This window comes from Epinephelus moara, chromosome 4, assembly GCF_006386435.1.
Source record: "Epinephelus moara isolate mb chromosome 4, YSFRI_EMoa_1.0, whole genome shotgun sequence".
Classification (NCBI taxonomy): Eukaryota; Metazoa; Chordata; class Actinopteri; order Perciformes; family Serranidae; genus Epinephelus; species Epinephelus moara.
Window position 1 is genome coordinate 15,212,957 of NC_065509.1, and position 55,241 is coordinate 15,268,197.

At 41.1% G+C, this 55,241-nt stretch overlaps 3 protein-coding genes across 4 annotated transcripts; 2 read left to right on the forward strand and 1 right to left on the reverse strand.

The window, feature by feature from the left end:
• Positions 1–3,320: 3,320 nt before the first annotated feature.
• itk (IL2 inducible T cell kinase) lies at positions 3,321–14,312 on the reverse strand. 2 transcript variants are annotated; one of them, XM_050042291.1, is made up of 19 exons: positions 14,174–14,312; positions 13,843–13,942; positions 11,589–11,715; positions 11,325–11,429; positions 11,123–11,204; positions 10,884–11,009; positions 10,619–10,656; positions 10,022–10,173; positions 9,816–9,881; positions 9,654–9,708; positions 9,106–9,185; positions 8,665–8,807; positions 6,900–6,974; positions 6,383–6,551; positions 6,081–6,297; positions 5,934–5,998; positions 5,697–5,815; positions 3,849–4,006; positions 3,321–3,742 (listed from the first exon to the last, which is right to left on the reverse strand). In XM_050042291.1, the coding sequence occupies exons 3-19, from the start codon at positions 11,694–11,696 to the stop codon at positions 3,677–3,679; spliced, it is 1,824 nt and encodes a 607-aa protein (XP_049898248.1). In that variant the 5' UTR covers positions 11,697–11,715; positions 13,843–13,942; positions 14,174–14,312; the 3' UTR covers positions 3,321–3,676. The 2 variants fall into 2 exon arrangements, with proteins under 2 accessions (XP_049898248.1, XP_049898247.1); XM_050042290.1 differs by lacking the exons at positions 13,843–13,942; positions 14,174–14,312 and having other exon boundaries at positions 11,589–11,858.
• Positions 14,313–14,372: 60 nt separating this feature from the next.
• On the forward strand, positions 14,373–16,977 carry med7 (mediator complex subunit 7). Its single transcript, XM_050042300.1, has 2 exons — positions 14,373–14,516; positions 15,955–16,977. The coding sequence occupies exon 2, from the start codon at positions 15,964–15,966 to the stop codon at positions 16,726–16,728; it is 765 nt and encodes a 254-aa protein (XP_049898257.1). The 5' UTR covers positions 14,373–14,516; positions 15,955–15,963; the 3' UTR covers positions 16,729–16,977.
• Positions 16,978–18,177: 1,200 nt separating this feature from the next.
• On the forward strand, positions 18,178–31,539 carry lonrf1 (LON peptidase N-terminal domain and ring finger 1). The gene is made up of 12 exons (XM_050042292.1): positions 18,178–18,993; positions 21,973–22,091; positions 22,665–22,787; positions 23,755–23,940; positions 24,051–24,177; positions 24,394–24,469; positions 24,692–24,806; positions 25,781–25,902; positions 26,050–26,208; positions 27,779–27,941; positions 28,071–28,220; positions 30,277–31,539. Exons 1-12 carry the CDS (start codon positions 18,696–18,698, stop codon positions 30,424–30,426), a joined length of 1,788 nt encoding a protein of 595 aa, XP_049898249.1. The 5' UTR covers positions 18,178–18,695; the 3' UTR covers positions 30,427–31,539.
• The last annotated feature ends 23,702 nt before the right edge of the window (positions 31,540–55,241 follow it).

Below are 55,241 nucleotides of genomic sequence, written 5' to 3' on the forward strand. Positions count from 1 at the left end.
TGCCTATCTGTGGTGCTCATGGTGGTATTGCTTTTGCTTGTTTGTTTATTTGTTTGATGCTATAAATGTTTTTTAAAGATAGCCCATATGTCAGAGATAATTCTGTTACAATTAAAACAGAAAACGAATGTATGATGAAACCAGGCAAAATTAAATAATCGTCATCTCTGACCCCTGGTGGCAAGATGTCACTGGGGCCGTACAGGGCCAGTTGAAATTTTACTCTTAATAAGCTTGTGATTTTGTTTGTTAAAAAAAAGACATTTGATCATTTCAAATGTGTGAAATAAATGTATAATGATATCATGCATGCACTGGAGGCCCGTTTGCTACCCACATGTTCAATTATTAGGCTACTATTAAGATGTTTTCATTGTTTGTTAAGTGGCTGGCTGGCTGACTGACTGTTTCATTTTCATTCTAGTCTTATGTCTGCAAGTCATTGCATTCTGTTTTTATTTACAGTTTACACAGCGTCCCAGCTTTTTTGGAATTGGGGTTGTACTATGTTTCTCCTTTCTACAGTAAATTGTCAAACTGTTCCTTTAAGTGGGGACACAATGCTTAATACCGATATTTTAAAAACCAAATTAATTTTCAAAGTGCAGTGTTATTTGTCAGTCTAGATTGTTCTTGCGGTGGTATTGGAATATTGGTGGTTTGATCCCCAGCTCCTCTAGCCAGCATGTCAAAGTATCCTTGAACAAGATACTGAACTCCAAATTGCTCCCGATGGCTGTTCCATCAATGTGTGAGTGTGTTAAAAACTGAGTAGCAAGTGGCACCTTGTATGGTAGCCTCAGTCATCAGTGTTTAAATATGTGTGTGAATGTGACCTGTAGAGTAAAAAGCGCTTTGATTGGTCCTAAGACTAGAAAAGCGCAATACAAGTGCAGGTCCATCCATTTACCATTTGGTGTGAGTTGACGAGTTCTAGAGACATGTGGCATAAAGATGTCTGCCTAGTCTCAAATATAGAGAAAGTAATGTTGATGTTACACTATGTATATTTATTTGGACAGGGGCGCCATTTTGTGAGGGATGCACTTTTTTTTACTTGTGCCTGCTTTTGTGGTCAAAGAACGGTATTTGGACAAACTAAGCATGATTATCAAGACCCACATGACTTGACAGCCCAAGGCTGGAATACAGATCCTGATGCACTACCTCCACTCACATAGCTGGACATTGTAAACAAATCTGATATTTGGATTAAGTACATACACTTTGGTAATAGAGTGGTGCAGGGATGACGTTTTCTTGAAGGCGAAATGTAGCATCGCCCTGGTTCCCTTGTCAAAAAGCCAACAGGACTTTCCCATTGGATTTTGGAGTACTGCAGAAAATAAGATCTGTGGCAAACACAAGTTTATGACACTTACACGTTTTGTTTAGCAAGACAATCTTCACAGATTAAAAACACTTTTATGATTTTTGAAGTGTAAATACAATCACCAGAAGTAAAAAGCTAACGCATGACTTAAGCGTCACCACCGCAATGAGGCTGCGTTTGGTATGATGACGCTCTGTAGGCTCATTTAGCCACCCATTAGCAACCACCTTTTTAAGAACACATAATCGCTTAAAATTTATGAGTGAGGTGTTTACCCATGTATTTTATGTCATAGATCAAAACATAAAAGTATCTTAAGCTTGTGTTAACCGCAGACCTTATTTGAGCCATCTAACCAACAACCCATTGACTTTGGGAAAAGGGAACCCTGAGTTCTTAAATGTTAACATAAAGTGAAATACCTTCACATTCTCCATAAAAGAACTAATTTAGATGACCCTCAGCTTGTGGTGCTCAAAGCACAAAAAAACCATTAAGAAAACATAGCTGTAATGTCTCTGTCCAGAAATCATGAGCAAGATAATCCACAGATCTTGTTGTGAGCAGTTTCATGTGGGAACTATATTCTTTCTGCTGAACTACACCCGCCAACTGTATCATGGCGCAAGAGGAAGCGTGCATCTACTGCTAAGTCACCCAGCACCACTAAGGTAGCTAATGTTACAGCTCAGCCGAGGATGATGCCATTACTATTTACATCTTGCACTGTCATGAGCATTAGCCTCTCATCCTTCACGCTTCACTCTGCATGGTGATATAGTTGGCGGGTGTGGTTCGGCAGAAAGAAAATAGTTCCCACATGAAACTGCTCACAGCAAGGTCTGTGAATTATCTTGAATAACCCAACCATGATTTCTAACATTGCTGTCACGTTTTTAATTTTCTTTTTTCTTTTTTTTGGCTCTTTGAGCACCACAAGGTAAGCATCATCTAGTTCCATTTTATTCAAGACAAGGCAGAAATCTCTACAGCAGACATCTCCAACACTCTGCAAAATCACACCAAAACAATCTAGATTAATAAAAAGATATCTTTAAAAAAGAAGTATTTTATTTTAATTTTGGAGTGAATTGTCCCTTTAAGGCTAAAATGATAAATCTTCCTACCACTACATATGCGCCTGTGAACCAGGCTTTTGCTTTGAATTTTTCTGTGGCTCCACTTTTCTAACAGCTGGCCCTCATGACAATAGGCTAGAATAAATACATTTTCTTTAACATATTTTTTTTCTCTTGTAATGGATATTTCAATCCACCTCTGACTTGGTGCTTTTAGAAATTTTGGGACAGTGTGTATTGTAGGTACATTTGGACCAGAGAGCATTGCATGCCTTGTAGTTCCATCTTTGGCCACTACACCCACACAGCAGAATGCCTGCTTGTTTGACTGACTGACTGAAACGGATTATTCAACTGGTACGTTGTAATCCCACACACTTGCTACACTGGTACCAGTAATAATAGTTTGTTGATAGCAATAGTTCCAGTTATGTGTAACCACATCTAAACTGCGTTTTTGTGGTAACTTTGAAGAAAGCTGACCTATCTGTAGCCACATTATGCCAAAACCATGACCTTTTGGAGCACACAGTTGAACAGCAGCAGAATGGGTTATGTTGCAGCAGTTGTTTGAACAGTTTCTTTTGACATTTTCATAATGTCTGCCTGAAAACATAATTGGAATCCATTGCAAATGACCTGAATTTAAGTTGGCTATAGCTGCTATTCTCCATATAGAGGCAAACAGGCTTTTTACAACTGCCTTTTAAGCTTACACGTAATGACAAATTGTCAAAGGAAAGATGTGGGGTCAAACTGTGTTCAAAATCTGAATTATTAAATCCTACAATTTGTGACATCTTCAGAGACATTTTTTTCCATTTCTGAAGAGTAAATGTATCACCTACTTTTGGTCATATTTTGAAAGCTGTCATTGTTGTAGTCCTGAAAATTAAAACGACAAGAATGACAAAGGATCCATTTAATTAACAGTGAGTTAAACAACACAGCCGTCTCACCTATTTAATGTACAGAGACCTTATGGAGTATTTAAAACATAATCATAAACCTGCAGTAAGTTGTCTGAATGAACTGTGTAAGGATTCTCAGGAGAAGACAGTCTACAGAGGTATACAGGTACAGCATGAAACAGATAAACTGCAAAATCTAGGAATATTAAAGTGTCTGTGTTTTGTAATTACCTTACATGAAATAACTTTAAAGACATTTAAAAAAAAAACATTTGACAAGCAATAGGAAATAAATCAATAAATAAAATAAATAGAGCTATTTTCATATTTTCAACCTCAAATCACATCTTGGTTCACAGGTCTGCGAGGGAGGCCAGCTCGTGCAGGAGGAGAGCAAAGGATGGACGATCTTCTGCTTTCTGAGAATGAAAACGTGACAACAAAAGCATTATTGCAAACAGTTGTGATGTCTGTGTGTTTTGTATGTCTGCAGTGCTTCTACTACGTTCAAATTCCTGTCCCCACCTCCTTCCAGCACCACTCCATGAGCAGGTGAATAGCTTCTGGGGCCAAGCGTGGCTTCAGGAGCCTCAGGCCTGCATTCAGGGACTCCACCACTTCGGCATTCGTGCGGTTCTCATAAGGAAGACGGCCCTCGTTATACACCTCCCACATGAACACACCTGAGCAGGGGTGGACAGGGAGACACACAGTTATTATTGAATAAACACACCTATAAGGAGACTGGCTGGTGGTCAGTTAATCCTCTGATCTGTCCGTGTGTCTGGTTAATCATTTGCATGGTTGTGGTGGTTCCATACAAGCTCTTTTGCACACAGTATTTTAAATGATTATGACAAGCTTCAAGTGATTTAATCATAAACTGATTTTAGAGCCATGTGTTTATCCATTCAGCATTACTATTTAGCTACATGCAGTCTTGCAAAATCATCCCTGGTTCTTAAAAACAGTTTCTTACTATATTATTTATTTTCAGCATCTGTTAGATACAAGCAAGTCACAACTTCAGAACACTTGTCCTGGGCAACTGTCCAAGCCAGGTCAATATGTTGCTGGCCTGTTTAAACTCCTATTTCACAATTTTCCCAACAAATTTATCTTCTTGGAGGTCACTGCAAATCCAAGAGTTGGCATTGCTCCATGAAAATTGTTACCAATACAGTTTTTGGCACTTGTACACACATGTACATGGATTTAAATCAATGACTATGATCAATTAAAAGAAGGCCCAGTGCTTTTTACTCTTGCATCATTTTTTTCTTCAGTAGTTACAAACATCTGTGTATTGAAATGTCTTCTTTTTGCTTCTGAAAGTGGTTTCAAATTATTGTAGTCTTATTAGGTTTCCAGTTTAGTACATTATAGCACAGAACACCAGAGTCAGTGTACTATCAGGGAAACACAGATGATTGTGGTGTGTTGTCAGCTAGCCAGCAGAACTCCCAAGACCTGCTGTTTTTCTGTGAAAACTACACAAAATCTGAAAACAATATGAATGATTAAATGGCAGTTCACCCTGCAAGCTAAAGTACACAGTTTCTCTCATACCTGTAGTGCTATTTATCAATTAACATTGTTTTGGTGTGAGTTGCCGAGTGTTGGAGATGTCGGCCTTCTCTCCAATATAATAGAAGTAGATGGCACTTGACTTTTGGTGCTTACAGTACCTAAAAACATTTGAAAAACTCAACATCAACGTGTCTTTCCATAAATCATGACCCAGTTACTAAAGATAATCTACAGACCTTGTTGTGAGCAGTTTCATGAACTACACCCACCAACCGAATCACTGTGCAGACAGAAGCATGCATCTACTGCTAGCTCACCTAGCACCACTGAGCTAGCTAATGCTACAACTCAGCTGAGGACGACGCCATTAATGTTTATGCTGGCATGAGCAAGGGCCTCTCGTCCATGAGTAGATGCACGCTTCCATCTGCATGGTGATACGGTTGGTGGGTGTAGTTCAGTAGACAGAAAATAGTTCCTACATGAAACTGCTCACAACAAAGTCTGTGGATTATCTTGAGTAATCAGGCCAGGATTTCTGGAAAGAGACATTGCTGTTGAGTTTTTGAAAGTATTTTTTTGGTGCTTTGAGCACCACAAGCCGAGTGTCATCTATTTCCATTATGTTGGAGAGAAGGCTGACATCGCCAACACTTGGCAATACACACCAAAACAATCTAGATCAACACATAGCACTATGGGTATGAGGAAAAATATGTACCTTGATTTTTGGGGTGAACCTACCCTTCAAAACCAGACAAATGAAGGATGTTGACTCCAAAGACAGCAAGTCAGACACAAACAAAACAACTGAAAGGCACAGAGATAGACGGATGAACAAACCGAATGACCAGACGTCGGACTTGCTGCTGAACTTGCAGTACTTGATGACCTCTGGGGCCGACCACTTGACAGGGAACTTGGAGCACTGGGAGCTTGTGTACTGATCATCAAGCACAAATCTACAGCACAGAGAGCAGACACTCACCTTTAAACGGCACTAAAGTGACATTTAGCTACAGTAAAAACAAAATAAATTTTGTGCTTTAAAAGTTCCTTACAATACAGTGGATAGCATACCTTGTCATACCAAAGTCAGATACTTTCACCTCATTGTTCTTTGAAACCAGACAGTTCCTGGCAGCCTGTGGAAGAAAGAGGAACAGATGGATTAACTCTGCTAACACAGCACCAGTACATCATAAAAAGCTCTATCTGTTGATTTACCAGATCTCTGTGGATGAAGTTGGAGCTCTCCAGGTAAGCCATCCCCTCACTGACATCCAGACACATCCCCAACATCGTGTCCTGGGATAGACACCCTTTCCTGGCTCGCAGGTAGTCTGACAGTGCACCATTCTCCATGAACTCAAACACCAGACACATGGGAGTACACTGGGTGCGCACACCGTACAGCTGAACCAGCTTACAATGGGACAGCCGCCTGTTAAAACACACACAGACACACACATAAGCTGAGTGGTTCGATCACCTGACCAATATGAAGCAACTCTATGAAGTGCACTTACATCATGACCTTTGCCTCTTCTTTAAATTCCTCATCTGACATGCACTCTTCTCGTATCATCTTCACTGCCACCTTCTTATCTCTCCATCTCCCTTCCAGCACCAGCCCAAACTGGCCACTGCCTAACTCCTGACCCAGTGTCAGCTCCGCAGGGTCCACCTCCCACTGATCTGTCGAGCGGCAAACAGGTGGTGATAATACTGATAATGTAGTTGAGTTCAGATAACATAAGAAAAATTGATTTATTGATTGTAATCAAAGAGTTATGAAAGTGCCCGGTTTGTTGCACAACACCAAACAGTCACATAACTGTCAGGGAGCACTGAACACACCCTGAGTATGCCTCTGTGAGAACCACTAGAGGTCAGCAAAAACAAGCTCTTCTGCAATAAGTTTTTTTGTGAGTGTGTGTGTGTGTGTGTGTGTGTGTGTGTGTGTGTGTGTGTGTGTGTGTGTGTGTGTGAGATCCAGTTCAACCAGCTGAGCTGACCCATTTACACAACAGTACATCCTCTAACCTTTCGAGGGATCGGCAATTTCCTGACAGCAGCCTCCATCTTGAGAGACAGGGTGTCTTAAACGGGTTATCAGACCTGCACAGATGACACACAGACATATTAAAGAAGAACTACACCTATTTTCAAAACTCAAACACGTTATTTCTATGGTAAGACAGTCCAAAATAATAGGAAACATGAACAACTATCTGCCAAATCCAAAAACAAGTGCTAAAACTCAAATTTGTGATGTCATAAAGTGTAAAGTCTGGAGCTGCTCCAAAGACAATGAGTTGGAAAAGATGTTAGAGATGACACTGAGAGCAGCCAGGTGAATGTTCTGAGTATATGGGTATACTTTTAGTTTCAGAACTGGGAACACTACAATAGAATAAAGCTCATGAATAAGAATAAAGCTAAAATAAACATTTTGTGGGTCCACAAAATCAGTGTAACTCGGTAAGAACAATTCATAATGTTAGATAGGTAGCACACGTATAACAGCTAAAGTCAGAGTCCTTTTGTAATACTAATTCCCAGCTGGCACACGTCTGACTTTCAATGTTGAAATGTGGTTAGGTCAGTTGTTTCAACATTAAAACAACAATGAAACAGCATTTAATTCCAATGGTTGTAAAAAAGTTAACAAAATTCTCATACTGTAAATCAACATTGAAATTTCAGAAAGATCTGTTTCAACATTAAAACAACACTGAAACAACATTAAATTCCAATGGTTGTAAAAAAGTCAACAAAATTCTCATAAATCAACATTGAAATTTCAGAAAGACCCATTTCAATGTCGAAACCATTTTAAAACAACGTTTAAAATTTATGACACAACACTGAAACAACATTGCGAAATCAACGTTGATTCATCTGTCAAAATCAAACCATAATTCAGCAATGAATCAAATATGGTATATGACGTTGATTCAACAGTGAATAAACATTAGAATGCCAGCTGGGATAACTGGGGGCACAGCATTTGTATATATGTATATACTGCTCACTGATTTTCTTCATGCACCCTTTATTCATATATATGTGGCCTGAATTTGTGTATATGAGTAATACTTTAATGTATTTTCTTGCTGTGTTTTGACAAATGATTCACAGCGGTGTTTGTTGTATGTATTTAGCATGTCTATATCCTATTTAGCAAGAGACCTTAGAGTAGTTAACTTACGGGAAATACATGATTTGTATACAGATAGTCTCCTTTTTGTATATACCAATATTTTCTTTATGTGCCTTTTTGCACCTTATATACATGTAGTCTTGGTATGGTAGTGGTGTATACAAGTAATATGTAATGTATTTTTTACCATTATTTGATGTGGATTTGGTGTAGTATGTCACATGACTCATATAGGCATCATGGGTACTTAAGATGGCGACTTTCTGTTGTTCATCAGAGGTCTGAGGAGACTTGTTTCTACTCTGCCACAAAATCAGTCCCCCATTCATTGTCTATGAAGCAGCTCCAGACTTCATACTTGACGACATCACAAGTTTTTGATTTAGGTCTTTGGTTTCTGCCTTTTAGGAAGAGTAGACAAATATTGATTGAACCTTTGTAGACAATGGAAAAAAACATATTGGCATTCTTAATTTAGGTGGAGCGCCCCTTTAATTACTAATCTTATATAAGGCATCTGAGCACATTCTTTTGCCCTTTGTAACAATGTTTTTTGAGACAGGAGTTTTTAATGAACCAAGCTTCCTTGTGGCACCTGATCTTTTCATTTTAATACTGCTGCGTGCCAGAGGTCGACACACTTACCGGCAGCATTGTGTTGGTGGTAATGAATGAGCTCAGGAATGGTGCTGAACAGGTATTTCTCTGCCAGGTAAAATGTGGCCTCTCCCGTTTCTGTCTGTCTGATTTGGTAATGTTTCACTCTTGGATTCTTCTCCCCATTAGATCTAAAGGAAAACAAAGAGATGCTTATGCAACATGGGTGAAACATTCACTGTAAATTATAATAAATAGTGTAAGATGAGGAAAAAATGCCACTGGTTTCAGGTCATGTTCATTCTAAATATACACCAGCGTGTCAAGCTGTGGCTCTGGAACATCTTATTATTTAATATCTTATTATTTAATCAAAGGCTCAGTCACATGCTATCAAGTATATCAGATGTATGTATATTTAGCACCACATTATCTACTAATCATATTTTATTTCTACCAGCTAAAAGGGTAGGAAGGAAATAAAATTACCCGGGTGCTTTGGTGAAGACTGAAACTGTGTAGACCCCTGCCTGCCTCGAGTCACGCACCATGAATGCACCTTCTTTCCCCTAAAAGTAAAGAGTGGAAACCAGATAAAATCATCAAAGGTAAATAATACATTTGTAGTGTCAGACTTTGTTTTTTTTTTTTTCGATCTGCAGTTACAACAGTCATTTTGGGTAATAAATGCTGAATAGCTCTCGACCTCCCACTTGCAAAACTTAGCAACTTCACGGCAGGAAATTCAACATTGGAGGAAACAATGTGGTTGTGAGGCATTTTTCACGTCCCATGTCATGTCACATTCTTGTCGTGCATGCAGGTGCATTTGCATTAATTTTTGCAAATGCGAGATTGCTGTAGGTGGTACAGTCACAGCAAAAGTGCACTGCGTCACGTGGGAGCGACATCCTGTTAATTGCCATCACAATTATTATTTGCAGAAGTTATTTTGTTCTGTCAAAACTCAGCTGGAGGCACAAACAGATGGAAATGGAATAATCACCTGGATCCTGAAACACTGACATTGTTTTTACCTGTTTCATTAACAAATCCTCTGCTTCCCCTCTGGTTATGTTTTTGTTGTACCATCTGTGAGACGACAAATTAATGACAAGTAAATTAATTGTATAGAGGGCAGAATGGATTTGCATATATCCACATGTTAACAATGGGAAACACAATTAAATCAAACTCACTCAAATCTCTCAAAGTTGCTGCCGGATTTTTCAGCCACGTAAGTACTGGGTACGAAGCCTGTGTTCCTGATGAGGGGTCAGGAAAAAATATTCATTAATCGTAGACTCATATTCATCCTTACAATAGACAAAGTGCTATCATTTGTGCTTTTATTTTAAGTGAATTTTGTTACTAAGCCTGAGGTGGGCATCTTTATGTGCCTTACCCCTTGTCATCCTGTACGGCCCACCAGTCGGAGTGGGAGCTGTTGATCAGAGTGTACTCCTGGTCTTTCTGTAGGGGCAGGTCATCATCTCCAAGCGGTGTGTAGTCCTGCAGAGCGATGACAATCCTCTGTCCTGCATGATGCACTGCCATCTACCAGAGAAAAAGAAAAGAAAACCATCTAAAATCTAAAACCCCAACACGATATGGGATATTAATGTGCTCTATGAATTTCAAAGTAACAAACTCTTCTGTTTGAGCAACATATTTTGTGACGAGAGCAATTACTGTTATATTTAAAATTCTTTACAGCCGTGTATCTTCACACAAAGGGGCTGAAAATAAAGACAGCAGGGGTTTTTCAACTTTACGTTTACTTTTAAAAAGACACAGAGCAGACAAATATGAAATAGATGTAAACGCCCTTACTTAACAAACCAACGGAGCTAAAAATCATCTGTGATGAGGTGCAATGGTACAAGCAACAGAATAAATATCAAGAAGTTATTTTGTTTACCCCCACTAATTTGAGCAGTATTGACTAACACATCAATAATATTTCAACAGCACACATTATTTATGCTTTAGAAAGGGGTACCTCTGGCTCCGGGAGTTGAGGAAGCGGCTTTTTAGAAGCTGTGGAGTCAGAAAAATGCGATTGGAGAATGTTTAGGTGCATCCAAATGTACAAAATAACACTTTAACACTAGATTTTGTAGGATGCTAAAATATGAAACACTACTAAATGTAGATCAAGTTTTGTCTTTACCACAAGTTCATATGGATGAGACAATGTCAGGCGGGATCAAATACACTTATGGAAATATAAATGAAACAAGGAGACAAGATGAAATAATACAAACCATATCCCACGGGGTCATACACATGACAACCCGTTGCCAGTTTCTCTGTTTGTTGGCAGCATCTCCATTTTCCATCCATCCAGAAGTTCGGGTGGTATTTTGTAACCAAGTCGTTATGCTTTGTCTCTGTATCAGACAGAATGATATAAATGTAGTTTCAGAAATCAAGTCTATGAAGTACAAGTTTACATCTTGTGCTGCCATCATTGTCTGAAGCATGATGTTCTAAAATTGCTCACCCTCTTTAAGAGCTCTGACCCATCTCTGACGGCAATCATTGTCTGGGGCGAAAATGTAGAGGTAGTGGTTGTTGTGAAAAACCTGTAGAGACATTTGCATTTCAGAAAAATGCTACTTATATTCTTGTGTTATGTCATTAACGGTTATACTACACACTACTAAACATATAACAATATATTTCATCTTTGTGTATGAGCTCACCTGAAAAGGGTACTTATAGTTGCATGGTATGGGGACGTCAGTACACACAATCTCCACACACTTGATCCTGGACAGCTCGATGCAGCCTTTCTGCATGGGCTTTTTCTGAAAGATCAAGATCTTTACTTTCAGTGTGCTACACATACCATTGATATGATTCATATTGTACTTGTTTCCTTATACGCCATATTTACAAACCAAGCATCCAGATTGCTTCATTTCAAATTTAAATCTAGTGTATTAATAAGTAAGGTGCGTACTTACCCCCGGTCTGCGTTCAGAATACTTCAGGTCTTGGGTGTCCAATACAAAAAACCTCTCCTTGTAGTTGCAAGGTGATGTTCTCTTCTTTTGCTGAGATTTTTTAATCATAGTTCCCTTCAAAATCACCCTGGGGAACATGGTGACAGCTATGAACAACAATATGAAAAACAATGGTGGCTTTTGGCTGACGGAGAGAGACTGAGTACCTCGAAGTGACAGAAAAGAAAACAGTGGATGATAACTTGACTGAAGCTGTGGAGCTTCCGGCATAAAGTTGTTGCACTCGGTAAACCACATCCTTACGGCATGAAATGGGTTGTGCTTATGCACACACACACACAGGCACCCAAGCACACACACACACACACACACACACACTACAAGCGCTCACATGTACTTTCGCTAACTATGTTGCAATAAGTCAGTGAGAGCTGTGCAGAAGTGGGAGGGTCATTATTTAATCTCTGCACTTTTATACATTTAACACCAAATATACACCCTGAAGGTGACAATATATCCTGGTAATGACACAAAGTTTAGGTAAAATTGTAAATATTAGACAGGAGTATTAATTTAACAAAAATGAGGGCATTAATTTCACTATCAAAACTGCTGAACTTTTAAAACACACTTGGCAAAAATTACGTAATAACTGTGTACTAAGACTGAGGTTTTGGGTTTTCACATTGTTACAGCCATGATGAAGATTTTAGGGAGGTGTTTTACTGTGTTGCCTGTGTATATGTATAAATTGCATCGTTGAAAAAGCCCCACTGTCATCACACCTGTCCCTGCTTTTATACAGCACTTGTGAGATGGTTTCAGTTTCCTTGTGTTTTTTTATTCTCTCCCATATGATGCTCACAGACACATAGAGACAGATTGTAATCGTGCTGGGAATGTTGAGGCTATGTTAGAAAAATAATGTTGATTATAGCTTCAAGCAGTGTTAGAGTTGTGTTCCAGTAATCATGAAGATTAAAAAGGTGGTTTTGGGATCTTGTTTAGACATAGTAGTTTGAGTTAGAGAGTAGAATTTTACAAGCTTTATAATTTAATAATTTTATAAGCTTTCCGTTGACCACTTTTTTCATGTCACTTTCATCCTTATATATCCCATGTAATGCTTTGATCATGTGTTCTTTTCTTTTGTATCACTTTTGAGTGCCCTTTTCTGTTTTAATTGTAGTTGATTGTACTACACTGTTGTTTTTATCATTTGTTTTATAGCACTTTGAGATTCCTTGGAATGTAAAGTGCATTATAAATAAAGTTTATTATTATTATTAGTATTAGGCCTATTATTATTATTATTACAAAGTTAGAGAGTTTAAAGACTGAAGCAATCCTCAAGAAGCAATTCTCACAAAACCTGGGAGATTTACAGTATATGGATGCTACAGCACCACCATCAGGAAAAGCACTCTTACAGTTTAGTCTGCATTAGAATTTTGGATGAGAATGGACTACTATCTGGTCTGCATCAATTTTCACTGAGGGGCACTTTTTTGTTAGAAAAAATACATAGAACATGAAGACAATGTCAGAAAATCAGGGTTGAGGATTTTTTTTTTTTTTAAAATACATTCAGCAGTGGTTTCAGTATTTCTAGCCTATATAATGTTTTTATTATTTTCCCTGAATTTTAAACTGTGCAATATTTTTTACATCACATATACTCGTTGAATTCCATTATGAAATCAGAACAAAATTCAAATATTTGACTAAATGTACAAGTAAAGTATGAGCATCTTATTGAGAGAGCCTGTCTGATGTGGACTGTGGAATGTTAATAAATGTAGTCCTGTCTGAGTATTTTAAAGTCTACAATATCATTAACAATAGCTCTAAAAATGTGCAAAGTTTTAATTTTGTTTTGGAGAATTGGCAGAATCAGAATGATGGACTTTATACTTCATATATCCACTAGACTGCAGTATCTGAAAAATCCCCCCTCTCTTTTAAGCTGTATCATATGAATGACTGCTTAAAGAAAGTCAGAAAATTAAATAAATTAGATTCTAAATGTGAACTGAAATGGCCTTAATACCTATACATTATGTAAAACCAGGACTGCTACACACAATTTTAGTTTTTGTCTCTTAATAGGCTATTCATTTTTACAGAATGGCTTTTCTTGACAGCTAATACATTTTCACATTTTATTGTAACATCTGGATTTAGCTAATTTTGCATTTTAGATTAGTTTAATGTCAGTTGGCTTTTTTAAAAGTTATGTTGTGTAATTGCTTACCTCAGGCAACTGTTTTAATTTTGATGATGGTTGTGTTCTGCCATTGCTTTTTATTTGTCTTCCAGTCCATTCCCTTAGTGCTTCTTGCTTGCAAAATGCTCTATGGATAAATGCTTATTGTTATAATCATTGTTTTTACATTTTTATAAGAAGGCAATTTTGCTGGAAAAGTCTTTGGCGTAGAATACTGGTATGAATGAGGTTTAAAAACCTGCGTCAGAAGTTATTTCAGTAGGTACGTAGGTTAGTTAAATGCACTTTTTGATATCATACGGGACAGAAATTATTTCTAATCACCAAGCCACAAATTATACCGTGAAAATAAGCTTACCTCTCACTTTATATCTCTAACAACACTATTTTTTGAACAGTCATGCTTTAACAAACGTTACAAAACTATTTTTATATTAGCTATATTAGCGAACAAATCATTTATCATACTTCCAACTGTTACGACCGATCAGCTTTTAGTTCGCTCTTCCGGTATGGTCCAATCCGCGCGGCCAAATAAATGTCACGAGGACAGTTCAGCCAATGAAAATGGGACACAGACAAACGTTCATGTCAGTGGATGGAAGGAGCTAAGCTAGTCATGAGCTAATTGTCCGGTTAGAAACCTCTGTGACATTTCATATCTACAGTCTACATTTAGCAACAGAGGAGCTATTTAAGAGGTGTGTATAAGTACATTTGCTGTATTTTAATGCGCTTATTTTGTTAGACAGTTTGCGGTTCCGACGTAACTAGTTAGCAGAGGTTAGCAGAAGTAACGTTACTGCTAACACTAGCCACATAGCTAGTTAGCTGCGTATTTCTCTAGAGCGCAGTGGTTCTGCTAACGGCTAGCGGTATGTCTGATTGTAGACAAGAGGAGAGGAGCTACACATCCATTAACGTAAATACACGTTTTAGATAGTAAATGATGATATTTGATTACAAGTTGCATGGCAAACAGTTGCTAACGTAACTAGCATCGCTCGCTTGTTATGTTAGCCCTCACCCGTACTGACAGCTAGCAGGCTAACTTTGTTCTTTCATACTTTACATGGGGAAGATCTTGCCGCTTCTGAATGAATGAATCAATGAATCAGTCTTTACTGTCATTACATAGAATGTACAATGAAATTCAGTTTGCTTTCCTCGGTGTAAGAACAATTAGAAATGCACACACACATAAAAAGTTAAAAGCAGCAGCAATAGAAGGTGTCAGCGCAGTTAAAGTGTCAGTAAAAAAATAAAATATTAATGAAATAATGGCAGTAGCAGTGATAGTGCATGTTTAACCCTGTGTACTATGATGGAGCAATGGAGGCAACCGCTCTATTGGTGTTGACTTCCGATGGAGGAGTCAAATGTTGCCTCGATTGTCGACAAAAACAAAAATATACAGAGGTGAGGTGGAAACTAACGAAGTAACTGAACATAATAACTGCATTTAAATAGGTCACAGTCTTTAAGGTAACTTTACTGGTACATTAGCTGAATAAGATATGTAATTCTAGTTGTGCAAAATGAATCACACAGTAAGTGAAAAATGTGTTTTTTTCTTCTTTGTTTTGTGAAAGCTGCAGTTACAGCTTAATCTGTATGTCCATACTTTTACATACAATACCATGAGAATCTCATTAAACACATAGCATTATAGTAAATCAGAATATTCAGTATAGGAGTATTGAAAGATGGAAAAAAACACTGGACTGGCCACAGTTATAAAAGTTAAGTTTACATACACATTACTGTTTTAATACAGTTTTCAGTACTCTGAAAAGCCCCATTTTTTTGTAATTAGTGCATATACCCTTGATTCATATAGCTGTACTTGACTAAAGCAATCCAGTGTTGCACAACTGGTACGCACCTAGCTTTTTAAATACTTTTAATACAGTATTTTTGTATGATAGTATCGCCACCTATTGTAAAGCATTAGACCGACTCTGTTACTGCTATTAGCTATGAACTTATTACTATGCATGTTACTTTTTAACATGTACAGAGGAAACCCTAAGTGGTCCTAAACTCACAACTGGTGCACACATTTTAACTTATTTCTTATTTTAAAAAGGGACTGTTTTGCTTGGCAAGTAGATTAACATTTTACTGTTACTGTTTCAGATCAGCATCATGGGTGAACCACAGCAGGTCAGTGCCCTGCCCCCTCCGCCTATGCAGTACATCAAAGAATACACAGATGAAAACATCCGCAAAGGTCTGGCTCCTAAGCCACCTCCACCCATCAGAGACAACTACATGATGTTTGGTAACCAGTTCCAGTGTGACGATCTCATCATCCGGCCACTAGAGAGCCAAGGTATTGAGAGGCTCCATCCTATGCAGTTTGACCACAAAAGGGAGCTTAAGAAGCTCAACATGTCCATTCTCGTGAACTTTCTGGACCTTCTGGACATCCTTATCAAAAGCCCCGGCAGTATAAAGCGTGAAGAGAAGCTGGAGGACTTGAAGCTTCTGTTTGTTCATATGCACCATCTGATAAATGAGTACAGGCCACATCAAGCCAGGGAGACACTGAGGGTGATGATGGAGGTGCAGAAGAGACAGAGGCTAGAGACAGCTGAGAGGTTCCAGAAACATCTGGAGAGGGTGGTGGAGATGATCCAGGGGTGCCTTGCGTCCTTACCTGATGACTTACCACAGATGGAGGGTTCGGATGGTGCTAGCGATGGGACAAGGAGTGTGCCTGCAGCAGCTAGTGTTGGTTGCTCATCTGGGCAGGCCCCTAGACTGAAAACTGAACCAATGGATGTAGAGGAAGCAGGTGCCAGCTGTATGGCAGCAGGTAACCAGGACAAGAGCGCCCCTGCTTCTAAGAGGGACAAAATATGGGACAAGGATGCTGCCATGTGCAGTATTATTGATGAAATTGCTTAAGTTTTCTGATGCGTAGTTGTGTTTCTTTTTTCACTGTTTCTCTTTGTTTTTTGTATGCTGTACTTAAGAGTCTAAGTATGAAAACGTTTGCTGTGTTTTCACTGGGCCTGGAGTTGAATGGTATTTTATTTTAAAAGCCATTATGTAGATATTATTAAGAGTTTCTGTGAAGATATTTGGAGAATGTAAATATGACACCGATCAGTTTTTTTTGTAATAAATCCAATAAAGAAAATTCCTATTGCAGTAGAGCTGTGATGAAAGTGTTCATTAAACCATCAGTGTTGAAGGGAATCCATTATTTGTGTAGACATTTCATCAGGATCACAAAGCATCTTAGTCTTGTCACACACCTTGCACACCTCTGTTGTAGTAAGAGTGGTTATGGAAAGGTTAGTGTTTACAGACTGTAGTTACAGTCACCCCTCCCTAAAGCCTTTCACTCCAGCTTTTTGTGGAAGTGCTTATATAATATAAAAACCAGTGTTTTGTGGCCTTGTTTGTGTAACAGTTTCCTCCAGCAGCTGCAGCTCTTGTTTAATGATGACAAAGCATGCATCTACTTAGAGGGATCCTAATTTCCATATTGAAACACAGAGCCAAAGTTTTGGGGTGTATTTGAATATTGAATGTATACATAATTCTATGACTAATGTGATGTAAGACAGATTCACGTAGGCATGTGTGCATTGCGTACAGCAAAGTTCAGTTCCCTTATGCACATGCTCTACAAAGGATGTTTGTTACACAGGCAGCAGGCTGTAATAATGTGAGTCAAAGAAGTGTGTGTGTGTGTGTGGCCGACTGCAGACTCCAGCCTCATTTCACTGACCCAGAATGGCTTCCCAGGGACAGGTTCCACCTTACATGCACTGACTTGTGTAACAGATGTTCAGAGGTTTATGTTATCCACTGCTCTGCTCTGCAGCATTGTCCTGCCATGTGTGTGTAACACCACAGACAACATTAACAGCAAGTGACGCCTGTGTGTGCAGTTTGCACGTCCACAGAGACTTGTTAGCTGCTTCTGTAACATAAAATGTTGCTATGTTTAAACGTTGCTTAATCTTTCGGGTATGTAAGCAAAAAACCGAGGATGAGCACGACGTGGTTCTTGTCATGATCCTGCCACCCCGCCCCCTGCCTGTTATTATCCTCTGCTGGGATTCCCTACACAGCGACAGGGTCATTTCCATATCCTGCCGTCTTGGGTTGAATTATTAATACTCCAGTGACTTGAAGTACATGTCTATTAACTCGTTTCCCGCCCAGATGTTTTTGTAACACCGATTAAAAATGCCAACAACTTTTGTCGCAGGAATTATGTTATGAAACTCGGCATCCTTGGGTTTCACAACAGGGCGGAAAGCCATCCTGCCGTCCAATCGGATGGCGCGCTGCTGCGTCACGTGGTCTTTATTTATGTAATGTAATGGTGTTACACAGTAACCCAGCTTTGTGGCTGTGGATACGTCGCAAGGGGTTAAAAGCGGCCACGGAGTATTAAAAAAGAATAATATTAATGCGAACATATTCTGCTGTGCTTCGTGTTGCGTTTAAGGACTTTAAGGAGCGAGGAAAGCGGCGCGTTTCACTGGAAGCTGAGTTTTGTTTGATTTAACCTGCTCGTAAAGGGAAGGCGTTATGTGTGCCAATCCAAAGACTAAGTTTGGGCTGGAAATAGATAGTATCAATGGGTGCATTTTAATTTGCAAAGGGAATTTGTAAAGTGAGCATATGACAGCTCAGATTAGCAGTAGCCTAGCTAGACACAAACCGGTCGGGTTCGGGCAGATGTGATCACAAGAAGGGACACGTTTACTGTATCGCTTAGCTGTCAAGTGTGTTATTTAAATGGTCCATGCAATACTATTACACAGACGAGACTCTCCGTCCGCATTGCTTTGACGACAAAAGCAACAGATCTTCCCGCGGGACGTTGTTTCTGGTGACATAACCCATCCACCATGGATCTGCTGGAGTGTCCGCTCTGTCTCTTCCTGATGTGCGAGCCGGTGACCATGTCGTGCGGCCACACGTTCTGCCGGAGATGCGTCGGGGGCTACCTCCCGTCCAAATGCCCGTCGTGCAAAGAGAGGTTAAAACAACGAGAGGTGAAAAGCATGAAGAACAACGTCTTGCTCATCAGCGTGGTGGAGAAGTGCTGCCCCGACGAGACAAAGACCAAGTGCCATATACTGGAGAAGCTCAAGGCCAACGAGTTCACGGAAGCTTTACGCATCGCGAACGAGGGGCTGCATTTAGGTAAGGGCTACCGGCACAACATCATTACAACAGCAGAAACAATACACAGGTTAGTTCAGTGTGCATGTAGGTTCAGTGTTGAAGGGAATGCCCGCAGGTCTGCTTGTTTGAACAGTTACCGAAGATGACACTTTGATAAGGAGGCAGGCAGTTTGGAGTCCCACTTTTACGCACTGCACACAGTTTGGACTGGTGCCCAGTGATGATGACTGGTGGTGCATCCTGATCCGCTCATAAGGTGCTCAGCAGTGAGGTGTGATGAGAAATACAAGAGGAAAGTTGGTGTCTTCAGCACATATCCAGTGTCTCAGGCTATTGATGACCTGAATGTAGTCTAGGGGAGACCAGGGTTGGTTGGCACATAGCTCAGACACAAAAAAATAACATAAAGATGTTCTCTCTTTTTTTCACCTGCACTCATCTACTATGTTGAAACATCTGAAAGTCAACTTTTTGGTGAGGGTGACATTTTAGTTAAATAGTACTGAAAGTGAAAAAGTGGTCTGTGGACTAAATTTTTTATAAAACTGTGTAAGACAGAGATATTGGAAACGTGTTACTCCTGGTTAATAGACAAAGGAACCAGCTTTATTTTGATGTAAGATTTGAAAGTCTGTGATAATGATGGCAGCTGACTCACATAATTTGATCACAGACTTGGGTCCAATGTGAGCAGGGTTGGTTGGCACTAGTCTCGCCACCAGACAATCAGATATGTCCACCTTCTGATAGTCTGGGGACACTCCTTTCTAAAGTGTGCTTAACACACCCGAGAAAACGGCCGGCAACAATTGCTCTTGCAATTGCTCTCGCAATTGCTCTTGCATTTTCTAAAAGGACACGCCCTCCCGGAAATTTGCACTCCCCCTTTTCTCATCCGAGCTTGAAAATGGTTGCCGAGAGATTTACCTCTGTTTTATCAAACGTGTGCTCAGTCCACAAGATTGTGGAAATGAAGGACTTACAGCAACTTTGTTTAAAACTTTTAACGCAGTCGGACTATGTTTACGAGCACAAGAGTTCAGCGAGCCACCGAAGGACCGCCCTGCGGATTTACTATTGGTTCTGCAACGTAGGGAGTTTTTTTTAACTCTGAAATTGTATCCGCCCATCTAAACACAAAATCAGGGAGAAAGACATCAGTCTTTAGTTAAGCAAAGCGTCTAAAGACTGACTTTGGGGTTGTTTGGCATATGTGTAAATCAATTATAAAATCAACAGTTGTAATTGTGCCTGTATTTTAGAGACTACAACTATTTTTAAAGATTAAAAACAATGTTTACATTGATTTTTTTATCACTATGAATGGTCAGTGGTAAAAGTAATTAGACATACCTACTGATGGATTGCTTAACTTTTTTGAAAGGAAGAATTATTCTGTTGGATGTTAATGTTTTCCGGTTCTTGTTTGAATTAAATGTTCAAACTGTTTCTATTGGCTGTGTCCTTTTAATAACGTCCATAATGTCTGCCAGCCAACCCCCTGATAGGCCTGGTTGGCACAAAAGCACGACTTGACTTTAATCACAAATCACCTAATTTTTTAAAACCATTTATGCACATTAAACATTTTTAAAGCCAAGACTTTAACCTTTAATTTGCTGCTGGTTTGACTATTCTAACATAGATTATGTCAGAGAAATACAGCAGACAGTGAAAAGTGTGCCAAGCAACCCCAGTCTCCCCTATAACTGGGTCAGTAAACAGTCTCCAGATGCACCTTCCTTCCTCTATAGCAAGGACTTTGCATATTGAACCATTTAGGCAGGAGGGCAAACACTTACACTAATGTTTTGTGCCGCTTTAAATTAAGTTAACCTGCATTAGTCTGGTTTAACATGCGTCTCTCTGTGACACACAGTATAAGGGGCAGTGATAGCAGCTGTAACAGCTGTTGACTGGAAAATAATACTTGACACAAGCTGAGGCAATTCCTGTTTTTAGAGCAAGCTTTCTGTACCTTTCTGTTGTCAAATCATGGTTGGAAAAGGAGGGAAGGGCTAAGAGTATGTGTTGTAACATTTTCCTAGAAACACCCCTGCAAACAAATCTTTTCTACGACCTTATCTGTACAGTCACTGATCCTCTGCACTCGCCTCTGTGTGTGCATTTGACCTTATTTTCCTCACGCAGCAGCGAGGAGGTAAGAGGGACAATTTCTGCCCTAGATGAGTTTATCAAGTCAGTAGGTGTCCTGGGGATCGTAGGAGTGTTTGTGCTACAGTGAATCAGCATACTGTTGAATTACTTACATGTTTGCCATCCCTGCCAACCCAATTAAACGCTGCTGCTCCCGCCCTCTCGGTTCTTGTGTAATGATCTCCGGGCAGATTTGTTTACATCAGTTTTTCTCTTGTCATTGGAGGTTTGAGGTCGTGTTTTGACTTTTTAATTCGTTATATCATAATGTGGGCATTGTCAAACACTTTATGTAATCATTAAGACCTGTACACTGTCAATAAACATGGCCTGACTGGAGCTACAGCTTTAGGTAACGCTTTGAACCTTGAATGCACACGTGCACATACTGGTGTCGACAGGTGTAATGAAACATTTATTTTACCTGACGCAGAAGCACAGTTAAACATCAACAGAAATGGACGACATTCATGCAATTGCAATTCAGTGTTAACTTTAGGAGTCTGAACTTCTCTGTGTACAAATGTAACCTGATGCTTCATTGAAGAAAAATATCTCTTTGGATACTGTTGCAGTTTTCTCTCATGTCACCTGAACTCACCATTAACTGATATTTGTGCCAGTCTGATACCTGTAACACTGTTACAGACTTGTGCAAATTTTAATGCAGATCAGTAACGCCTTGCTGTGCACTGTTTGGTTTTCCCTTTATGTTTCAAAGCAAGCAGAACCACTTGTTATGCAGGCTGCTCCATGCCTGTCACAGACATGGTCTGAGCAAATTATATCTCCTCTCTTTTTTTCTTACTCTCTCGCCTCTCTCCTTTTTTGCATCCTTAGTCCCAGACGATCAGAGCTTGAAACTGTACAGAGCTGAAGCTAACTGGGGCCTGATGCGTTTCTCTGACGCTCTGACGGACCTCGACTACCTCTGCTGCCTTCGTCCCAACTGGACTGAGGTGAGAGACTTTTTCAACACAAACGAATCTGTTAAAATTCTCTATTAACAATGCCAGATTTAAAGCTGCTCCTACGTCAGTTCACTCCTGTGCTGAATTAAACCCAACATGTACACCACTTGTTGGTTTTGTAACATGCATTTTTATTTTATTTTAGGTTTTAACCTAGTGTGCGAAGCTGACCCCCTTTAGAGAGTGATTTTCTCTGCTTGTATTGATGTTATGTCATTTACAAAGTTATGCAAACAGCTACTTATGTCATGACGTCATTTCATCACTTGGAACCAGTGGGTGGCTCACTGCAAGTGCAGAAATCCACACTGATGTAATCATTGATATTGCTTCATTATTTTCCAGAGATGTGTTATATCACATAAAATGTTCACCATTTAACATTTAGCCAACAGCAAAAGTAGGAAAAAATAAGTGCTATCATGCTACAATTTAATTCAGATAAACGGATTAATGACACTAATAGTGTCAGATTGTTATGTTCTCTGTGGTGAGTGATTTAGATGTGTCATTTGCTCCTGCAGGCAGTGATGTGCTAATGTCACTCCTCTGTTTGTGCAGGGCTTCTTTCGTAAAGGGAATGTACTGCTGGAAATGGGTCAGCAGACAGACGCCCTCATCCAGTTCCATCGTTGCCTAAAACTTCAAGCTGACTTTGTTCCTGCAAAGAGCCAGATCAAGAAGGTTTGTCAATGACCGCTCATTAATTGTTTAGTGTAAAGTTACACCGAGAATTTCAGTGAAAGATGTGGGATTATACAGTTGCATATGCCTTTTTTTCTTTTCTTTTTTTGAGAAAATAGCAGCGCTGTGAGATACAGACTGACAAATAACATGTTTCAATTCGGTTGTCATATACACACAGGCCCGAAATACACACACATGCACAAGCAGGACCTATACATGCATTAAGTGGAGAGATGTCAGAGCTAGGGGGCTGCCCATGGACAGGCTCCCCGAGCAGTTGGGGTTCAGTGCCTTGCTCAAAGGCACCCCGACTGTGCCCAAGAGGCAAACTGGCACCTCTCCAGTTATCAGTCCACACTCTGTATTTGGTCCCAACAGGGACTTGATTCAGTTCCCAACCCAAGTCCTTATGGACTGAGCTGCTGCCACCTTGTTAGTGCCGCAGTATAAACAGATTGCTCCATGAGGTTACAACTGACCTGCGCACATCAGCTACAGCTCTGTCAGGTGATCAGTTAACTCAGTTTGATAAATGATGAGTTTAAATAAATTTTAAAAAGATGGAATCTGGTCTGAGTGTGTGATTTTTCTATTTCACATCGTGGTTCATATGATAAGGAGCCAAATTATGTAGTTTTTCCATTCGATTTTAATTTTTCTTTGCTTAAAAAAGTTTTTCTTGTAAGTATAGTTTCTGTCTGTGTGGAGTTTTGACACTTTATTCTTCCTACCTGTATTTTATTATATAATTATTAATGGTATTATTATCCTAAGTAGTAGTGGTGTTAATAATAGTAGATGTATTGATACTATTAGATTATATGCATTTTACATGCACATTTTACTATTTTCTTTCCAACTTCCAATTTCTGCCTTTAATAACTTTTTTTATTGGATTTTAGTTTGCAGCACTGAAAACAAATATATTTATCTAAATACCTTTATGATTGGATTCAAATGGCAGATCCTGGAGGCGGAGGGCATGGCAGTGCCGGACGAGGTGCCGTGCATCTTGCAAGTTGTGTCTGAGTACCTGAAAGGGCCCTGCCCCATCACCAGCCTCAGCGGCTCCCAGGGGCCTACTCACCCAGAGGGCCTCAAACATCGTGGGGATGATGGAGATGGAAAAGGAAGGAGAGAGTCACACCAGGTGAGCTCTGCACAGCAGGCGAGGAGAATGTTAACAGCTCTTACGTGCACTTTAATGCTCGAAGTGTAAACACGCTGCACATCCTAACTGATCCAACTGTGTGTCTGTAGGGCTCCAAGGTGAAGCATGACACGGGTACTGAGTGCTGCCTCAGCCTCTGCCAAGCTGTTTCCTTCCTCCCTGCCGCCGAGGAGGACGAGGAGATGATGATGAGGAAGGAAGATGGGCATGGCAGGGGTATGCACACACCAGCACACACACGTTTATTATAAATCGACTGCCATCTTCATCATCATTGTCCTCATCATGAATCATCTTTGTCACTGTCACTACAAACAGCTTTTACTGAAACACCCACCAGATGGTTTGAAATTGCATAATAATTGCTTTTTCTTCCTCAGCGGGACAAACTCGTCATAAAGCTTTAAAGTCTCTTCTCTCTGTGTGTCTTAGGTGAAAGTGGGCACAGCAGAGAGAAAACTCTGAGCATTCTTACTGTGTCAGACTTTGAGTGCCCTCTCTGCATCAGGTCAGTGTCCTGGAGTATCCGCTCTAATCAATAATGCATTGCTGTCTGTGCTGGTTCTGCTGTAGTGTCATATGTCAGGTTGATCCTATTCTCCTCTCTTTCTGTTTGGCAAAGCACCCACTAGACTTAAAGCTACTACTGCACAGATAGCTTCAACATACATCCTCGGCAAAGCTGTTTTAACTTGTAGTTTTAACTTGCATCTTCCTCTGTCCTCTGAAGGTTGTTTTTCGAGCCAGTCACTACTCCCTGTGGTCACACCTTCTGTAAAAACTGCATAGAGCGGAGTCTGGATCACAACCTCCGCTGTCCACTCTGCAAACAGCCACTACAAGAGGTAACCACCTACAGACACTCTGATACATCTATTTTAAGCTTAATAGGGAGAAAAAGGGCGCCAGATCCTGTTTTCTGACCACTTTTAAAAGCTGCTTGATTTTTAATGCCTCGTTATTGCCTCCGCTCTGTGGCTGTAACACCAAATTTAGCCGAGGCATGCTGAGATGTAGCAGCAGCTTTGTGGAAGTGTGGGAACAAATAGTTTTCTACTAATCATACTTGACTTTTCATACACCTCATCTGCGACCAGTTTCACATCAGTGTTCCCACTGGTGCTTGGAACGCTTGGAAGTTTGTGAATTTGAGGCAAGAAAGCAAGTTTTTGAAAACAGACATAAAAACGAATTGTTGAAACAGTTTGAATTTATATATTTGGTGCAAGAATGCAAGTTGAAGTTCTTTTGATATTGTCACACTGCACAGCTGAGACGTCTTCACACATTCAAGCCTCTCTGTCTTTTTAATTGTTGTCTGCGAGCTTCTGTACAACCTGCTACTTCTCATAATAAAAATTCTTAGTGTTGTAACAGTACTTAAAACTATGTCATGTTGGGTCCTTGAATTTTAAAGGGAATCGGGCCTGGATTGTCTTTGAATAGTCCTTGAATTTGATCTTTAGAAAGTGTGGGAACCCTGTCGCATAAAGCTATGGGACAATAGAACTTCCTGGTTCCTCATTCCAGTGTTTTGGTTGTGATGAATGATCTGTAATAACAATATTGTCGTAACAGCTATGTGTATGCATTTATCTTCACGCACATACAGCTGAGACCACATTAAAATAGGATCTTCATTAATAAACCTATATTTCATGATGCATTGCAGGGCTTTGTTGCACCAAAGTACAAACTGTAATACTGTCTTTGTTGTAATCTGCTGAATTGTTTTACTGCAACATGTATTATGTATCATTGCATATAAGTGTCATAATGTTGGCATCATGGCTGATTACTCTCACATTTCTCTTCCCAGTACTTTAAAAACAGGAAGTATAACCCCACAGTTCTGCTTCAGGACATCATGACCCGCCTTTTCCCCTCACAGCTGGCCGAGAGGAAACAGGTCCATGAAGCTGAGATGGCTGAATTGTCCAAGTAGGCACCCACCTCACACAGTCTACACTTGTGACTCATTCTGGCAACTCTAATTGCACTTTACAGTATTCCCACTGTTCTCTTTTTCTCCCTGCCTCCAACTTATTTTTGTGTCTTCTCTTTCCCATCTTGTCTTTTCCTTTGTAGTCTAACTAAAGACATCCCTATATTCGTTTGCACGGTGGCCTACCCTGGAGTGCCCTGCCCCCTGCACATCTTTGAGCCTCGATACCGGCTGATGATGCGTCGCTGCATGGAGACTGGCACCAAGAAGTTTGGAATGTGCAGCTATGAGCATGGCAAGGGGTATGCAGTTACTTTTTTTTTTTTTTTTTAATTATCCATAGCATCTTATTTAATCAGAAAATTTGGATTTGCGTAGATATTAAACTTAAGTGGCATAAAAGTATAGCCAGTTTTAACCCAGATGAGACGAAGACCCTGTGCATCTACGCAAGTGGGCAGTTATTTTGACCCGACTGTACTGGCATTGAGAGACTGTGTTTGACATTTCCCTAACCGTGAAGCTCACAGCAGGCGAGGTGGAGCCTGATGGGATTGTCAGCACAGTGGGCAAAGTTTAACCCAGTCATAAGTGACCCTGAGTGGGCGAGCAATAGCAGCATGGTCACCAATCTGGTGTGAGATCTGCTGGACAGTTTCATCCTCCACCAGATATTTGCTCCTAGTTTTACTTTATGTTGTCATGGTATTGAATTTCCTAACATGATTACTGATAAATATCTATCTAAACTAATATTAAAATATGCTAATATTTTTGCAGAATAATGTTCTAAGAAAGCATTTTGTTTCTGCAGCTCATTATTTTGATTGTGCAAGTTTATAAAGCTTTTGTCTAAGTCTGCCTCACTTACAGCATTGCAGAAAAAATCCTTCATTAAAACTTTACTATTGTTTCCCACTCACATAATGACATAAATGGCAATGAGAAGATGCTTTGCTGAGCTTACACCAAGATGAGGCATTTCTTGTTGACAGTGTAGATAAAATAGTTGTTAGCATGTTTTTAAAGTCAGTGAATAAAAGGTAGCAGGCCTGCCTAGCTCTCTGTGGTTGATGTAAGAGTTTGATGACCTCAGTGATTTCCCAGCCATTTTATCCCTATCCCTAAGGTTTTTATTTGTTTTATATAAGTTTCCATGCCATTTTTAGACACAAAATTTATGTACATGAACTATTTCATATTTTATGTGATGGTCCCTAGAAAAAAAAGGCACAAAATATAAAAAGTTTGAATACATTTTTGGCTCAAAAGTAATGTATTTATGTCAGGGGCAACATTTTCTACCAGAAGACAGGACAGGAAGACAGCCATTTTTGGTCCAAAAAATTAATTAAATCTGTCTGAACCCTCAAAATATATTTGAACCTTTTAATAAAGGCATACCAGGCTTATTAAATCTAAATTAGCTTATCAACACCACTAATAGGTCTAATCATTAATATGTTTTATCATAAGGTAGCTACTCTGCAGTATCTGTGAATATTTGGTACCTTGCAGAGAAAGTAAACTAATCTGTATGCACTATCAAAATCAGTATTTTCCTCCACGACTTTTCCATTTGTATTTGGAATCCACAGCTAGCTTCGCTAAGGAGACTCAAGACAAGCCACCACTCTTGAAACAAATAAAATGTTCAAAAATATCCGTGATTCATTTCCATGTCGCCTAATATTTGGTCTAAGCCATTGGAGAGGGGCTAAAGAGCAGCATGTGGCTCTGGGCCCACATGTTGCCTATCCCTGGTCCATGCACTACGATGAATATAAGAAATTCTACTCAGTTTTGTTTTGACTAATACAGCAACAATCACATTAAGATGTAAATAAATGTGTATGAAATAATGTCCCTCAGGTTTGCAGACTATGGCTGCATGCTGGAGATCCTCAGTCTGGAGCTGCTGCCTGATGGGCGGTCCTTTGTGGACACAGTGGGTGGCAGCAGATTCAGGGTGCTTAAGAGAGGTCAGCGGGATGGCTACCACACTGCTGATATCGAGTACCTGGAGGACCTCAAGGTCAGTATGCAGAGATCGCTAACTACACCAGCACTTCTAGAAGATACACACTGAAAATATGACAATGTGATCACTGGACCTCTTCTCTCTCTTGACCCGTTTCCTGTCTTTGTGTCCTCCCTCGTTCAGGTTGATGGTAGTGAGATGGAGCTTTTGGAGCATCTCCATGACAGTGTGTATCAGCAGGCTCAGGACTGGTACCAGCGCCTCGGCAGCCGCATTCGCGAGCAGATCAACAGACAGTATGGCACCATGCCAGATAAGGAGGAAGACATTCAGGTAGGGGCCTTAGCAGAAGTGTGTTTTGTTTGTTTGGTATGCATTTTTTATTTCTCCTAGCTATTTGGGATCAGTAGGACCCAATAAGTAAAAAAAACGAAACATTGTCAACAATAATTAAGTCCCATTGACCTCAAACGAGACAACAGTAAAGTCCCAATGTCCTCAAATGAGTACTTCCTAATTAGTCTTAGCTTGTCACTGTTGCTAAAATTGGTCAAATTTGTTGCCATATCAAACTACAAACAAAATTAAACCACCATAAAATTTCCACCAAAATGTGACCAGGTTTTGAACCTTGTCCACTTTTGAGTCGGGATCGGCTTAGTGTATTGTCCTTTTACTACCACTAGATGGCACATGAATGAGGACAATAGGTCTGAGGTAAGAATAATGAAGTATAAAGTCAAGTAAACCCAAATGTGATGTCGACATATGAGGATGCTGGGTCTCAGGAGGTTAAAGAGGTTGAGAACGGGGTTCAGTGGGACGTTAAGGGTGGAAGCGACATTCATGTAATACAGCAAGCAAGCCAAGTTAGCGCTCTGAGCTAATACATGCTAACTACACTAACACCGTATTGCAAATGTGCTACAACATTTTTTTCTGACACTAGATAGTTCCTGTGAGCTGTAAATTCATAACTTCTAAGCAGAAGGCAGAAGATAATATTTACTCTGAGCCTGACCCGACAAAGCCTCTCTTCCTCTGGGCAGCTGTCTCCATCTCACTCAGACTCACCCTGGGTCTGGGTCTGCAGCTCCCTGTACCAGAGAGCAGCGTGCAAGCTAAGAGCGCTCACTCTGCAGCTAAACTCTGCAGCTGGGGACCAAAATGTCCCCAGAAGCACACTACAAAGTTTTACACTACAGTTTGTAGATTCTCAGTCGACTGCAGGGTCTTTGGCTGATGATTCGACTCTTTGACTTACAGGGGGCAGCCCTACCAAACATTTCCTCAAGAAAAGCCTATTTTTTCTTTTGTTTTGCTTTGAATTCTGTTTTGTCCCTGCATCATCCATCTGTTAATGTTAGGAAGTAATAAAAAAGTATTTAAAACTAGCTTTTAATAAGTAGAGAGCCGTCCACACCAAGAAAGATAACTGTAACAATAACGATATGAGCTGCTAAAAATGGCACCAAGCACGCGCTGTATGCCCCAGCTGCGTTGGCAGCTTAGGAAATGGATATTGATGACCCGTAGCTATTCATAATTGTCTCTTCATCTCCATTAATAATAGTAATAAAACGCTTACTACTGTCTCTAAGGGTGAGCCAGATTGCTTCCCAGATGTCCTTGGTGATAGCGTCTTTATAAAGACTGTTTCGTTTATCAAACAGGGGTGTTATTATTGAACTATAATGAAGAGTCTCTCAGTAATGTCATCGGCCATGTTGAACATGACACTGTAAATTCAGATTGATTTTGATTAGCTGTCAGTCGCTCATCGCTCTGAAAGGCATGCCAATGACACCATTTGCCACTGTTGTTGTTATACTTTTTGTGTGGACTCCGCCATCCACTTGAGTTAGAATGACTTTTAAAACAATATATGTTTGGTTATTGTTATAGTTATCGTTCTTAGTGTGGACGAGCCTTAATTCTTCACAGGGAAAATAAAAGTTGTTATTGTTTTATGCTAATGCAGTGCAGAGTTTTCCTTTCAAACTGCACTCAGAGCTCCATTACTGTAGCCTGACATCGCCAGGCCAAATTGCAAATCTGTCAAAGCAAATAAAGCATAAGCTTGCAGATTTGTCTGGTTCCCAGGCTGCCGTTACTGCTCAGTGGTACCATTAACTTAACAACAATAAAAACAGACATTATGTTCATAGGGATAGTTGCAGTTGAAGGAATGGAAAACATTGGCTAGCATGTTAGACAAGCATAATGTAGAAATCCAAACCATTACATTACAAGATGACAAGATGCATAAAAAGATGGGAAGCAGTAATGTCAAGTGATTTGTACTGAATAGGCTAATGGGATGGTGTGGTACTTTATCCATTTTCATGAGACACATATTTCTTTCTAATTCTTTGTAACCATCCTCTAGGCCTCGTCTGATGGTCCGGCCTGGTGCTGGTGGCTGCTGTCTGTCCTCCAGCTGGACCCTGCCTATCAAACAACTGTCCTGTCCCTGACATCACTCAAAGACCGCCTGGGACACCTCCGCCTCGTCCTTGAGTACTTCTCTCAGAGCTAGACCCCACAGCTCAGTGGTGCTGTGACCACAACCAGCTGAGAGTTGATTATTGCACACACACACAGACACATGAGAGTGAAACCAATGAATGCACTCACACCACAGAGTTTGGGGCTGGGTCTACTCTGAATCTTAAAGTCACAGCTCAAAGCCGTTCACTAGCAGAGAGAGAGTGATTTTATTAGAAAACACAGTGTACAGAGTCGGGGTTTTGCTGTTTGAGTTTGCATGTGTTCTCTTTCTTACACCGTTTTCTTCCCCAGGAATTCAAGGGTTCAGAGTAGTTTGTGCATATATGTTGTACTCGCTGCAACAAGAACTACAAAACTGACCAAAGATACGTCCTGTTTAGGTCCATCAAAAGTGGTAAATTGTTATTTGTTGATCAACTAAATCAGCTTGAAGAATATTGTTGAATATGAGCACTAGATGTCACTGTTTTCTCTCCAGTTATTATAAACATGAAGAACATGCAGCATTAGCTGAGCCAGTGCAGCACACTGTACTGTCATGTGTGGCCTATTCCAATCAGACTCCGTGCATTAACAAAGCTTAGTTTGGAGTGAGAATAAACATTAATAGCACACACAATTTGTAGAGATTTGTAGGCTATTTTTCAGGACTATGCACATCAGAGGCTATTTGGATATTGCTGAGGGGCACTAGTTGTAATGCTTACATGTTAGTTGCATCTATTGGCCTTGGCAGCCATTGAGAATGGCTCATTTTATACTGATGAATAATCTTTGAAAAAATAAAACCCTATTTAGTATTAAATATTGCAATAATAATTTATAGTGGCAGCAACTGGAGAATCTTTTTTTAAATGAATGCAAGCTGCCGATGTGGCTGCTGGATGTCTCTCTGGATGCCGTTTGTCATCATCTGGTGGGAAGAGTCTTCTCTGAAATTATGGCAATGAGGAGACGTAGGCGGTCAGTGGATGGGAGGTGTACCAGCTTAGTTTTACAGTGTGAACCTGTGTGATTATGTATGGTGGTGGATGCAGCACTGTATGTGTGTGTGTCAGCTATAAATATGAAGTCATTTTTCTCAGTTGCCATCTTCATTATGTTTTAAATTCCACATGGCGTGGTGTCAGCACTGATAAGAGCTACTGTCATGTCCGCTCCCTCGAGGTGCAGTGGTTATAGATGAAGCGTCAGTCCAGGGACAGAGAGTCTGACTAGGGGTGAGTCCCCGTGTGGTGCCTGTGTGTGTAGGCCACATCACCTTTGTCTGGCTCCTGCTGCGTCTCCTGGTCTGTCTGGCCCCTCTACCACCAGTCATGGTGCCTTTGAGTGCCTTGGCCAACTCGCCACGAGACCTGCAAGTCTTATACGCCACATTTAGGATGGATTGTGTGATAATTTTTTTTACCATTGATTTTTATTGATATAGTGCTACATTCCATGGAATGTTGAAGCTGCAATGTTAAAGTTAATTTACTTACAAATACGGGCTTAACTGGGTGAAACGTTAGAGCTTTTTTTTTCACTTTGATAAATGTGCCATGATATTTCTGTGTTTTGTAGGAATAGTTTGCAAAGTAGTCACTGTGTTTATGTTTGTCTACATCATGGACTCTGAAGTCCGACTTTAAGCCTCATGCCTTTTGTATGGTGGGCATTGAACTACCACCTTCTCACGGCCAACATATAACATATCACTTTAAAGCTGGAGTGCAGGACTTGTACATGTACATGAAAGTATATTACATTTACATCCTTGCCAAACAAGTTCACACAACACTGACTAAGTCCTTCGCTGCCAGAGAAAGATTTCTTTATTTCGCAGTATACCAGAGTTTAGTGTCTGATGTCAGTGTGGACTGGTGAACCAGAAGTGATGTGTTTTACATCAAGGGAGGGATGGACCATCGCAATGGAGCAGTGGCTAGGAGTATGGCAGAAAATCCTAAGTAACATCCAAGAAAAGTTTCTGGAATGGATGGTCCTGATAAAAAACAAACTTGTGTAGAAGAGGGATTAAAGGTCTAGTGTGTAGCATTTAGTGACACCTAGCGGTGAGGTTGCAGATTGCAACCAATGGAAGCATAGAGGAAAACTATGGTGGCCGATGCAAAGACGCAAAACGCGCTATCTAGAGCCAATGTTTGGACTCTGTGGGAGATGACCTGCTCTGCATGTAGATATAAACAGCTCATTCTAAGGTAACAGAATCACAACAACTTTTAGTTATGAATAACGTGTTCCATCCCTGCCAATAGATGCCCCTGAATCCCACACGCTGGAACATTTAGGGTAAAAATAAAAAAATAAAAAAAGAGCACTCCTGGGGCTGAACTCATCCTCATACATCATAAGCACGCATTGACAGTGTTTGTGTAATTACTCTTGCACAGAAGTTCTGCACTACAGCTTTAAACAATCAGAATTAGTCCAGCAAACACACTCATACATACAGTTTGTGTGATACAGAACTGCTGCCCTGCCAGTGTGATATTGTAGATACAGCTTAGAATAAAAGCGGTAATCGTGAGACTTGATACGCACAAAAATGTCCCACTAAAGGGCGAAGCAGTGGACAGACAGATGGATACTGAAGCTGCATTGGTTACCTAAAAAACTGGCTTACCATTGAACTTTGACCTGGGAATTTACACTTTGAATGAGGGCAAGAAACACTGTTATTACCATTTTTTAAAATGGGTTAATCGACTTCAGTTGTTATGCTGTAGTTTCTGAAGACATCGGGGCCTGGAACTGTCGTCAAAGACTTAAATGTGCCAGTTATCACACCATGTCTCCAAAGCTAGTGTATCATAAATGTCAGTCTCTTGCTGCTACCATGATTAAAGCTAACTCTCAAATAAAAAGGGATCGAGATTCTCACAGAATTTTTTGAAAGACCAGCCTCAAAAAGCCTTTGTGGTGAACGCATGACTACGAGCCCACAGCCACTGTGCTGAATTTCACTTTCCTAGTCGACATCTTATCAGAGAAGAAAATGTTTTTGAACAGTGAAATAACTTGTGTGTTTTTGTTTTCTGATGCTCAGCTGCAGTTTGTCACATTTTTCTCTCTTCCTCACATCATGCACATTTTTCTGTCTCTTTTATTACGTAAAGATGTCACTTTCAGTAACATGGTGATATATGTTGATCACAGCAGTCGGGATCGTATTGGTTTACTCTTTAAATTAATTTGTGCACCAGTGTGCGATTTTACATGCTAAAAATGTTTTTAAAAAATGAATGATTGTACCCTCATGTTTTGATCCAACTAATTGGTCAATTTAATGTTTAATTTGTCAGAAATATTTATCAGCACAGTCATGGCTTCATCTCACCTAGCCTGCAGCTTTATGCCCCTTCTACTCTGGCAGATGCCCATTAGCCATAGTTGCAGTATAATTGGACTATCACAAAATGTCCTCCAATGAAGTTCAAACAATTTGCACCAAATCCACATTGCCTCGAACGCAGAACACAGAGCATAATAAGTGACCCGTTCTTGGCAGCGACTCCCCCGTGAGAACGAGTCTTACACTTGTGTACTTGGGAAAGGCTGTGAACAGCACCATGGTGGCGTGTTCTCGCCATGTGCTGCAGCTTGCAGGAAATGCTGGTTGATGTGGTCTGGTGGTCAGTGGTCTAGAGACAATATGAACTAGAGATGTGCATTGTTACTACTCTGTGCTCGCATACTTTGTTGTTAGGAGCAAGTACATGTAAACCCACGAAACACTAAAGCAACTCCTGTTTGACTCATTTGTATTCACCTCCGAGCCAAGAGCAGCAAATTATCTTAATCTGATTATTGTTTATTCGCTTGCCCCCTGGATGACTTTTTAAATGTTATTATAAATAAAGCTTTTCAAAGCAAAATCAGCATTATCTTCCTTTAATGTGTCTGTTTTGTGTCTGAGTCATTTGAATGTTACGTGACCAATTTCTTTGGTCATTAAGGTGGCATAACAAGCCAAATGGAAGTGACGGGATCTATTGCAATTCACAGCATGACAGAAATTGGTAGAGAGGAGGGCTGATGGAAGTGGAATGTGCCTCACATACTGATAGCAACACACACTGGCAATGAAACAGTTATAATTACTGATAGAACTGTGAAGTGCTGCAGCTGCTGCGGAGTGAAAGAAGCCTTGGGTTTACTCTTGTGCTTAGAAATTAAAATTAGGATGGATATTAGAATGGGTATTTCCAGCGAGGGTCCAATTGGATGATTATATTTGACTGCACAGCCACAGAGAAATTGCATGGGTTATGATATCAAAGAAACACAACATTTCTTATGGTCTGGCGTGGATCACATATCTGAAATATTATCTATCTGATTCATAATTGCTGAGATTTAAACAGTTACTGCTTTTTGCCCAACCCAGACCAACGTGTGATCTGAGATGGAGCTGCTGTAAAGTGTCACCCTCACTACAACACAATAAAAAACGTGAACAAACCTTCCTATACAGGAAATTAATACAATGCAAACACATGCTATGAACAAACTTTCCACCAGGGGGCAGTCTGTAGCTGTGGAAGAACAGTACAATCCTGCACAGATGGAATCACACTTTATAAAAGGGAAGAAATCTCATAAGACTTCAGCTTTTTTCATTTCATAAAAGCTCAAAATGATCATGTTAGTGTCGCCAATAGGGTCAAAAGTGAGATTCTGGCTTTCAGGGAGAACCAATCATATGAAACAAACTGGAAGGAAGTAGTTATTTCCCATGCTGCTGAAAAGAACACAAATTAGTGAAAGTAAAAGAGGATGTGTGAGTGTAAGGGTGTGCACGCCATGAACTGCACTCCTCTGAGCACGAGAAGAGAAAGCAAAAAAAACCAAAAACAGCGTAGCTGAAGTGAGGCACGTTTCCTGCCAGCGTCCTCTGCATAGGAAGCAGGCAGATGAAAAGAGGTTTCAGTGGCTTCAGCAGGGTTCTGTAATGCAGCTCAGCGTCTACATCAAAGCCCATTACATTTGAAGAATGCCACAGCTTTTCTGTACTAAATTGATCCATCGGCTTGCGCTGACTCCCTGCTTGTGTATGACTGAGTAAGGATGACAGGCGTTTTGTAGGAGTTATCGCAAAGGGGGGAACCGGCTGTGGCTGTGTGTAAGTGTGTGTTAGGATGTGTGTGCATGCTCTTGTATTTCTGCTGTTAAGAGGACCAAATTCCCTCACAGGGATAGGAAGAGGAAGGGAATCTACACAGTGGAATTTTTGGTTAGTTTAGAGTACGAGTGTAGGATTAAAGTTAGAATTTATGTTAGGTAAAGGTCAAGCTGAGAGTTGCAACAATAGTCTCAGTGAAGGTCCTTAAAAGCACACAACAAATGGTGATTCTTTAATAATAATAATCCGTCATATTTAGGCAACAACTCACTGGGGTCTCCACTGAAATAGACTAGTCTGTGCAGTATGGAACAACAGCGAGAGAGCAATGAACGCAGCTATGTTGCAAACAAAACCCAGCCTGTCAGCGCTGGATGTCAAGAGCAGGATTATCAATTAGGAAACTGAGAAACTTTGTCTTTGAAGTGAGCATTTTGTTTACCTTACACAGTTGAAAGACAACAGGCGGGGAGCTAATTCCCACAGATATAAGTGTGGTGAATTGAGGCAGAGTGAAGGGGTGAGGGAGATAGTGGGAAAGAGCTCAAGTTGCCAAATCTGTGTGTGTGTGTTTTTTCTGCAGTGCTCAATGCCCCTCTTCTTTGGATGACTGGAGTTTTTTTTTATTTTTTGGTGTCAGTATTTATGGTGTGTGTGTGTGTGTGTGTTCCCGTGCGGGTCTGAGGCTGATAAACCTTGCTTGTTTCTGTCTTTGTATAATCCCCCTGAGTGTCAACACAATGATAAACCCATGAGTGCGCTCTCATGTGACAGCGCCTCGGAGAGCCAAGGTAAACACATTGGCCACCTGCCACATGTAGAACCACGGGACGCATCATAAATACTCTGATATAAAGAAGCATAGTCATTCAAAAGAACAAAGAGCTCAAGAAGGAGCAATTGTGTTGCAAGATTAGCCCCCCAAAAAGTTCCTTTGTTCTTCTGAAAGCTCTTTGTCTTTCTTCTAAAAAAGACACTTGATGATTCAAGCCTTAAATGTATGATTTGTGAGGCGCACAAAAGAATTTGACCTTCCACGTTGCATGACTGACAGTTTAACATCTCAGAATGGATGGATGAGATATCTCTTTGCCCCACTACAAAGAAGGCAACACTGGCACAGATTGAGTGGATGAGAGGGAGAAAAAAAAAACATGTGGGTCTTTTTATATTCTGGTTCGTTGAAGTAAAAAAAAATACCAAAAACAAACCAAGCAGATAGAAGGATCGCCTGCTGGGAGATGAAGGACAGGAGAAACAGGAAGCAGGGGGGCGCTGCAGGAGACACCATGTCATGCAACTGGCTCACTGATTCGTAGAGTTACCGCCTGCTGAGACACACACCTGGCTGCGGGGCTGCTTTCATATGGTCCTCACAGGCAGAGAGGCAGATGTAATGATGGGAGGTCAGGCCCACATTCAGTTTTAAAAAACAATGCGAGTTTATGTGCATTTTTGAGTCTCTATCTTAATGCTTTATTGTGCAAACAATATGTGTTTGAAGGTGTACGTTCCTGGGCACAGGAACAGGTGAAGTCAGGACTAAAAAGTTAGTGACCAGATGCCAGACCGTTAGCAGTACACATCCATATAGACTTTCACTGACGACACTGTTTACTTGAGTTGAGCAAGTATGGATAATGTACCTTTTGTGTGCACAAATATCATCTGAGTAGAATGTGAAAAAATCTGTACTCTCAAAGGAAAATCCTCATCTGGGTAACTCTGTTCCATTACTCTTGTAATCAAAGTTAGATGAAGCTAAATTCTGAAGCTGCTCTGTAGTGACATGTGGTCATGTCAGGCAAGGCAGGCAGCCTTTGTTAGGTATGATACATATGATCAAGATTCCACACTGGAAATATGCAGAGTTGGATTTGGATATCACTCAGTCAGAGCTCATTGTAGCTTAAGTATGTCAACCACAATATTATCATGGCTGTAGCCATGGACATCTCCAAACTGAATGATTTTGCAGAAGTGGATTTTCAAAGCAAAAAGGAAATAACAGAAGGAGGGAGGACGACCTCAGCCTTAACCAAGCTACATCAACAAAAGGGACAGAAAAGTGTTTTTAAACAGACTGGTACAAAATAAAAGATTACAAGACTATACATGGCTGTAGTAGCAGTCAGAGACTGTGCTGCTATCCCGCCCATAAGGGCTGGATGTTATCTACAAGTAGCCTTAATCTACAGATTGGTGAGTCAGTGTGCATTTATGTACATTTTATATAATATTTTTTAGATATTTTTTGGGGTTTTTTTGCCTTTAATTGATAGGACAGTTTAGTGTGAAGGGGAGAGAGAGGGGGAATGACATGCAGCAAAGGGCTACAGGCTGGAGTCGAACCCGGGCCGCTGTGGCAACAGCCTTGTACATGGGGCACCTGCTCTATCCACCAAGCCACCGACACCCCTGACGCCCCTGACGCCCCTGACCTCTGTGCTTTATTATTGCTAACTAACGCAAGACAGAAAGATAATTGGTCACTGTGCCATAATTAAGGATATGGATGCATTCTGATACATAACACAGGCGCCTGGTGTTTAGTAGTTATATTTTAGAGGCAGACATCTTATATGGCTCTCTCATACAGAACTTTGCCCATTCTGAATACGGATACAGATAATTTAGGTGGTTAAACACAAATAGATATAGGTACAGGTAGTGTACTTGCTCATCCCTACTGTTTACAATCAGAGTAACTGACAATTCCTGTGTAATATACCTTTAATTCAATGTGTTTGCAGAGACAAAAATGGGTAAGCTGTTGTGACCAAAAAATAGCAATCCAGACCAAATTTTGCACAGCCTGATTCATCTTTTAACCAGCAGTGTATCAACAATGTCACCTGATTTTTGTCGTCCTATTGACTTCTCAAACTTAAACCTCACTGACCTACTAATGGGTTGGTCATTACAAAACTCAGACCCTGCAGCAAAACATTTTCAAACCCACAGATATGTATTTGAAATTCAAGTGTGTCAGGCTGAATTTTTGGAGAAATGTCTATATAATGATGCACAAGACATCTCAAATATTTCCACTTGATGGAAGGCTGTATCTATAAAAACACGAGAGTTTTGGGTTTAAATATTTCAACCAGTGCAAACATCAATTTCAGTGAAGAGCTGGAACAAGCTGATAAAAAAATATGTGATACTGATTGTCCAATTCTACAGTTTCCTTCAGCTAGCTAGGGCATATTAGCATTGTTTAGATGAGACTTTTGGTTTCACGGCTGACAACTTTACTGTTTTGGTTCAGTCTCACCAAATAAATATTAACCCTAACATAGTAGGTAACTGTTTTTATTGTCAAAACTCTAACTTACTTACACAACCTGCCCTGCACCACAAAGTTAGCAACTAGCTTATTGTAGCAGCAGCTAAAGAGTCCTACGTTTCTTTCGTAAGGTGACCTGCATTCATCAGGTGATGAGGAGCATGACAAAAAATAACTGCAACTGTTTGCTAACATGTTGTTATGAGGATGGGCAGGAAGTGAAAAGCAGTTGAGGCACTTGAGGTGGTGGAGTCTCGACTGAGACAGAGCTAGCTTGTCGGGAATGTGGCCAGTGGCTTAGCTGGCCTTCGTTACTTCCCCAGGACTCTGATCAGCAAAGCCATGGGCAAATGGAGGCAACTTCTTGTCCAGGAAGAAGTTCGAGCAAGCATGGAAGAAGAAAGAGTAAGCAGGATGGTGGGTCTGAAACAGCAGGGAGCATGGACGAAGTGAGAATCTGGGACATGGGATAACATCCTGCGGGCAGACAACTTCCACGTCTGATTTCTGATCCAGGCTGTGTACCATGGCCTACCAACCTCGGCTTATTTTCCACTTCTGGGGTAAGAGGGAACCACCATCTTGTGCTATGTGCTCTGAGAGAGGATCCCTTGAACACATCTAAGTAGCTGCCCAAAGGCCCTTGCAGAGGGGCGCTACCGCTGGCGGCATGATCAAGTGCTGAAAGCAGTTGCAGAGACGGTTACCTCTGCCATTACCACCAGCAAACACCATCACCCAAAGACAATTATCACCTGTTTTAAGGCTGGAGAGAAAAACATCCCACAACCAAGATCAGCAAATATCTTCCTCGCCTCAGCAGCTGACTGGCAACTGAGAGTTGATCTTGGCAAGCAGCTGCAATTTCCAGAAAGCATCGCCTCAACAACCCTCCGTCCAGACAGATCTTTCTGATACCACCAAACAAATGATCATAGTAGAACTCACTGTACCCTGGGAGCAGCACATGGATGAAACCCAAGAGCAGAAACGTGCCAAGCACCAGGAGCTGATGGAGCAGTGCAGGAGGCAGGGTTGGAACACCCACTGTGAGCCTGTTGAGGTGGGATGTTGGGGCTTTGCAGGCTGGTCACTCTGCAGGGTCCCCACAAAGCTGGGGATAGTGGGGCTGGCTAAGAAGAGGGCCATCAAGACTATCATGAATGCTGCAGAGAGAGCAACAAGTAGCTCTGGCTGAGAAGGGAAACCCTGTGGTTAACTGCTGCTAGGATGCAAGCTGGGGACTGATCACCGCCAACTGGGTCGCCTGGGTGAGGGTGTCTGATGTTTGAAAAGACCCGAAACACCCGATGATCCCAGCACATCCACAGGATGTATTCTATAAGCTAGCCAGCTTCATAAGGTATTGTGTTTACAGGTTGATCTGCTGCCCTCAAGTGGCCAGAATTATAATAATAAAATAAAGATTACTGCCTGAAGGGAAGATTTGTATGTCAAGGGGTTAAATTAAACCAACAGATCACATTTCACAGGAAGTATCTTTACATTTAAAAGAGCCGTTAGACTTGTCTGACAGAGAACAGAGTCAGACAAGGCTCCTTAAGTTCAGCAAATTTTAGAAGAGGCAAAACAGACATTTTTGCCCAAATAAAAGGACGACAGGAAGCTGGGAGACATATGGGAGAGATAACTTTTGAATAATGACCATCTGAATAATGAAAAACAGTGTGAAAGATCATATCTACAAGTTGGAAGGCAACGGAGAGGATAATGGTCGTGATAAAGATGATGAAAGAAGGAAATAGGTAGTTGAAGAAAAGTGAGAGGATGCAGAAGAAGTGGGGAGAAGGCATTCAGGGGAAGAAAATGAGATAAGAGGACAGAGTGATTCAGAGGCCGGCTCAATCTGACAAATATGCACATTTCAGTAAATACAGTGATATCAGTCTGTTTCATCTCATCACCTAGTGGTCATAATTTCCCCGGCGGCGAGTCATCACAGCGTTCTCAGAGGAGAGCGTGCCTCACCTCAGGTGAGTTTGGGATTTAAGTTTGTTGCAAAGCAAAGGTGTGTCTGGAAGATAAGGCAGGTCTGAATAGAAAACGGCAGAAGCCAAAGCTGCGGATGAGATCATAGTTACCGTTCAGCCTTTGGGGTCTTATCATTACAGTAAGTTCTGTAACAAAGGAACAATAAACAGCAACAGGGGGAAGTGAAAAGTCAGATGTGACATGGATGAAAGAGAGAAAATAATTTTTCGTCCCCCATGGAACATGAAATATAGACACCATCAGCGCAGTCACTAACTGCTTTGATTTGAAGCAGCTCGGCATCACTGAGTACAGGGACTTTCTCAGATTTTGATGTCTGGTTGTCATGGAGGCGAAGCGGTCAGCCTTGGTTACCGTTACATTGATAATCTGCTCACTGGGCATTTCTTAATTAGATCACTGTTGGACGCAGACATCCTGTGTACTCAGGGACAATATTTAAAGGTGTGTGTGTGTGTGTGCAATAAATTAATGTTTGTCTTTACATCTGCATATATCCATCCATCAGTGCATGTGAGTGTGTGCATTCAGCCTACATCCTCCCTGAGGCTGCTGCACAAACAGTTGACGTCAGCATCTATGGAAACAAACAGTGCTCCCGTTTCTTAAATAGGCACTTAGTGCTCGCAATGAGTCTCATTTATCAATATTTGTTCAGAATGCTGAAAATGCACCAGTGTGAGGCCAAAACCACTTTACTGAATTCATGAGTTTATGGAAAGTTTTTAAGACTCAAGAGTCCACACATACACACACACACACACACACATACACACACACACACACACACACACACACACAAAACAAAATGTGGTCATCCTTGATAGATGAGAGACAATCCATCCTAATGCTGAGTGACAGCGGCCTGGATCACCATGACGCACAGTCACATCTGTCTCAGTTTGAGCTGCGTGGTCCCACTCAAATACGCAGCAGGCACAGCGATAGAGGGCTGGATATACTACATTAGATCTACGCGTCCTGACAAGTGACCGCAGTGCACTCAGTGTGAACGTTCAGGAAGGAAGTTTATCTTTTAGTTTTTCTTTTTTATATTTATATATATATATAAATATATATTAAGAGTTTTATCATGTGGTGGAGGGGACTTTAGGGGACTATGAGGGAGAGTTTCAATAATACATGCTTTCCAACATCTGAGGAATATCTGTCTTTTATAGTCTACCACAAAGAGAAGTGGAACTGCAGCAAAGCTACTTCTCACTGGGATGAGAGAGAAAGAGGAAGCACTCTCTGTGGTTGTAAGCATGCGTGTGTGCGCACACGTGCACATTTGTGTGTGAATATTCATACGCCGCTGTGTGTTTTGTATCTGTTTTGCATGAGAGAACACTTACAGAGACATATGACAGCACTCACAAAGACTTTAAAGTGCATAACAAATATGCAAAATGATTCTGAAGCTTGTGGAAAAAACACAAGAGGAGATGTTCATATGTAGCCATATCATATCATATATGAGTGGGAGTGTATGCTCTCACACACAAAAACATGTGCTAGGGCTTTGCGAGTGTGGTGTGCGTCTCCTGTGAGGGATTTGCAGAAGATAGCAGTGAACATAGCGCAGGATTTCTGTCATCATTGAACACATGGGGAGAGGAGTCTGCCTAGACAGCAGCATTGACAGATTGCATGAATAATTTAGGAACAAAGTGAGAGGCCTCATAGACCTCTGAATCACTACCAATGACAGCTGCCTGCTCTGACTTTGGCTCTTCTCTCATCTTTTTTAATGCATATTATTTCCATAAATTCCTCTCCTTACATCTCTAAGCTGTGTCCGGACGCAAAGAGCATGATGGTGAATCTCCAACAATCGAGCAGGAGCTATAGCCTGAGGGACAAAGCAAAATGACTTCAGGAAAACAATAGCACTGGAAGGTTTCACTTATAGCTCACTTTAAGTAATTAAACCCCAAAGTGGCTCACCTCCCTGTCAAAAGGAGGACGTGTGGTGTACCTGGATGGGAGATAAACATCATTACAAAGTTAGTGTAGAGGTTAAAATTACAAAATGATTTGTAAGTGATTCACTCTCAGATCATCAGCATTTTGTAAAGGGTAGCAGACAGCCTTTATTGATTTGCAATTTTCTGTCAGATATAATTGGGGGATGGTGATTAGTGGACTTTCAGCAGGAGGAGGAGAGAAGGGCTGGAGGGGATAGTGAAATGAGAGCTGATGGAAAGTGTTTAAAAAGTGCTTGCTGCATTGCAGAGGGGGCAGCGATAGTCAACAACAAGCCACACATCAGTGGTGTGTTTAAACTTTTAAAAAAGCAGATGCTGTCTGAGCTCCAGATGTTTTACTAATTTACCATCTTTGATGCTCCCTGATCTCCGTCATCAGCAGAGACAAGGAAAAAAGCTTGTCACAGCAGTTATGCCAGATCATTATGTAGCCTATACATCTGTATAATCATTATGACTGGGGAACAATAGCTTTGTTTATTGTGTCATTTTTGGACAGGCAGAAGTACGTTACAAGGAAACACAACTCTGAGCAAAACTTTCTGTAGATACTTTGATGTGCCTTACTGTACGTCACATCCAGGGAAAGTTTTTAATTCCAATACTACCACAATGTTATAATTCTAAAGGACTTGAACTTGTACGTGACGTAAGTATACAGTTTAAAATTGCATTAAAGGGACAGTTCATCCCAAAATCAAATATGCAGATTTTAACTCTTACCTTTAGTGCTATTCATTAATCTGGATTGTTTTGATGTGAGTAGTGTTGGGTATATCGGCCGTACACAGTGGCAGCACTAGCACATTTGGTGCCCTAGACTGGTTTCTCACCAAAAGCTACATTTTGCAAGACTACACTAAACACATCGTGAGAACATTATAATTCACTGAATAGAGCTTGAACTCTTCACAGTGTAAATCAATGGCGTCCCCTGTGGATGATGGCACCCTTAGCATTAGCCTATACTACCTACACTGGAGATGTCTGTCTTCTCTCAAATATAATGGACCTACATGGCACTCAGCTCGTGGTGCTTAAAGCTCCAAAATGTAGTTTTGAAAAACTCAGCAGCAATATCTCTCTTTCCAATAATCATGACTGAGTTACTCAAGATAATCCACAGACCTTGTTGTGGTTTCATGTAGGAACTATTTTCTTTCTACCAATCTGCATCCACCAACCGTAAGATGAAGTCAGGTAATTTGAGTCACTTTATGGTAGATTACAAAAAAATCTGAAGACTACCTTGAATGCTTAAAACTTGTTATGAATCAGTGCTATATTTCTATAAAGAATATATATGTCACCAAGTAAAATAATTTGGAAACTTTGGAACTTCAAACACATCTAGAACCCCTACCTCGCCCTGATGACATGTTCAGGTAAAATGGGACAGTCGTGTTTGTTTGTTTTTTAAATCAGTCAAGAAGTCATTAAGTCATTAATATGACCTGGGGCTATCCATTAGGATAGGGCCTGTTTCCTTGCTGCCATATTGTCTACAATGGACTTGTGTGTGCGCAATTATGTGTGTGTAACAATAATGGCTAATTCTGTACTATTGTGGCTGACACTGACTCACTGCATCATCTTTAATGCTTTACTAAAATGTCTGTCATATTTCAGGAAGGCACACAGCAGCATAAGTCATGATTTTATGGCCAAGTCCCATTTAGGATTACATTTTTGTTCCCATTTGACCTAAATGCACTCAGTATTCACTCAAAACCCTTTCCCATAAAAAGTCAAGTGTATTGTGAAAAGAAAAAGAAAAGATTACAAGTGAAGAATTAAAACTCTCAGAACAATAACAATAATTGTTTCATTTAAAGCACATTTGTATTAACAGCACAATAACATGTTTGGTGACTGGCTGATAATATTTAAGGAGCCCAAGATGTAAAACCTTATTTGTCCAATTTTACCTGATGTCTTAAATTACCTGACTTCACCATGTCACCACACAGAAGGTAGTGTGCATCCAGAGGCGGACTGGCCATCGGGAGTACCGGGAGTTTTCCCGGTGGGCCGCTGCGTCAGTGGGCCGGTACGGCCGGACTGAGAAAAAAAAAAACGACTTTCGGCGCAGTTGGGCTGGCCTTTAATATGATAACCAGTGTTTACAGTTTCTCTAGTGTCTGGCTAATCGACATTGGCCCACGTGGGTGTGTCACACCCCTTTGACCTCGGTCCTGGGGCTGTTGGCCAATCACCGCCGAAGGCCGAGGGCCTCGGTCCCTCCTCCCTCTGCATCTGTCAATCAATCAATCAATCAATCATACACACATGCAAAAATGGAGAAGAAACGGAAAGGAGGAGCAGAGAAGTTGAGAGACAAAAAAAGGCAGGCACTACAGGCAGATGCTGCCAAGTGTCAAAAGTTGACACATTTATTTTCTGCTGCTGCATCTCAAGCAGGACCTTCAGCATCCGCAGCAGCACCTGCAGCTCTCGCGTCTCCGTCTGCAGGAGGAGGACAACGTGACCGGGAGGGGGATACTAGTCAGGTGAGGCGGCTGTAAGTTAATGTGATAACATTATTTGGCTAGCTTGTTAACTTTTAGCACAAGGCATGTAGGCTAGTTTGGCTGTCAAAACGTCATTATTGTGTAACGTTACTAGAGCCAGACAGCGCTCAGTGGCATTAGCCAACATCAGCATGGCTAAGTAACTAATAAAATAGCTGAACATCTGATCAAACATTATCTCTTGTGTATTTCCCTTAAGCTGGTGAGCTAAATGCTGCTCTGCTGTATATATCATAGATGGTGTTGCAGAGAAAAGTGAGCTGCAGCAGAAATTGCTACTTCAGTAAGGTGATGATATGTTTATTATTATGTTATGATCATTATTAGTGTGGATCATTATTAGTGTGACTTACATGTTCACCAGTCTTCACACTATTAAGTGACTATTGCAGACTAATGCTGTGTTCCCACCAAACGCGATGAACGCGATTTAATCGCTCGTAACGCGAGTAACGCGCCGCCCGTAACGCCCGAGTTTCGACGCTTGACCATTTTGTTAATTCGCGCGAGTAGCGGGGAAGCCGGCTGTGCTAACTGGAGCTAAGCTAGTGCTAACGTTCATAGTACAACCATTCTGCAAACTAATTAAAGACACATATTTACAGAACTTACCAAGTAGACCAGTCTCCTCGGCGACTTTCACCCAAGCCTGCTCCTTTTTGTTGCGGTCTCTGTAGAGTAGACACGTAGTATCATATAGCTCCGGGTAGCCACTGACGACCATGGCTGAGACAACCACCATCGCTGCTTTGTACCTGCTCTGGAAGTCCCAAATGCGTCGGAGGGCCAAACGCTGTCGTTTTTGGGTTCACCCTATCCTGCAGAAACGCATCCAGCTTGGCGAGTTTCACCACCTCTTCCAGGAACTCCGTCTGGATGATAGCCGCTTTCAGCGGTACTTCAGGCTGACTGGGGCCCAGTTTGAGGACCTGTTGGTGAGGGTTGGCACCAGGATCTCCCTCCATTTCAGCTGCGGAGCGTCTGTCCATCTGTCTCCGGTGAGTAGCAGTTTATTGCTGGACGTTGTTGACACACGGCAGTGACGTCGGGAGAATCTCAACGCTGATTGGCTTTCGCGGAACAGCGTCACGCGAATTCGCCTCAAAAGTTCAATATTTTTTCGCGCTGCGCTAGACGCCTCTATCGCATCGCGCTAGACGCGTCCATCGCGCCGCCCAGCGCGATTTCGCGTCTAATCGCGTATTTGCATTGACTTTGTATGTAATCTTGACGCACAAATTTGCGAATTGGCGTTTGGTGGGAACACAGCATAACTATTTTAACTAACATTAAAAATATTACATATTTGTTCTAATCAAGGCCTCAGGTTAAATGATGTGTCATTATCCCTTCAATAATGTTTACATGTATATTTTTTTGTCTCCCACATATATGTGAACATATTTGTTCCACCACCATCATCCACTGCCATCATCCACCACCAGCATCCACCACCATCATCCACTGCCATCATCCACCGCCATCATCCACTGCCATCACTCGCCGCCCAGGCCCCTGAGTCGGCCGGTCAGGTACTAAATTCCTGGGCCTCTTTTTTGCCCCAGTCCGCCCCTGTGTGCATTTACTGTTAGCTCACCTAGCACCACTGAGCAAGTTTATGTTATAGCTCAGCCAAGGAGAACACCATTAAAGGAATACTCTGCCCTTTCTCTATCATTTTCATATTGAGACAACATGATCGATATATTTTTTGTGTCTGTATGTCCAGTGGCTGTGTCTCAGCGGTTAGCATTGCGGCTTGGCTTCGCGAATACAATTGAAGTCTATAGGGGGTCAGTAGCCTACAGTAAAAGGGAACAAATAAACGTTACAGAAACCCTGAAGCTAGCATTTCTGCACGTGCATTTAAAATAAACATGTTTAAACATTAATTCAAAAAAAAGTCCTTTTTAGTTGTTTTAGAAGAAGTTTGATACACAGAACTATAGTGTGTTTACGTCCTGCGCTGTGATCCGCGGAGGGATACACCGGTGAGCAGGCACAGGCACAGATGTAGCCTGTAAACAAAAGTTGTTTATTTAGCCTAGCGATATCTCCGGACTATAGTAGCTGCAATGGACGACTTTGAACGTGATTTTGAAGAGACACAGATCCAGAGCCATACCTGTTTGAGCTGGAGTACACAGATGAGGAACTCCAGGTGTTGGATGCTGAGCGGGCGAGAAGAGAGGCTGAATCCTCCGAAGCAGCGGAACAGCAAGGGGCCGAGGGGAGACGGAGGTCAGGGGAGGATTGGTGGTGTAGCTGCGGGGCTTGCCAACCTATGCCTACGGAGGTGGAATCATTTTGCTGCACAGAATGGGATTCGGTGCTACCATCGTTGGGGAGGCTAGAGATATATCATCATCATCATCATCAGGAGGAAAACCGCTGCAGAGAGTGCATCACAAGGAGTGAAAACTTTGCAGCAATCACTAATCCTGGCGTGATTGAAACATTTTTTCATGTTCCTAAGATAAACTGGAAAAAACGCCCCAGGCCTGCAGGAGCTGATGGACAGCTTTCAGTCGAGTGAGTAAAATCGTCTGTGTCGTCTCTTTGTTTGCTTTCACCGAGTGACCTAGCATACCTGCCCCAGAGCCAACTGCAGCGCAGGGCGTAAACACACTATAGTTCTGTGTGTCAAACTTCTTCTTCTTCTCGTTTCTCGAATTAATGTTTAAACATGTTTATCTTAAATGCACGTGTAGAAATGCCAGCTTCAGAGTTTCTGTAACGTTTATTTGTTCACTTTTACTGTAAGCTACTGACCCCCTATAGACTTCAATTGTATTCGCTAAGCTAAGCCGCAATGCTAACCGCTGAGACCCAGCCACTGGACGTACAGACACAAAAAAGATATCGATCATGTTGTCTCAATATGAAAATGATAGAGAAAGGGCATAACTCCCAAATCGTCGGAGTATTCCTAAGAGTTACATCTTGCGCGGTCACAAGCATTAGCCTCTTGTCCATGAGTAGATGCACACTTCCTTCTGCGTAGTGATAGCCTATGGTTGGTGGGTGTAGTTTAGTAGAAAGAAAACATGAAACTGCTCACAACTGGGTCTTGATTTTTGGACAGAGACATTGCTTTTGAGTTTTTTTAAAATATATATTTTTATGTTTTGAGCACCACAAACCAAGCACTGTTAAGTTCCATTATATTTGAGAGAAGGCAGACATCTCTACGGCTGATATCTCATACACTCAGCTACAGATATCGAAACAATCAAGATTGATAAACAGCACTGCAGATAAGAGGAAAATATGTTGTTGTTTTTTTTGGGGGGGGGGCTGAATCGTCCCTTTAAATGGAAACTTTTAATGGAACTTACTCAATAACAACATTTCTGAGAACAATATTGTGATTTTCATTCCATTTATATGAAATGATGGTATTGATTTGTTACAACAGACAAGAGGAAATTTGACAGAGGAAACTGGGACCATAAATTGATGCAGAGAAGACACACATTGGTGCATAACAATTCAGCAGAATGCACAAAATCAAGTGTTTGGCAAATGAAGCCTGGGCCCTTCATTATAGAGGAAACTGCCAAACACCTTACAAAGAAGTTAAAAGTAACCTCACTTTGACCAACTACAACAGCAAAAAAGCTACTTTCATGTTAATGCATCTGTATCTGTATCAATTCCTGACGATACCTTTATTTAGTAAATTTTAAATGCAGGAGCAAAAAGTACATTTATCCTGCATTTCTGATTCTTTTACTTCAGTAAAGGAACTGAATATTTCTTCCTCCGCACTGCACTTATCTCAGTGACATTAGATCTCACAACAGGTATCTTTTTGCAGAAATAAATCAGTAAATGTCATTTTCCCCCTGTGCTGGCTTATTGTTTGTCTGGATTAATTACAATATGAGTAGTCAAAGATTTTAGACTTACTGACTGAACTTTAGGCTGACTAGTTGAATGTCCAGGAAAATGTAATTAGTTGAGCTATTCAAGCTATTTAATTTAATAAGTAAAAGAATAATTATTATTTAAAAACAGCTTGAAGAGTGAATTTAAATCCGCCAGAAATTCACAGTGCCAGTAAATTAGCTTCATTGTCCAGTCTCAGACAGATACACATCGTATATATGCCCAAAAGAAGTTAGGAGGGAAGTGACAGACCGGCCCACTTCACTGCACCACGTTTGCGTTTAAGCCAAGCTGTAGGGGTTGAAATATTCACTTGAGCTCATGATTAAAGAGGGTTTAAAACCCTGTCGGGCGTGTGTGTGTGTGTGTGTGTGTGTGTGTGTGTGTGTGCATGTCACAGATAGAGAAGATGGGATATGGTCTTCAGAAAGGATTGCAGGCAGCAACATCGGTGCCTGCCAGTGTTTGGCTTGATTTTAACTTTGGACAACTTGCCCCAAGAGCTTCAGAAGTGTGTTCTAAGTCTCCAAGGCAACCAAAAACAGTCAAGGTACATACAGCCTAAATCCCACGAGGCGCTCTATAATCCCCCGTAGCCTTTATTAAAGAGTGACCTTTTTCAACATGGATTTATAAAAAAAAAAAAAAAATCACCAAATCCAATGATTTTTTTAAATGGCCTTTTTTCACCAGAAGTGATTAGAAACAGCATTCCTGTTCCCCATGTCACATACAGAGGGACCGGCAGACAGACCTACTGTAATCTGCATTTTCACCACCACCCTCCCCCGTCCTCTTTCAAAGAGGAAGTTGAAGGTTTATTAGAGTTGGTGGCCTGTGATTGTATTTTAATGAGAGAATGACTGTGGAGGGGAGATAAGGCGCCCAGTTCGGGCTGAGAGGTCCTTGGTGGGATTAGAATAATCATCAAAAAACGCCATGTCTTTAAAAAACACACAATGGAACAGGGCTGCTCCTGTCATCCTCCACTCTTCTGCCCATTCATCCCTCCATCTCTCCATCCCTCCACCCCGACACCAGTCGGCCAATTGACATTCCAGTGTGATGGTCTGCTGCTTGCGGTGGAATGTGACATTTTCTCTCATCACTCTCTGTACTGAGCCAAATGTGCAGTTTTACAGATTAGAGGGGGAGAGTGAGAAAACGTGAAGCTGGGGGGTAGTGTGGATGATATAGATGTGAGAGAGTGAGGGGGCACAGTCAGAGAGAGAGAGAGAGAGAGAGGGAGATGGAGAGAGATAAAGAGCCATTCAAGTACTGAATTAATGCAAACTCATGATAATGAGGCATTCAGATACAAGCAGCATCATTAGGGCACCATGATTTCAGGATTCCTGTCTTCCTGTGTAAATTTTATTTACACGTTCCCTATTTAATGTCAACAATCAACCACTGGCATTGCATTATGGAAATCACCAGTGTGAGTGGGATAAATACCACAGTACGGTTGAGTTAGGTTACCTATAAATGTCACATGTTAATGTGACATTAAGATTTGTGATATCCATAGACAGCTGACTGTGACTCAGCGGCATTGTTCATATATTTGGTTGTGTACTTTGAAGATTAAAAACTACGTCCACTGGGAATGGATCAGCTTCTGATTTTGGCCACTGCAGCAGAAGCGAGCAGTAAAGACACCTTATGAAGTTTAAACTGTGAACTTGTTGCTTATACATGTCCAGCAGATACAAAGCAACATTAGCATTAGCTTGTAGTCGTGTATCTAACACAAGCAGCAGCCTCCAGGGCTGACGAGTGAAGCCAATGTGGAAGTGCCAAAAACTGTAATTCATTGACTGGTTACTGGGGGCTGGCTCCAATACAGAGCAAATCCCCATAGACTCCCATGTTAAAACGCCCAACTTTACAGTTAAAATAAACATGTTTACAGCCTGGTGCAAAAAATGTTTTTGATCTCTATGGCTTATTTCATTTATAACAACTGTACAGGGGGTGATTTTTTTTAATTTTTTATAACGATCCCGTTTAAATGTTATTAAGGCTTAAAGTTTTGCATAATCAAGGGCATGGCAACTTTGACAGACTGGCTGTCTGCTCCGCCGCACATCAGACCACTCAACTTGACCGCTGTGTTTCGAGGTGCTGGAGCCAGCTGGCCGGAGCCTATGGGAGATTTGTTTGTACAAATATCATCCATCCATCCATCTTCTAACCGCTTCATCCTCTTGAGGGTTGCGGGGGGGCTGGAGCCTATCCCAGCTGACATTGGGTGAGAGGCGGGGTACACCCTGGACAGGTCACCAGACTATCACACAACCATTCACACTCACATTCACACCTACGGGCAATTTAGAGTTATCAATTAACCTGCATGTCTTTGGACTGTGGGAGGAAGCCGGAGTGCCCGGAGTTATGCCCAATGTTATGCTATGTCAGCGATACACTTGCTTTACGGGCAATGTTTTGTAAAGGGCAATGTTTCATAAAGGTAACGTTAATGATTCAAAATATACAGATTCAAAATATAGATTAATGCATTAATCCAGTAATATATTATACACAATTTTGTAACGGGCCACTCTACATAATTAGTTCTTTTACTTTTGGTACTTCAAGTCCATTTTGATGCTAATTCTTTAGTACTTTAAAGCCACTACAAGGAACTTTTAACTGGATATGCAAAAGTCTCTCGTTTCTGCTGATGTCTGTGCGTGACCTACAACAGCAAATGAGACCATCAGTGTGAAGATAAGCTATTTCTATATAGTGTATATCCATACCTTTAGGAAACTGTCTCCGGGTCCGCCCCAGGTCGCTTCCAGGACGAAACGATTTACGGCACTCAGACGGCACACGACATCTTACCTAGCTGCTTACATTTATAGTGACTCTTATAAATAGTCGCTATTCCTCCTCCTCGACCCGACGTCCGCGGCGAGTTAAAATAGCAGCAATCATCGGGTAAAAGTTCTGTGAAAGCACTGGACTCACCAACAGTCAGCCACGTCTCAGTCACACAGAGAAAATCCAATCCTCGGGAAGTCAGGAAATCATTCAGGATAAACATTTTGTTCGCTAGCAATCTAGCATTTACCATCCCAATCCTGGCAGGAGCCGGCGGGTCCACGGCGTTAGCTGTCCCGGGAGCCACACACAGAGGCCGCAGGTTGCGCAGATTCACCCCGTGCCAGCGGGGACGAGGAGAGCAGGGGCCACCTCATCCGGGGGGTGTCGGTAGTGTAGTGGATAGTGCCGGCACCCCATGTACAGAGGCATCGCCTCGCTGCAGCAGTCGCAGGTACCAGCCAGGTGTCGACAGGGTCCAGCGAGTGCCGAGAAATAAAGAGGCGAGGCACCGCTCCATACTCAGTCCAAGAAATCGGGGAAAGGCTCGCCAAACAGGCCTTCAGCCTTACCAACCGACTGCTGCGTTTACCCCGGCGGCAGTGGCGCTTACGCTGGAGAGGTGGAGCTGGGGCGCGGCAGAGGTGAGCTGGGATTCCCGATAGGAGCGGGGGCAAAGTTTCCCGTCTTGTTGTTTCATTCATCCCCAAAACAAACACATGCGCGAGCCAGGTAAGCGTCTTTACGACAATACGCACTAGAGCCCATGGGAAATGTAGGCTTCATTCTGGCAAAACACTACCGCTTTTGTCCACAGGGTCGCCAAAATCAACTCAAAATGAAAGTTCCTTGTAGGGGCTTTAACTTAAGTAAGAATTTGAATGCAGTACTTTTACTTGTACAGTGTTATTTTGTGTATTTCTACACTGTAGTATTGCTGCTTTAGAAAAAAGAAAAAGATCTTAATACTTCTTCCAGCACCGCTTACAGCTGTGCTGTGCAAGGTATGTGTGTTTTTTGGAAGGTGATTTGTAAGCAAAGCCCTGTGGGGGAAAGCAAGGCAGCAATTACTATATATAGTAGGAGGGATTTCCCCTCCAGTATTCAGATATGCTCAAGATCAGTGTTAATAAAATAAATGTTCGTTAGTTCTAGTCACATTTTAGTTGTGTTTAAACTAATCCAGTTAGGCTAATTCATGTGTCAGAAATTAGAATCAAGGTGACAGGTTGTATAAAGATTTTATTTAGACATTTGTTATTCTACAACTGCAAAAACTTTATGCACACGTACCAACTGTCATTCCTCCAGTAGTTTTTGACTGGTTTAAGGAGTGATTTATAACCACACACTTATCATTTAAAACATTCAACATCTCTCTATTTATGCCCTCAAAAACTTCGACACCACAAATAAGTAATCTGAGATAACTAGGATTTCTACTGAGGTTCATTGAAAACTCTGACTTATCGATCTCACTGTTAAGAAGCAGAAAAATAACTTCATTAAAGCCTGAATTCTTTCTTAATCTGCAACGTGTTAGTCAGGAGGTTTAAACTTGTGTCCTCTCACAGAGTTGGTGATTAAAACTTAACTTTCAGCTGTCGGAGAAAACTCTGCTAAGTTCAGACAGTTTCCTTACAGCACAGCTACACTCACAGATAACTGAGCCTCCTACCTGCCTGTCAAACAGCAATCAAACTACTGACCCTCTATAGAAGGTCCGGATTGAGTGGAGTCTTGCAGGGATCAGCTGTGAAGTCCAGCAGCCAGTGGCTAACAAGAGGAGCTAATTGCCATCAGCCAAGCTTCAACTGACAAACTTGAAATCCTTTTCACACTTCCACCACCCACAGTCAGCCACACAAAGCTAATTATTTACTGCTGAATTACACTTGCACCAACAGCTGATGCTGCACAGTGTGAGTGTTTTTGCTGGCTAGTGAAACATCCTGGCGCAGAGGATTTACTAAAGTTTGCCAGCCCATCTCTCCTGCGGCATTTAAAGATAATTTTAAGCTCAACCGCTCTCGGCTTTCAATGTCTGATAGTCCACCATGGACATTTTCATCCTGCCTCGTCTTGTCAACGAAAATGAAAAATAGATTTTGTCAATTTTTAGCTTGTCGTCTCATCAAGGTTGATGACAAAGTAATTTTTGTCATGGTTTTAGTCAACAAAATTGGGCGCGGCAGTAGCTCAGTCCATAGAGACTTGGGTTGGGAACCGGAGGGTCACCTGAAGTCCCCGTCCGGACCAAATATGGAGCGTGGCCTGGTAGCTGGAGAGGTGTCAGTTCACCTCCTGGGCACTGCCAAGGTGCCCTTGAGCAAGTCACCTAACCACTAACCACCTAACCACCTGACCAAGGCAGCCCCCTCACTCTGATATCTCTCCACTTAGTGCATGTATAGGTTCTGTTTGTGCATGGATGGAAGCAATAAAGTATATAAAAAAATGTGTAATTTATTTACAGTTGTAGATTTATATTTATTGCATATTTATATAGTAAATTGTAGAGATTTACTTGCTTCTGATAAATAATGTAATATAGTAGAAAATTAGATTTTAATTTTTTAAATTTCTTACCGGGACCCCCAATGTTTTGGTCTTCTCCAACGCTGACTTCATGGCTACAGCCTTGGTGGAAAGCATGAAATTTAAAAAAAAAAAAAAAAAAAAAAAGATAAGTAAAAGAGCTTTTTGGCTTAAACAGCTATCTGCTACTTGAAACAAGGTTAATAAGAGTGGTAACAGTAAACTATAATTGTAAAATTGCAGGTAGCAAAACCAAAACAATGAGCTGCAAGGATGCTGAAATGCTCTGTAGAGTTGAAGGAAATTTCAGACGCCAGTGCCAACTCTATATACTCTGTCAGCAACTTATCGTAGATACATGTAGCCATTTGATCCATTCTTAATAAAATATTGATTATAGCAGCTTTAATGTTTAGACCACAGGAAATCATCATTAGGTTTTCTCAAAACTTCCCCTCATTGTTGTCGTCATTTGATTTGAGAACTGAGTCTGCTGACATTGCTGACTTAATACTCCATCGTGCATCTCAATCATGCTTAGCATAGCATCAGCAAGATGCTCTTTTGAGTATGAGCAATGCAGGATATCCAGGGTAACTGTTGTTCTGACCCACTTTTCTATCTATATTCATTTAT

What these genes read in the sequence shown, in the direction of transcription:
- itk (XM_050042290.1), bottom strand. Translation starts at nt 11,858, where the DNA reads ATGCCGGAAGCTCCACAGCTTCAGTCAAGTTATCATCCACTGTTTTCT. An exon ending in AGCAACTTTGAGAGATTTGA is followed by an intron (nt 9,709 to 9,815) that starts GTGAGTTTGATT and finishes GTCGTCTCACAG; the next exon opens with ATGGTACAACAAAAACATAA. An exon ending in AATTGCCGATCCCTCGAAAG is followed by an intron (nt 6,552 to 6,899) that starts GTTAGAGGATGT and finishes GCCGCTCGACAG; the next exon opens with ATCAGTGGGAGGTGGACCCT.
- med7 (XM_050042300.1), top strand. Translation starts at nt 15,964, where the DNA reads ATGGGTGAACCACAGCAGGTCAGTGCCCTGCCCCCTCCGCCTATGCAG.
- lonrf1 (XM_050042292.1), top strand. Translation starts at nt 18,696, where the DNA reads ATGGATCTGCTGGAGTGTCCGCTCTGTCTCTTCCTGATGTGCGAGCCG. An exon ending in CAAAGAGCCAGATCAAGAAG is followed by an intron (nt 22,788 to 23,754) that starts GTTTGTCAATGA and finishes TTCAAATGGCAG; the next exon opens with ATCCTGGAGGCGGAGGGCAT. An exon ending in GGAAGATGGGCATGGCAGGG is followed by an intron (nt 24,178 to 24,393) that starts GTATGCACACAC and finishes TGTGTGTCTTAG; the next exon opens with GTGAAAGTGGGCACAGCAGA.